General features: G+C 43.7%; 1 protein-coding gene across 1 annotated transcript; it reads right to left on the bottom strand.

Annotated features, from left to right (window-relative positions):
* Positions 1-22,066: 22,066 nt before the first annotated feature.
* On the bottom strand, positions 22,067-48,767 carry LY86 (lymphocyte antigen 86). The gene is made up of 5 exons (XM_009963072.3): positions 48,477-48,767; positions 34,371-34,457; positions 32,844-32,972; positions 25,761-25,813; positions 22,067-22,800 (listed from the first exon to the last, which is right to left on the bottom strand). Exons 1-5 carry the CDS (start codon positions 48,595-48,597, stop codon positions 22,705-22,707), a joined length of 486 nt encoding a protein of 161 aa, XP_009961374.1. The 5' UTR covers positions 48,598-48,767; the 3' UTR covers positions 22,067-22,704.
* Positions 48,768-71,382: the final 22,615 nt, after the last annotated feature.

Below are 71,382 nucleotides of genomic sequence, written 5' to 3' on the forward strand. Positions count from 1 at the left end.
CCTGAGCCCCTTCGGCCGTGTGCTGGGGAGATGGCCCAGCAGATCTGCAGCTCCCACCCCGCCTGGACCCCCGAGGGCACCGACAGCCCCCATGTCCCTGCCTGGCCCCCGGGGCTCCCCCCCCCCCGTCAGCCCCCAGTGCCACCAGTCCCTGCCCCAGAGACACCGCAGCAGGGCTGGTCTCCAGCTCCTCGCAGCCCTGCCCTGCCCGGCCATGGGCCTGTCCCCTTCCCCAGGGAGATGCCTGACGCCCAGGGCTGGAGCTGCCATCCTTGGGCCCACAGGGGCCGTGGAATTGGCCCCCACCAGCCCTGTTAGCCCCGCTGCCGGGGGTGAGCAGCGTGGGGCCGCTCTGCTCTCCACACAGGGCTTCCACCAGCCCGTCGGTTACAATGGCCATAGTAACCTCGGTTTGCCAGTCTGGAGAGGGAAGAAGGGCCATGGAGAGGGGCGTGCTGGTGCCCGCTTTGTTTTGTGGCTGGGGGAGGAGAGGTTTCCCTGTAATGGCTTTGACGGGGGATTTTGGGGTACGGAAGGAGGTGGCTGCCCCAGCTTGCTGCTGGCCGTGGGGCCAGGGCCCAGGAGTGCAGCCAGCTCCCCGGGGCTGGTGCTGCAGCAGCTCAGGGCATCTCCAGGAGGTTACGGACATTTTGTTCCTGGGCATCCCCAGGAGGTTACGGACATTTTGTTCCTGGGCATCCCCAGGAGGTCACGGACATTTTGTTCTTGGCGCAGAGCGTGGTTGGCCGCTGGTGTTAGCCCATGGCCGAGAAGCTCTCTCTGGGCGTGTCTGCCACTTGAAATCACTCGCATCATATTGTGCTTCAAATCTCTGACTTGGGCTTCAGATCTTGCTGCCTAAAAATGTTGGCAATGCGAGCAGATGAGTGAGCTGCTCTCGCTGATGGGAGCCGAGTGGCTGCTAGCTTGTCAGTCTGGTTTTATTTCCACCCTGTGCCATACGCGCGCTGAGAGACTTCACCTTTGGATCAGTGGGATGGAGAGGAGCTGCCAGTGAAACTGTGCCTCCTGCTGAAGGGCGCTCAGCTGCAGCAGGAGCCCTGCCTTCCCTCCCCAGGAAGATGCTGCTGCTTGCTCTCGGGATGCTTTGCTGGTACAGTGCTTTGAGCACACCGCACTTTCAGTGGGCAGGCCACCCACCTGAGGACCCGGTGACATAAAGCGATGGAGACCATATCTAGCTGGCAGGGTCAGCTTGCACTGCTCCTAGAAAAACAAATAACATCGTGGTCACAAGTATCCCAGCTCATGTGTTTTGGGGCTTCCCCCAGCTTTTCTATTTTTGTTGCTTGAGGCTGAAGGCAGCCCATGGGATGAATATTTTACTCTGGACTTCCATTCAGCTGTTAAGTCAGGATGTTTGCCAGAAATATAATTCTTTCTTATATCTCCAGGATAATAGCTGGGCAGGATGGTGGATGGCTCATTCAGGGCGAGACATTACAACACTTTTATTCCTGGCATATAATGGTATGTGGCTATACTGCCTGCGGGTATATGCTTGGCTAACAGTGCTTCTTTAAGAAGTTTGATTTTTTTTTTTTTTTTTTTTTTTTTTTTTTTTAATTATTAAATCCGTCCTCTCTTGCTGTGCCCAGTGAGTTCTGCTGGTTGGGACATCCTGTGTCAGAAAGGGACCTGTCAATGTATGTGTCAGAGACCTGCTGCCCTCTAATGGCTGCCTGTCCCTGCGAGCCTTGGAACAGCACAGGTTTTGTGCAGCCAGTGAAAGAGCTCTGCTTAGCTCAGAGCTTTTTCCAGCCATTTCATAGTATGGGACAAATCTCCGGAGTCTGTGGAGAGATCTCTTCATTGTATAGCATGCCTCTTCCTTTTCCCTGCACTCAGTGCAAACCCCATCTTTTGCTCCTTGCTTCTGCCACATCCCATCCTGCTTTGATTCCTGTTAGGGAAGTACTTGCCTTTCCTGACAGTTTTAGATGCGGTTTAGAGGGTAGACAAAGAAGAATAACAACAGCACAGCCCTTCAACTCCATCAGCTCTCTGCAGCCCACAGGAGACCTGCAGAACATGGTCGGAGAGACACTGCTCTGGACTTGCCAAACACTTGGAGAGAGTTCAGACAGCTCTATTTGTGAAATGCTTTACTGTGGTAACGAAGACACACAGTGTCAACTTCAGCTAGTTCACTACCAGACGTGTAATAATGTCTGCTTTGCTCTGTTCTGAGAAAGCTATCGGTGCCCTGCCTGCCTTGTTGACTTAGAGGGATTACATTTCTTACCAAGCAGGGACCATGTGGTTCCCTGTTGAATGGCTTGCAACTGCTTATCTGTGGGCAAGGTACAGCATGTTGCTCCCTCAGGAGCATTTCCAGAACTAGCATGGGCTCCCTGGAAAGCCTGGTGCTCATCGAGGGTTGTGGAGTTCTTCTGATTTTCTCCCCCAAACCAAAATCTTTAAGATTGTCTGGAGGTACCCTGCTGTATTGGAGCAGCACAAGGGAAGCAGTAAGATATCTGGAAGGAATGGTACCGACATAGCCTGCATCTCTTTGCCAAGGAATCTAGCATCCTACTGAGGACTGGAGGCCACAAGTGACTGGGGAAAATGAAAGATGAATTGCAGTTAAGCAGACAAACAAGCACTCTGAGAGCTCGTGTTGGAAAGTTCCAGGGGTTGGAGTGTAACTTCATTCACAGCTTTCTCCCTCTTTTGACTTAACTATTTTTGCTAATTTTGATAACAATCTCAATGAGAACACAGGATCAGGACTGTTGTTTCATCACAGTTAGCCAGACTCAGTGAAAGTTTAATGAAAACAGCAAGGCTACAGTCTTTGATGTTCTCTCTTCTATCCAGCCTGGAAAGAACTGTTTTAGTGCTCTATTTATAAAATGTTTTTTAAATCTGGGTTTGTACATTTTGGAAGGTGGGGGGGGGTAAAAGCCTGGCTTCATTCAAATCAGTGGGAGTTTTGCCATGATTTGCATGGGCCAGAATTTCATCCTTGTTTATGTAGTTTTGCAGCCAGGCTGAAGATCTACTAGGGTGCCTGGGCCAGAAAAAGAAATCTTGAAACTCAACGCTGCTGCAAATGGTTGGGGTAAAAATGCTGGGAAAGTCCCAAGAAAATTGAACTGGCATAGAAGTCATGTGTTTAGCTGGCCATGTTTTAGAAGATTTTTTATTGCTCCATCTCCTCTCTCGCTGCCTGAACTGAGAATGATGTGCTACAGATCAACCTGATCTGCAGAGAGCTGCAATTCTGACATGTAGCCATCTGCAGGGCCTTCCCTGGCAGGGGAATGCCAGGTAGCTATTTAAGATCAGATAATAGGCGGCTGCAAGACAACCAGAAGTCTGAACATACTTAGTAAGCAATGTTCCTGACTAATGTAGGCAACAGTCAGCTTACTAGCAACCCACACTTGGTAGCCAAAGTGCTATGGGATGTGCTTGGATCAGGTTTGGGCATGCACCAGGTTAAAAAACTGCTCTGTTAGACGAGTTGCTTTTTCTAAGCCATTATAGGTCAGTGCAACACACTGAACTAGGAGCCACATGTGAAAAGGATTTCTAGGTCACATCTCTGTGGCTGTGAGTTTGCACCCATGGGGTTTTCAGGTGGTCTTTCTATATCTAGTAGCACTCATCAGCTTCTAAATTCCCCACTCTGTGTCTGCGCAGCAAAGAGCATGTGCAGCTGTTCATTTCATTTGACAAATCCTACACTTCATATTCCAGAATAACAGTCAACATACCTAAAATTTCTATTTTGGGTAGAACAGTGAATCCAGTAAGTTGCAGTGCCATTTTTACCCCAGAAGCTGCAATGATTTTAAAAATGGCTACATCTGTGCAGCTTCTTCTACTAAAACACTGGGATGCGAGGTGCCATACAAACTAACCTGAACATCCACACTCACATGCAACACTTTCAAGGGATTGTATGATTTTAAATTCATTTAGTTTATTATTGTACCACTCAAGCATAGCACCTTGTGTAGGGAAAGTACCACCAAGGGCTGTGCTGGACTGCTAGAACAGGCAACTCTTAAGGTAGAGCTTTGAGCTAAAAATAGGTCACTCTGTCCAAGTGTCCACATAAGGTTGTGTTATGCTTCATAGCTTATCTGGTAGCAGTGACTTCAGAGGAGCTACATGGAAGAACACGAGAAGAAAATTCGGTCCCAGGCTCTTGTCTCAGAACCTCCTGTAGGCCCCAGAAGTGAGTAAAGCAAACACTGATGCTTGTTCGGTGCAACACTGTCACTTCTTTCCACAGGATTTGCCTCAGAAGAATGAGGATCCGGTCAAGTACAGACTAATCCCAGACCCGAACATGATGGCTGAAGAGTTGCTGGACTGGATCCTACAGTTCTTGTTTAAAACAAAAGAAAACAAAAGAAAAAAATACAAACCCAACAGTCCTGCTGACACAGGTTGGATTTTTGCCTGAGGCAGACCTACCAGGTTTGACACTTGGTGAATGAGAATTTAAATTGTTGGGGTGACTTTCCCATTTTCTTCAAATAAATGCACCAACGTTTTCATCAAAAGCAACGCTCTACACAGAACCAGTTTGGCTTCCTCCCCTAGGCAGGACCCACCAGAGAGAATTTTGTCAAATCTTGCCAGGATGCTGGTGGCTGTAATAAGCTGGATATAAACAGGGCAAAGGGACAGCCCACAGGCCTTCCCTTGCCCCTACCAGTGGAAAAGGGATGGGTGAGATTTCCCTGCTGTTGTTCAGCTGTTGGTTAACAGGAGAAGCTGTTTTCTATTTGGGCTTGTGCTGGTTGAGCAGCCCCATCTGCAGCTGTATCGTGTTACACACTGTTATGCAACCCCATCCTCTCTTGCAAACAATGACAGGAGCAACCTAAATCATGAAACATAAAGACTATAATTAAAGAGGGGAAAGTGCTTATTTTGCATTCGGATACCCACAGCCAATTCAGATTAGCTGAACTAGCAAATCGTTTGGCACAGGCTTAATGAGGATAACATTTGCACTGGGCTAAATGATGGTGGTTTTACCCCGCCGTTGGCCAAGACAATAGTGTGACCTGGCTAATGCTGCCATGGCTTGGGCAGTTCTCTCTCTTCTTAACAGACAGTGAGATTTACACCACGAGCAGGAGGAGCTCTGCAGTCCAAGGCTCTGCAACCTTTAGCACCCAGGGGAGCTCCGGTCCAGGATGATGCTTCAGGTCTGTTTCTTATGACTGGAAGTTTGCAGGTCTACAAACCTGACAGTATCTGCTCAGACGGTGACCTACGTTTCCCTGCTGGGCTCACCCTCTTCATGCTGGATACGAGGTTTATACGGTCATGCAGCTCGCTGGCTGCAAGCTGGCTGTGAAAAGTGGAAGCCCCTAGCCAGGAACTCTGAATTTTAAGAGAGTGTGCGACTGTGAAAAGCCTCTGAAAACTTTGGAAAGTGTTTCTGAACCCGCTACTCCCTCCCTCTCACCTCTCAAGGAAAAAAGAGCCACAGTTTTTAAGATCTGATATTTATTTCAGATATTTATTGCTGGAGGTCTTCCTTGGGGAACCCATATTAGTAGCTTACGCAGGCATTAATGGAACAGCAGCTGTTTAATGTTAAACAAAGAGAGATTTTCATCCAACTGATTGCTAGATATTTGTGTTAAATAAGAATTAATTAAGAATAAAGGCCCTGCTTCCCTTTTAGCTTGCAAATTTTACTCTGGTGAGCATCTCTAGGGGACTCAGCTGAGTTTTCTGATTTGTGCCACAGTCATCAGGACTCCAAAAGTTCCAAGTAAGCCAAAAAAAAAAAAAAAAAAAAAAGTGAATGTTTTTATGTTGCTGCCTTGGGGACTAGGAAACTAGATGCCTGATGGAACTTCAGTTGACCCTAGTGGTATCTAGTGGGGTGAGGAAAAAAGCTTAAGTTTAAAATGTAAAATATAGGGAGATGAATCAGCTCAATTTTGATGCTGGTGGCTCCACCCACCTGTTTTAATAATGCATCTTCCCCTTTTTCTTGCTGTAATCATTCTCTGCACGTAGTTAGAATTATTTTACAGATCACTGAATACCAGAAATGATGCAAGTTACACTGTCCCAGTATCAGTGACACCCACATCCTGCTAATTTATATTGGATATGAAGATAATTACCCATGACTTTGGTCAAGTAAGTCAACAGTTTAGTTTACGGAGAGTTCTGCAAAATACTGATGACAAAACCCTGCAGCATCTGTACCACTGGTTGCATAGTGAACACTTTCTTGTCCCACTGTTGTCCAAAACCCTGCATTATCCCTTCCCACAGCCACCTCATCACAGACAAAAGTGTATCTATCTGAGGAGTCAGGCAGCTCTTCAAACGGGAAGACGTTGCATGATATTGAATAACAGCTCCGTTACTCCATACGCATACATTTTTCACAGTTAATCTCTCATTTCTTTGCCTCAGTCTCTGAGAGGAAAAGTTCAGGCATCTTAGCCTTGAAAATAGTTCTGCATTGCCAGACAGTTAGCTAAATTTGAGATGCAACAGGTTATTCTACAGCAGCATCATTAAGGCTAGGTACTGTGTTTACCAGGACAGTGCAGTATCACATTTTAATGACTGAAGTATCAGTCAGACACAAGACACTGCATTTGCCAACACAATTAGCCAGTTCTTCAGCCCAGGTGTACCTATACCTCAGCTTCCTCTCAGAGTCCTGCATCCAGAGATGCTTCTTAAACTCCCCCAGGTTTCAGGCCCCTCATTTTTTTGTATGTCCTGGGATGAGAACCTCAGCAGCCCTAAGCCAGCGTAGCCCTACTTCTGCTTAGATTTGCTATAAGCTTTGGGCAGGAACCATGATAATTGTGTGTGCTAACAAGCCCTTAATTGCACCTGCATTTAGATGCATCCTCCCCTTAGTTTAGCTGTGGCTCATCACGTGCCTGAATGTGTAGCAGGTGACCAGCCTTACACGCTGATGGAGAGGAGCTTATTTACAGCTGGAATCATTTCCAAGCTATAAAGCCCAACAGAGCCTAGGGAGGTTTGTCTGTGGAGGCAGGGGGGATTTGTGAAGTGGAGCTACGGGAGTGAATTCAGCACTCCCTTGTCTCTAGGGCTGTCCCAAGTTGCTCACCTGCTTTTAGTCAAGTGATGTAGCAGCAGGTGGTGCAACCCCCCATTTTAATCGCCTTTATATTTGGCCCTCCAGCAATCAGGGAAGAGAGATTTGGCCTACGCTAGCAGCTCTTACTTTTGCTTTAGGGGGTAGGAGAAGGGGTGGCTGGAAACATTGTTTGTAGGGCAGGTTGCTGCTCTCTCCTTCATGGAGGGACAAGCTGACCTGATAGTCCCTCTATCTACAGGAGCTTCTCCAACTCTGAAGGTACTGTTGCCAGGCAATTTTTAAAGAAATATATTGTTTATGTTTAATTCTCTAAATATAGCCTTAAGTTCATAGACAAGTATAATTTTTTTTTTTTTTGTAAAAAAAAAAAAAAAAAGCTACTTTGGGAATATTTAGATCTAGGCTGATGCTCAGTATCAGAACTTATGATACTTGGCTTTTTGTGATGCTGCAGAGATCCCAGGGAGAAACAGCTGCCTATGGACCACAAAAGAAAGACTCTGTAGTGGCCAGTGGTGTCACCCTTACAAAGATCCTGGGAAATCTATTTCTGCGGATCACAGTGCCTTGTTGGATGGAGGACCAGTTGGATGTTTGAGACTTCTTCAGAAGTCATGTGTTTACAAAGTCAGATGCTGACATCAAACACTTGGTAACTTAAGAAGGTGGAATTGTATGTTACATTGGTGTATTCTTCTCTTTCCTCCATGTCTTCCCTTCATCTAGACTAGTGGTTTGTTTTCTACTTTAACTATAATGTAAAGCTCTTTAAAACTGGTTATTCTCTTTTTCAGCTTTCAGTGACTCTAGTCAAATTTAAAGAGTTAATGTCTTCTACTTCTGTTAAATACAAAGGTTTTCTTTTGGCTCAAGTGCTGCTTTGCTGAAGTCTGTCCTTTGTTTTCTCTCTCTTATTTTTTTAGAATTAAATTTATGGTTGCCTCTCCACAGAGTATGAAAGTTTCTTTTTATTATTATTTTAAGTAAAAAATATAACTGCCGTGGTGTCCCACTTCCTGGATGACATTGGCAACTTTACGTGTGGCTACTGACATTTCAAGAGAACCGTCTTATACAGGCAGTCTGTGTTTGGCTAAATTTAGCAAGCCATGGATCAAGTGGCAAGTATGTTCCACCCTGAAACCTATTTTAGGGAGGAACTCGGCATAGGCACCAAGAGGTTAAAAAGCTGTGTGTGGGAGAAGGGGAAAAAAAAAAAAAAAAGACAAGAAGCAAAATATTTTGCAAGAATTGTTGCTATGTTCTGAGCTTCAGCTCTTGAACACTGTGGCTCTGAATCACGTTCACTGGGGAAACAGCTGCAGCTGTTTAAGATGCTACTGCTCCTCAGCTGTTTGTTACCTTCCCTTTGCAGGCTGGGGTCTGAGCACAAACCTTCCTCAGTAGTTTAGGCTTAACCTATCGGCTTCTAACCTGGAGTAAATACAGCCCAGCCCTGTACTCCTTTCCTTCGCCGTTACTGGGGAGTGCAGCAGTCCTTGCGGGAGGGCTGGGGTGGGCAAGGATATTGGAAGCAGCCCCAGCAAGTTTCTGTAATGGGGTTGGAAGGGCTGCGTTTATGTGCACTGTGTGCCTGAGAGTCCCGACTGTACTGCTGTCCCAGATCATGAAATATGTTTCTACATATTCAGTTGTGACTGGCTTAGTTAAAATTGTTTTGGAAAATTGACTTGGCTAAATCACAGAGAAACCATGGTGTGGACATGCTGGTCTGTAATTAATTGATGAGCGCTAACCAGATAAAAACCGGTTGTCAGCTCGCATAAATGCATTCATATGGGTTTGTGTGTGTTAGCCAAGCAGTTCAAACCCTGTTTTGATTCAGCTGCTTCTAGGCGCTGTTTATTCCCTCCTATAAGGGTATGCTGGTAAAAAGGAGGTGTAATGGTGCACCACTGCGTGCCCTGCTGCCAGGGCTGCCCTGCGATGGAAGATGCAGAGCAGACTGCCTGCCCGGGAGCCCTGCCAGCGGCTGACTCAGGGCGAAGGACCTGGGGGACTGGCTGTGATGGCTGAGAGCCGCACCCGGGCTGGTTAAGCAGCACACCTGGTGCTGTCTGCCCCGGCAGGGATTGGGAAAGTCACTGGTGTTTGCTGGCATAGCCCCCTGACAGTGTGCCCGTGGCTCACCTGGGCTCAGGCTGCTCTCAGGCAGCTCCAAGGTCTCGGGGAGCTGGCATGGCCCCTCTCCTTCCCTGATGGAGGAGGGAGATGGATGAAACGAAGCTGGGGGCAGCCGAACGAATCACCGGCTGGCTCCTGGGTTACTTATGGGGCAGCTTCTTACTTGATGATCCAGAGGCATGTTAGAAACAGGGAAGGGACAGCTTGTTTCTAGGGGGGATGATGGGCTGGGAATCTGGACGTGTTGGAGATTTCCCGCGGTGCTACTGGCCTCAGCTTTACCTAGAAACAAAATATGGCTAACAACTACTCCAATCATGAAGTTCAAGCTCTGGAATATTGAAGATTACTTAAGGGAGTATTCATGGGACTATCACTTGTTCTGTGTTTGTTAGCAACACTTCCACTTACTAAAATGGAAATATTCTGGGGATCTAACAGGCTCTACATATAGCTTGCTTGTTCTTTTACTGAGCTCAAGTCAATTGATAAAGTAGTTCAGGGTCTTCTGTGTCAGCTGTTAATGCTGTGTGAGAATAAACAGGATTAAGAGTTTGTAAAAAGTTTTTGTGCTGTAGTTGTAGGAAAAAAAGAGGGTGTTCCTTTTTTGTTAGGATGCACTGTGCAGGTTCTTATTAAATCTTAACACAGAGGTTGTGACCACCCCAAAAGGCATTCTGGTGATGAGGAAACTAATGCAGTAAGTGCTTTTGGTGCCCAAGTGATTAGGAGAGACTGTTTCCTAAGCATTCAGTGCTCTTTTTCACAAAAGTCATGAGAGTACTCAGTACTCAGCCCCAAAAACCTCGTGATCTCTGCAAACCAGAGAAGGCCATGTTTAGCTTCCTTAGCATTCCCAAGGCTGGAGGAGAGAAGAAAAAATTCTCACCCCAGACCTGAAAGGAAGCCCATTTAATTTCCCCTGCTCATGGGAAAATATGGAGTAGTTCTCAAGCCCCAAGAAACTCCACTGAAGTAGAGCAGAAACACAATTTAATAATGATGGGTTTGCAAGCAGCCTTAACATTTCAACAAAAGACAGAATTAAACCTTCTGAAAATATCACCTTGCCCTTATTTGGGGCAGCAGGGGTTTTCAGACTAGACTTGTCCCATGTTTTGACTTCTGTGAAAGTAAGCAGAAGGGGTCATTTCAGCCCCTTCTTGCAGGATACTGCAGTGTTGAAGAGCAGAAAGCAGTATTTCAAGGCTGCTTAGAAAGAGAAGGAATCAAATTCCTGTCTTAGTGAACTGGGTTCTTTCCTATTGATTTCAGTGAAGGCTGCTGCAGACACTGATAAACTGAGGCGAAATTGCAAATAGAGTAAACCTTGCTGAAACTGGTGGTGGAGGGAGAATCTGTGCCCCTGTTTATGATAGGAAACACGTAAGGTCCCTAATGGAAATTGAATGGTGGAAATACTGAAGCCCCTGCCCCAAACACACTCCTGACAGGTGGCAGGGTCTTCAGCTGTCTATTGACTTGTCAAATATGAAAGGATTGTAAAGAGCAGGGGAAAATGGTGGTGTCCTTGTAATGGTAGAGGAAGGCTTTCCTAGTGCTGAACTGCTGCTAAACACACCGTACAGTTCTCCACTTTGCTCTGTTCCTCCTCCCTGACTCTGAAGCAAGCTACTTGGGGAGACAAAAACAAACCCAGCACCCCTTACCCTCCCAACAGTGATTTTTATTTATTTATTTTTTTTTCTTCAGAATTCTCAGCTTGCTGTGGGATGGCAGGGATGATCATGCTGGCCTGAGGGAGAAGCACAGCTGCAGATGGGGGTTGTGAGGAGGTAAGAGGCAGTGATCTGCGGGTGATTCTCAGGAGGAAAAAAAAAAAATAATTCTTGTGAGTCTTCCGTTGGCAGCTGAAGCTGAAGCTGTTAATGAACTGGCAGTGAATCTGCTTGGAGACAATGGGCCGGTATTGGCAGGTTTGCTAGCACACCAGCCTGTTACTGGAGGTGGCTTGGGAGCAGGTACCTGATGTGTTTGGCTGTCCCTTCTGCAGGGCAGTGATCTTTGGCAGAGAAGGGTTCGGTGTCCTACAGCTGGCAGAGTCCTTGAGTCCTGCAGCAGGAATAGCCAGAGCTGCCATCCAGGTTTGAAGAGGCTTTTAAACAGTATAAATTTCAAAAGGTGACATGAGAATGTGAGCAATTACATTGCTTTACATTGTTTGATCTCTGCCATGTTCACAGGGGATGTGAGGAGGAAGAAAAAAAAAAAAGGAAATTGTGCATTCTTTGTAAGGGATGGAGGGAACACCTCTTTCAGCTACCAAATCTGCTTGTAACGGAAACTCGCCGCTCCCTACATTTTTGGCTGGCTGCTGAGGTCAGAAGGGATAACAGTAGCACTGTACTGGGGTTAGCATTGCTCCAGCTATGAGGAGGGAGCTCTGTCTTGTCAGCATAGGCTGAAATCATCTCTGACTATGGACACAGATGATATTTAAGCCATTAACACTTCAGTGATAAATATCTCCTCGTATGGTAAAGTGCTAGGAAAGTGGCTTTGATAAAAATCAAGATGATTGCTTAACTGGAAACTTACTATTTTCAAGGCACTTGCACTGTGTTAGTGTATGACACTAGACTTCCTCCAACAAGTAAGGGCCCAGCGGGGCAGTTCATAAGGCTTGTGACTGGACCCGGTTGCCTGCTTGGAGGGTCCTTTGAATCAGGCCGTAAGCCCCTCTTGCGCTGCTGGTGATGGCAGAGGCCGCAGCCGAGGTGCTGCAGCCCCATCTGTGTTTCGTGATGGTCTTTCCTGTACCAGGAGGCCAGGTGTGAGCTCACTCTGTGAGAGAGGAGGGGCTGCCAGGTCCTCAGGAGAGCTGGTAACTGGGTTAGTTTCCAGAAAAATCCGTGCTTGTGGGTAGCTCCTCTAATGAACCCCAGAAGCTCCTAGAAGATGGTTTGCTCTGGTACCACCAGCCCAGGACCATCTTTCCTGATGGTCTTGCTGGGAAGCAGGGTGGGTCCGGGCTTGTGTGAATGCCTGTAGCAAAGGCAGGGTTTCTGAGAAGCATTGGGCTGACTGCATGTACGCAGGTCAGCTCTTCCACCTGTGTGTGATACCTAATGTTCAGGGAAGATCAGGTGTGTAGTACTCATGTGGTGAAAAGAACTTGAGGCCTGTCTCTAGCTAGAAACTTGGGCATCACTGTCCCAGATCTTGCAACGCCTCATTTGATGGTAGTTTCTGCAGTTGTGGTAGAGAAGGGCCAAGTTTCAGGGAGGAAAAGAGTGGCCATAAGAACTTTTAAATCACTAAAAAAAGACACAGACACTGCAATCTTTGCTATGACTCATCTGGGCTGTTATTTGAAAAAGGAAAGCTGAGCAGTTGTGGACCTCCTTGCTTGAGGGAGCAGCACTCATCTGTGAACTTGTTGAAGACCTGAAAGCAGAATGGGTGTAGGTGAGCAGTTCCCATGCTGAGCCTCTGACCACTGATTTCCCTCCAACAAAGGCCAGATGCAGTTCAGGGAGAGCTAGCAGGTCATGGCTGGCTAGTTTCTTCCCACCTGTTGCTTCCACTGCTGCTGAACAAGATTTGAAAAGTAAAAATCCAGCAAATACATTCTCGTTGTCATCATTCTCCTGCAAACAAACAATTAAACAGTTGCAGGGGTATCAGTAATTCCTGAATGATGGGGCTTTACGCTGCAGTGCGTGTTGCAAATGCAGGGTGTCTGTGAGGAAAGCTGGTGACTGCATTGTCAAAGTGTAAGTGGAGATAATTTCAGGACATTTTGGCAATGTTTTTGCCACTTTGAACTTTATTCCAGATTCATGGGAGAGTCAAAGCACTGCTGTGAACTGCAGCAGCTTGTTCGGCCACCTCCCTGCAGTGAACAAGCCATGCTCCCGTGGGGCCTTGCTGGGACATGAAAGTGCCGACAGATGAGTTCTGGCAAACCTCACAGCATCGCTGCCCCCTCCCTGGGGATTTAGGGACCCGTTGAGTCCCAGGAGGAAAGAGTATGTCCCCTCGTCTTGGCAAATCTTGGTGCAAACTGCTGAGGAGGGTAAGTCTGTGCCATTTCACTGTCCGTCAGGCCGGGCAGCGTGCTGCTGTCCCTGGCCACCGTCGCTGTTTGCTCAGGGAGCGGGAGTCGGGGCGATAACGCGTCCCTTGTGATAAAGCGCTTTTGTTGTTTGCCTGCCGGGTCGGAGCTCGGTAGGCGTTCTGCATTGCTGTGCGTTAAGGGTGTAGGTTGTTTAAGAGAAATTAAAAAGGGACTTTGAATGGGCTGGGTCCAGGTGTCAGAGGGTTAAAACGGAACAGTTCTGACAGTAGCTGGAGGGAAAAAGTTGTATAACATCACCTTGCACAGAGTAAATGTCTTCATCTTAGCTAGCCAGCCCTTTAAAATCTTGATGCGAGAAAGAAACACTCGTGCAATCATAAAGCCATCGTTTGTTTAAGGAGCTGTTTTTTAGCCAAGTTTTTGCAATGGTGTATCGCCATCCGCAAGGCAGGAAAAGAGATTACTGGGGGGAGGTAGGAAGGGGAAAAAAAAAAAAAAAAAAAAGACGACTGGTGGCAAGGCTCAGTAGTTTAACAGTGCCATCTCCTGGATGGCAGTGCAAGGCGGGGATGTCCCAGCTTTGCACTGACGTGTCCCACACTTACTAGTTACCAGCAGCAGCCGTGCAGTCGTGTTGTGCGTGTGTCCTCCTTCGCCCCCCCAGACTCCCCGTGAATGCGGGGTGGGGTGGTGCTGCCGAGGGGAAAAGAGGCTGCGGCTTATACCGAGCCCAGTGCTGCAGCCAGGAACGGGCTTTGGTGTGCAAAGGCTGGCCCAGGCAGGATTTTTCCACTTCAGGCGAACATTGCAAGTCTTCGATATTTTTCATCTGAACGGGATGAAAAGAAGTCCTGATCTCAACCCCTCTCCCAGGGATGGGGAGCTCAGACCATAAAAAGTTTTGATGCATAGAGGGACAGGACAGGTTTTCTTCAGTAAGGTCAGATCAGTTGCCAAAGTGTTGATATTTAACTTTCATAAAATGTTAGTTAAAAGCAACAGTTAAAGGTATTCTGAAATTAAAACCCCCTTCCCATAGCACGGGTGTAAAGCCTCCTTAGGAACAGGCTGGGATTTCCTTGTGTGAGGGGGGGTATCTATTGCTCTAGGCTCCTGATCTATTAACACCGATTAGCACAGGACGTGGGCTGCTGCAGCGTGGTTGTAGCCAGGCAGCCCTGCTGGGGCTCTGCTGGGTGCTGCTGCAAATGCCTCCTGAGCAGGGGTGGTGCAAGGGCAGTGTGGCTGGGCTCCTCCTCAAGATGGGGTGTCAGCTGGAGAGCAAGGACTTGCCTGGGACTGAGGAGCTGGAGCTTGGGGTACCGTGGAAAAGGCTGTCCCTAGGGAGGGCAGCAGAACAGGCTCTCAGCTTTGGAGGAAACCTTGTTTTCCCCAAAGGATAGGGTTCTCAGCCTTATTTTTACCGCTGCTTTTGAGTTTCTGTGAAGCTGAGCAGGATGCAGGAGTGCCTTGCAGGTGGGTGTCAGTCCCACAGCAGTTTAGGCAGCTCTTAACCTCCCACCTTGTTTTCCCACTCCTGGCTACAGCACTCCTGTGACCCCCGCAGAGCCAGCTCAAGAAGTTAAACCAGCAGAAAGCACAAGGCAGCGGTGAGCAGCTTTCTGTTGGTGTGAACAGGCGTGCAGCAGAGCAGGGTGAACCCAGTGTGGGTGGGAGGGAGGGAAGGGATGGGAATGCACAGCTGAGGTGGCACGAGCACAGCCCCAGTGGCCTTGGTGCTTTGCTCTGCCCTGGATGCTGGGTTTGTGATGGCCCCCAGTGCAGCTGGGGCAGGCCTTCAGCAGCAGGGTGTGCTTCCTGAGGCACATCAGCAGCTTCAAGGTACTCTCAGGAGCACTTAGAGGTGCTCAGGACCTTATAGGCATCATCTTCCATCTCTAAGGAGACAATTTATCTTTGCAGAGGTTCCAGTAACAGCATGGTATTTTTCTTTTTTTTTTTTTCCTCTAGATGATTCAAAATACAATTGCTTACACAATATGGCAGACCAGCTTTCTAGTCTTCCCTCTGTTGTACCACTTTGGCAAGTTCTTTGGATTTATATCTGCATTTAAGTGTTCCCCATCCTCCTTGCTCTCACCACATCCTACCGTGTTTCCTGTGGGTGTAGTTACCACTGAGGAAGCAGGAGTGGCAGGAACATCTTGAAATGGCTGTGATGGAAAAACCTGGTAGTGAGGTACTGCCTCCTGAGCAGCATTTCAGCCTGTGGTGGGGCAATGCAGAAACCTCAGCAACACTTTGATGTGAGGAATGCTGCATGCTGTGACCTCGACCCTTCAGCTGGGCTGAAGGATTTGCGGTATGAGACAGACCAGAGAACTGGCTGAGCCTAAAATAAGTAAATAAAGCTACAGCACATGTCCAGTGTGACACAATCAGGAATTCCTTCAGCCAATTTTGATGCTGAAGCCCCCATATCATCCAGGTACAACTTAATAGTTTTAGACTTTCTTCCAAATAGCTCAGGATCAGTTGTCGTCTTATCAGTCCTTTCTGCTGTGTGACCCCAATCTGTGTCTGGAAGATCTCCATTTAATCCATCCTTTAGCTACCACCCTTTTTCCAGACAAAGTGCTTTGCTTGTTGCATCCCCTGACATTGAGCAGATCATCTTCAAACTTTAATATTTGTCTGTTAGCTCTGTCTCACCCGTGTGTGGGGCTTCAGCCTAAGTGGAAGGTAAAAACCAGAAAATTTTGTAGAGCAAATACCTCTCAATCCTGATGGTGGTCTCAATTGTGTGAAGGTCTGCACAGAGATTGTTTCAGTCAAGCCAACATAGAAAAATTTCCCTGAATCATCATCACAGAGGGGATTATTTTTTTTTTTTGCTGCAGAACACTTTGATGTGGTTAAATCCAGATATATCCAAGAGTCTACTTGAGTCTAAGTTTCTTACCTTGGCTGTACTTGGTGTTTGTGTCCACATTGCTCTTTTTTTGCTGTCCAGTGGGAGCAGTTTGCTAATGTAGACACTACTATATGAGGGAATTGTGTGAACAAACAGCAGTGACTTGGAGTTGAAAAAAATCCTGCAGTGTTGCTTGCTTGCCACCTTCTGCAATTGCAGTACCAGTGCTTACTGTGGTAGTAGCTCTAGGTCTGTTTATTTGTACTCATCACCTGCAAGGTACTGATGTATTTTTGAACTCTTGTATATCTTGTCATGTGTTTACCCTTGGAGATGTTGATGAAAGAATTAGGAATGGAAAAGTATTGTGTATTCCTGATCTGGAACTGCAGTTCCCTAACATTCAGGGAGATCTTGAATTTGATGCTACTTTCCAGTTTCTTAGGGAACAAACCAAGCTATGAATAATAAATACAAGCTCTGGGGCAAAACTGTTTTCCATTCATAAAATTCAACGGTAAAGACTGAGCAGTAATTTTTCAGTCTGCTGCAAAGCAATAGGAACTCCATGTTGGGACTAGAAAGCTACTGACAGCTTCCTCAGCTTTTGCTGTGCTACAGTTAATAAATTGGTTCAGCTTTAATTTTTATCTAGATACAACAAAGGTGTCACCAGCTAAGTGATGCAGATTAGTTTGTTTCCAATCTGAGCAGTCTGAACGTGAAAAAATAAAGGCAAAACAAGCCCCTTCCTTCTGTTGGCTTCTCTCTTGGCTTTCCGAATGGGAAATAGCTGGGGCATAACTTGAATAAATAGAATAGGAAGAACAGTAGAAATTTAAGGCATTGTGTTTTGGGCTGAATTAAAATCTATTGTGCAGACATTGAAGTTTCTGTTTCAGTGATGATGGGGTGAGAAATCAAATCATAGGATGCCAATAATTTTCTGGGGTCCTGATCCTGTAGTTCTTTGTTTTTCAGCACCTGAGGGGTCCTGTGGGAGCCCAGGCAGAGCACTGCTGGGAGGGAGGCGGGGGGGTGGTAAATCACTGTCAGCACAGTGGTGCAAAGTTTGAGGAGGATCTTTGATTTGGGTGTTCTAGTAAAGAGCATCTCTAGCATTCAGTAGGGAAACCTGGTTATAACTTGGTCTCTGCCTGCCCTGGAGCAGCCTGTTGTTTTCTGAACTGATGTTTGTCAGGTAGGAGGAGGAGGTGGGGTTTTGCAAGGGGCAAGAGAGCATCCTGGATCAAAGTATTTGGTTTTTCAAGGTAAAGCTGCATTGAATTGGGGAGAAGCAAGTCGGCAACAGTGAAGAATAATTTGAGCATTTTATCACTCTGCTAACCCCAGCTGTAAAATTTACCATAGGAAAGCTAATAAAATGGGAGCCACACAAGCAAACAGAGGGCATGGAATTATCAGCAAACATTTATTTTGGCTCTGGAGGACCCACTCTCCTGATCAAAGCAGTTGGAGTTTGAACCTCTTAAGTTGTTCCCTGCTTGGTCTGGGAGTGCCCTGCTCTTGCATTGATGGCATCAGTATCCTCTGTGCAGCTGCGTGGAAGAAGGAAAGTATCAGTAGGGAGAAGGAAAGTATGTGTGAGGCTGCTTTACTGCAGTGTGAGACAACAGTAGCTTATTTTAGCTTTGCCAGCCGCTGCCTGGTTTAGGAAAATAACCTAAGGCTCATTGTATAACTAGATAGTACAGGCATTATCACAGGGCCAACAGGGAATGCTTTACCATCTTGCAGGCTCATGCCTGGCAGACTGAGTAGGTCTGCAATCCTTATCAACAAAATACCCCGCTGGCAGAAATCACCTTGAGCTTCAGGCTGAGCCCTTCAGGAGCCTCTTCTCTGTCTGATCTCTTTGTTCAGGGTTCTCCCCTTCTCCCCCAACTAGAGATGCTTGAATCCCTCTTGGCAATTAGTCTGCTGGCTGAAATTAATTGCTCCTCTCTGATCCTTTCAGGCTTCGTGGTTGGTGTCTGGCAGGGGGGCTCACTTGGTGAATGTGGTTTTCTTGCACAGTCTCGCTTGCTGGAGAAATACTTAAAGAACTTCTGGGAGGAAGTAACATGGGCAAGGAATGCAGTAGTCTCATGGAGAGAGGCAGAGGGAGGAGAAAGTTTTAAGGCCTTGTGAGCGGGATCTTTCTATGCTAACATCTTGCATCTCAGTTTATGTTAAGAGCAGAACAAAGACAGCTTTATTTCTGACTTCCTTTCCATGGTTTCTTTTCTCACCATTTTTGTCCCTTCTGTATTTTCCTATTTTTTTTTTTTTTTTTTTTTTTTTTTTTTTTATATTTTATTGGGGAGATTGTTGTAGACAACAGTGTGCTTGAATTTGGATTCAGTTTAAGGCTGGCTCCTAATGTGTTTACACTAGAGGGGCAAGTGGGGAGCTGAGCTTGAATGTACCTGCTAATACTGTGGCTCTCCTTGCTGGGTCAGGGCAAAGCTGAAGAACCAGAGTACCCCTGCCTTGAAGGAGAGGCCAGACTGAGCAGCAAGGGAAGAGAGCAGACAGCAGCAAGTTAAACCTGTGGGTGTTAGTCTGCACAGAATTGCTTCATAATACATTTTTTTTACAATTCATATTTTTAAATGGCTCTGCATTATCTAGCCAGAGCTCGGTGAGAGTACTGGTTTTTGGGGGCCTCCCTGGAGGTGTGGGTATTGAGGGGAAACGGGAGCAATCTGGAAGGGGGGGCAGAGCCATCCATGCAAGACTTTCCCCTTGCTGTCCCAGGGGAACATATGTGAGTTTGCCCTCGTATCTGCCACAGCCAGCTCTCTTGTGCAGTCTGAGGAAGGTACTGCATCCATCATGTAGGGTCCAGGAAGACTTTCCTGTTCTAGGCTGGTTGAACACTGTAGTGGCTGTACACTACAGAAATGGGTCTCTGCAGTGTACAGCCATGTAACGAGGCTGGGTGGGCGAGAGCTAGATTTGTGGGTGGACCTTCATGATGATCTAGGGATGTGTTAGTGTAAAGGAGTGGTGGGAGATCTGTTCATGTCTGGCATGTCTTAGATTTTGCCTGCTGAGCTACAGAAATCTCTGTGACTAGGCTGTACATGACTTGGTGGAAATGTTATAGTAACTGTTTTATCTCAGCTTTAGCTGATTGAGTGTATTTGTAGCACACTGATCATTGTGTTTGCCTGAGCCCTGTGGGAGCTCCTGGGGACCAGACTCCCATCCCATCTGTCTCACTGAAGCGTTTGTCAGTCCTGGGAAGGTTAGTTCAGAATAATCTGCTAAAGAGACTGGGGTCTATATTCTAGGCAGATTCTTCATCATAGTCTATTGCATGAGAGCTGAGGGTAAAGAAAGCTTCATGCTTTTTGTCCCAGAGGACACTGGGAAGGTAAACTTTATTTTCATTGGTATAGCACCCTTTAAATGTCCTCTTCCCCTTCCTTCTCTTTCTCATGCTGCAGAGCACTATCAAAAGAATAAAATGGAGCCATTCTGGGATTATTTTAGGGCTACAATGGAGAATGTAAAAGATGGTGTATGAGAAATTTAAACAATGGATCTTTATGGAAAGAGTAGCATCTTTCAACATACCAGAAGTAATAGCATAAAGACACTTCCAAGTCAGTCAACCTTGCGAGCAAGGGCTGAGACCCCAGAATCTGACAGTGGAGTTCACTTGTGCCTCATCCCCCTGACTTCAAGGAGAGTCGGTGGAAAACATGCAGATCTTTCTTTTGGCAAAACCCAACAGCATCCTTGCTCAGGCTGCAAATCCCTGGGGGATGTTGGTCTCACCCTTGCACAGCTGAGCTTTGTTCAGAGCCTGGGTGTTGCTGCAGTTCCCTTACTAAACTTTTTGAGGCTATTTCAGAAAGACAACTGCAGTAGCTGCCAAATGTATTTGAATTCTGGTGTGACAGTGTGAATACACCACAGACCTTCTGGGACAGCAGGGGATTCATTAGCTGTGCTGGGATCAGTGAAGATGAGCCCTGTTTTTGTTGCTTGACCATGCACAATGGTGTCTGATTAGAAGCAGGAATTCAAGGAAGAAACGGAAGCATTTCTTGGGCTGAAGGGGCAGAGCCCTTTTTAGTTGCGAGAGCGGCTGAGGCCTTGAGCTAAGCCCTGAATGATTTTTATACAACAAAGCTTTATGGCTCTGTAGTAGGGCAAATATACCTTTCTCCAGATATGGAGAAAACTCCAGTTTAAACCTTCGAGTGTGGGTTTAAGATTTAGTCTTGGTTCTTCAGCTTAATTCCAAGAGAAAAAGGGCCAGCAAATTTTGTGATAGGAAGCCAAATGTTATTCTGCTGGTGATGAGAGTGAAGCTCTGCAATGTCTGTGTGTGGGCTGGGCAGTGAAAGGTCAGTGATGGAAGATCTTGAGGGCTGGAATTCTGATGATTCAGAGATTAAATTCCCACTTTTTGGGCAGCTGAGACCCCCAGCTACAGATGCTCTAGGACGGTCCCTGCACCATGTGGAGGTGAAGGCTGGCTTGTTTGCTGTGGTGGGCCTGGGAGCCCCTCCAGCATGACCCACGGTATAAGGAGTCTGGTCAAATTTGGCTAAGAGGATCTTGGCCGTTATGGGATTGCTTTCAAGTAGAAGTGCTTAAACTAGCACTGGGTTTGTTTTTCATCTGGTGAGTCTTTCATCAGATAACAGACCAATAAGCTTGGTGGCAGGAATTTGGATTTTAGTCATGCTTTTGTTGTGTGGTTGCAGTGGAACAGAGCTGAGCAAGTGGACTCTTGTGTGAGTTGCTGAATGCAGTTTTGTTGGCTTTTCCTCAAGGTATGGCTCTTCTGATATCTTATGGGAATCATGGGGAGAGACATGAATCTAAAGAGCTACTGATGTGAAGAGAAAAGACTGAATGTGTGTCTGTACTGTGATTCTGCTTTATTAGTTATGAAGACCTAAAGCATAGCAATGGTGGTGGTTTGGATGAACTGCTTCCAAAACAGCGTCGGCACTTTAGAGTTGAAACCTGATCTGAGGATTGGTGGACAAAGCTATGATGAACCCCGCTGGCCTTTCTTTTATTTTTTTTTCCAAATCGGGATATAATAGAAATGAGCTGAAACCACAGTGTGTCAAACATGCTCTATCCCATTTTCTGGCACTTGCTGATTCGTGTTCAACAGTGGTAAGCCTCCCTAACGCGAGGCCTCAAAGTCTTGCTCACCTTTGGGATGGCAGGTGAGAATTCTGCTGCAAGGTCCTATCCCTTGCTGCTAGCTGTTGGCTGCTCTTCAGCGTTGGTCATCTGTGCAGCAGAGATGCTCTCGCTGCTCAGGAATTTTTGAGCTGCAGCTTGTGGGTGTGTAGGTTGGAGGCCATGTGTTGGATCTCCTGTGTGGTCAGCTGTGAGCCACAGCTGCCCTAACTGTACATGCCAAACCTCTCCAAGACGAGGCATGAAGCCCAATGCTTGCTACCATCCTTCATAAGCCTGTGCTCAGCTTCAGAACCCTCCCATGGCTCCAATTCCTGCCCATACCTTTCCAAATCAGAACTCAACCCTACTCCTGATCCTTTCCTTATGCTTTGAGCCTCCCAAACAGGTCACCACACACCAAGATCCTAATCCCATGTGCTGCCCTATGCTTGGTTATCTACCTACCCATCAGCCATGCCAGCTGCAAAGGCTTCTGGAATGTGAGGGTTTGGGGATGTGCTGCACCTGGGAGTGTAATTTGTGTTTACTTCTCCTGGGGCTTCATGTTCAAAGCAAGAAACAGTCTGTCCTCTGCTAACATAAAATGTGTGTCAAACGTGACTGATATTTCGTACTAAAAAAAAAAAGTAGTGCTCATTGAACTTGTTTCCCTCAATCTTTTTTTTCCTCACTTTAAGCTTTGGATAGATCCTAGAATCATGTGGAAAAATGAGAAAAAATATTCTTTCATTATGAATTTATTGAGAAGCAAGAAGAGCACATATCTTAGGTACAGAATGATTTACATATCACTTAAAAGACATTAAGGAACAAAAAATTCCAGGTAAGGTCCAGAAGGCTTGAGTGGTATGAATCCAGTGACAGGACATGGATCACTGGAAAAAAGGCATATTCATCCTATTTGGCCCTTTTTCTGTGCTTATAACAAAATCTATACTAGTGGAGGCTTCAGACATGCCACAGAGAAGATTGAAAATGTTGAGTCCTGTAACTGCATAATACATGGTACACATGAAAGTCTTCTTTAGTCTGTGTTAGAAATTGATACCTCCATAACTTACTGCAAAAAATGTTTAGGCTCTTGCCTGTTCTGCCTCATCCTATTTGCATCCTAAAATTAGAATGTTGTTATTGGATGCTTTCTACTCGAAGCTGTATATATTAGAAGCAAAAAGTGGGCTACAGTGTGCATTTAGAGATAAAATGGCCACTAGAGGGTCTAGTGACTTCTTGAAAATAGTGAATTTATAAAGAGGAATAGCATCAGAACCACCATGTGGGGATTATTTCCTTCAGAATCACTGTAGCATGGCTTGAATAGCTTTGGTAGTCTGTAGCTTTCACGAAACTGGTTTGTTGCTAGTAATAGTCTAAATAATTTTTCACAGTAAAATCAGCACAAGCGACAATGACGTGATCTTCATTAGTCAGCTTTGCTGAAATCGTGTAATCTCCCTGTATGAGACAAACACAAAGCAAGAGATTAGCTCATCAGTAGTATATAACTGCTGCTGTTTCTGTGAGGGAGTCCTCTTCATAGAAACAGAATAACGCTTTTCCCATGAAGTTCCTCCAAAACCTTTCCTGTCCAAATGTTTCAGAACTGGTAAAGGACTTGCCCATGTTTTCTGCCAAAATACTTTCATCAGGGATATCAATGCTGACAGCACAAGTTCAAAATTAAAACAGTGCAAGGGGAACAAAATGTTTTGATGCATAAAAATTCCTTTCAAATCTGTGTAACTTAAAATGTTTCTTCTGAGCAAGCACAATATGGCCTGTGATGTTTAGTAACTGGAAGGGGAAGAGGTGCTCTGTTGTCTGGCACTTCTCTTCCTTGGATCTTGTTGTTCAGTGTGTACATTTATTGATTTGAATTTTTAGAAGAGCATTTGGGGGGATGTGTGTGTATAGATGACTCAATCTGTGATGAATTCCTATATAATAAAATGAGATAGTTTTAATTTCAAATTGTGTAGTTAAAACTACTAATAATTGAGGCTTTGGGGAGAACTTGTATCATTGCAGTGCAAAACTCTCAACCTTAAAAAAGCCATGGCGCTTTTTTTTTTTTTTTTTTTTTTTTTTTGTATTGGTTAAAACTGTTCTCTTCAGATACTTGAAGGAGAAGCACTGGACAGGGGGAGGTGACAAGGCTCACTTAACAGATTTGGTGGAAGAGGTGAACTAGATTTCATTCACTCTGGATTGCTGGCCCTTCAGTATCTCTCTCCATTTTTTCTGGGTGTGGAGAGGAGCAAAACCTGGGGTAGGAGAACTTGGCAGCAGTGGCCTCCTGGCTTTGAACCACAGAAGGGTCTTGCTCTGCTCAGAATTCTTTTGATTCTGGAGTAGAAGGAGGCACAACTAGAATGAGTCAGGTTTCTTTGCATTTGCCTTTTACAATGGGATTTCTAAAGCAATAGCTGGCCTGTGTCCTCACAGAGAGGTTCAAGTTAAGTGTAACACACAAATTTAGAGAGAGGCCCAATGGCAACATGCTCATGAGAATACAGCCTTGTTGTAATTGCTGTGCAGACTGCGCAAATGTCCTTTGGGCTGCTCAGATGAGGCTATTCTTTGTAATGAGCAGATGATTGCTGCATGGAATAACTCCTTATTGCCAGCATGGAAAGATGATGTTATTTGCCTGATTGATTAATTAACAAAAAAGGCTTCTTATTCCCTTTCTCACAAGCATGTTAATTCTCCAAATCATAGTTTCATTCATGGAAGGGAGTTCATAATAACTCATTTCCATTGCTCATTAGTGTTTTCTTCCTCCAGAATAATTTTTTGCTCATGGGTAAAAATTGTTATTAAAAGAGGGTTGTGAACAGTCTTAGAATTCCTGGCTCCAAATTCACCTAATTTGCCCAGAACTGGAGTTTCACTGGTCTATGTGGATATTTCTAGGTCTTCCTTTAGGTCTAAGGACCTATTCCTCAGTTTGTCTACAGCCTTTACTATGTAAGTGTTCTCAGTATGTTAGCAAAGCTGTTCCTGGAGCAGGATGCTTGGGCACTCCAGTGTGAGACTTCAGAAGGCATTGCTCAACACAGCATCTCTAGGCATAGCCTGTAGGGAAGCAGGCTGGTAAAGGTAGGGTAACAGCCTGCATAAATGGGCTCAGCTCCCTGTGTGAAAGCCTTGGAAAATTAAGGTTGTGGTTGCTGCTATCACCAAGGGAAGACTGAGAGACATGAGATGGCAGCTGTTATGGAGGCTCGATCCTCCCAGAAACCAACTATCCTTGTTATCACCTCTGCAGGTCTTGGCAAGCCCAGCTCTTGGGGACTGTGTCCTTGTTCCGTATCTCTGCTCTGACCCCATCTTCTCCTTTTCCTGCAGCTGGACCAATCCAGTGTTGAGAAGACACCAGGCCTCATCTTTGAGGGTCTGACATAGGTTTTATGTCTGCTGCTGAAGAACTGAGAGCTCATGCTGCACTTCTTTCTGTGAGTATATCTAAGGAGTGTTTGACTCACCACCTGAACTGTGTGCTTTCACAATGGTGACTCTGATCCTTTCTTCACCACATTCTCAACCAGATGCCTTGATCCAGATCTTGCCTTCTCCCCTTCAGTCCAGCCTCTTCACGTATGAGGCTAAAAATTATTTTTTATTTACTGGTCAAATATAGCTTCATGTTGTGCCCAGTTAGACACTGTGATGCATTCAGCATTTGACACCTATCTTGCTCTGCAATGTGATTTGGTTGACCTTCTAGAAGAAGACATAGCTGACTGTGGACAAGGCTGCTTGTAAAGAACAACTGTAATGGATGACCAGGAAATTCAGAGCAGTGCCTAGAGTACTGCCTGCTTTCTCACCTTTCTAAGAAACTATGTTCTTATTTTAAGGCTCCATAAGCCCAGAGAAAGTGTTCTTGGCCCAGTAACTTGTACTTTCAGTTACAACCTAGAAGACTTCCGTGTCTGTATCTAACACCACTTATGTACAGTGGAACACATACAATTGCAATAGTTATTTAAATTGACTTTTATAGACAGTAGGGATGAATGAGCTTCTCCAAATTGTTCAGCCCACTAAGGTGTGATCTGAATTGCAGCCTTGGTCTCTCAGGAGACCCTTTGAGCTATTTCTTGTCTTGCTATTTTAAGAGTACTAGAGAGGGAGACTACTAAAGAACTGTATGTCTTCATAACTCAGTGCTGGTAGAGGGGATCTTCTATCCTAAGAAAACCTGTCTGTCTCTGGATAATGGTGGAGCTCTAATGTTTTAAGCAAAGCCACCTGATTAATATTGAAAAGGATTAGTCATATAAACACTATCAGATCCAGTGTGGCAGCTGGGGGATCTTGGAATATGCTGATATGATTGCTGGTAGTCCTCTGACCATACCTCATCCAGAAAACCCTTCTGCTTGGGAGCACAGCTGTGACCAACTTACCTGTGGGATTTCTTTGATTCCCAGTGTGATTGGTCCCTCATAGTAGAGTTGTTCTGAAAAGCAAAAATGGTGATGGGTGTTTAGACATGCAACTCATGAAGGAAACAAGCAGCTGATTGTAGATGCTTTTTTGGAATAGCACTTCAAATCGCTCCAGTGACAAGTGTTATGGAGCTGCAAAGTGCTCTCTACACAGTCTTGCAACAGCCCTCCTGGGGGAAATGTCAGGATGTGTACTGCCTTATGGGGAAAGCAGGGCAGAGCCTGGCCTCAAGGAGGAGGGGGCCGTGGCTTTGCACAACTGTGTGGGTGTTCCTATGTCTGCACGCATCCTGCAAATGGGGAAATTGCCAGACGTGAATCTTTCAGCATGATCTGTTAAACACCTGCAGCTGCAATAGCTGAACTATACTGTGTTGGTAACTTTAAGAAAAAGCCATCTGAGCTGAGTGTTTCTGTAGGTGTGGACTTCTGACTGCTTGTTGATCATGACCTTAAAGTAATAAGAACATGTCTATCTAACTGCTGAGGGATCGTTCACCAAGAAGTTACATGATGTACTAAAGCCATCACAAGTTGTGTTTGGTGACTGGAATAGAGCCCAGGAGTTCCACCTTCCAATCCTCATCTCCCTAATCGCACGGCATGCTTGCTCTTTGCTGTTGAAGAAAGGGCAACTTTGGCATTAATGGACAGAATTAGCAAGCTGTTCTGCAATTCCTCCTACTTTTTCCTAGCTTACTGGGCCAAACTGTGCAGACTTGACTGAAAATAAAATTTGTAGATGTTTCAGTATTTCAGAATTTCTTGCTCCACAAGTCGTGGAAAAGTCTAAGAACTGTTTAAGGATTCTCTTTTGTAGGTGTTGTGAAATAGTCTTTACTTTGACAGTGACAGAGGAGTGTTTCATCATATTTATATGAGTATGTTCTGGCATCTTGATGCTTGTCACTTCTAGAGAGTTGTTTTAGTCCAGTCTCACTGTGTTGGTTTAAACTGTTTCTTGTGAAAAGTTGGAAAACAGGTTTGTAACATGGTATGGTTCCTCCTGCCATGTAGCAGATATCTGACTTGGAAAAGAGTCCACAGTAGGTGTTTCCCATACATGCTATGAAATGTTTATCAATGCCTTGTAACAAACTTATATGAAAGAATCATGACTATAAGATAAACTAGGAAAAGAATAGGACAAGCCTGAAACATCACCAATGTTTTACACCTTTACATTAATGAGGAATTTGTTAAATGTAATGCTCTGATGATCCTGGGAGTTGGAGAAGATGCAGAACTTTTCAGTGTTGGCCTGAAAAACCCAATACCAGAGAATAGAATACGTATGTTTTGGCTTGTTACTCTCAAGCTGATCAACTGTGCTGCAGTGCTCATACTATACTTGTACATCTCTGCATCCCTGACTACTTCATCTGGACACCAAGAGGTCTTTTCCTTTTCAAAGAGCAGTTGGCATTGCTGCTTGCTTCTGTGCATGAAGCATGAGCCCTTGAGTCTGACACATCTCTGCTGCAGAGAGCGGTGACTCAAGAATTTTAAAAATACAGTGCAGCCCACTTCTCAGTTCACAACTTTACTGGAGTCTAAATGGGAGTTAAAGGCAGCTGCAGACTGCATGACTTGAGGAGCAACTCCCTTGGGACTTGAGCTGTAGGTGTGTTGTTGTGTGCTAAGCAATGTTGTGAGCTGCCCTCCCAGGGTGGTGTGGGCCATGGTGTGGCTCATGGTTTGTGTGTCCCTTCGTTCAGTAGAGAGCCTTGTTGGTCTGTCTTTCCTTCAGTCAACTCTGAGCCTAGCAAATCTTGGATGGCAGCAGAGTGGAGAGGAAACTGGGCTATGAACAATCACCCTTCCCCAAATTCCTTCTCCACAGGGTCGTAGAAACTCCTCTTGGATCATGTGGCTTGTTAGGGTCTCACCTAGGCAGTTGGAAACACATCCAGAACCTAAACACACAGATGCAGAATTCAAGCTCTGCAAATCCTGTATTTTAAAATGAAGTAGGAGTCATCGGGCCATAAATTTGCTTCTGAAATTATGGCAATGCTAATCTCTCCTTCAGTGTAGGTAGAAGCTATTTTTTTCTCCTGACTTTGATGTGACAAAATAATGATTATATCAGAGCTAGATGTATGTGGTCTGAGGGCTCTGCCTCAGCCCTCTAGGAGAAGTTTTCCATGAATGCTCTGATGTGTGGTAACTATGCCTTTGCTCAGTAATCAATGGAGTCGCTCTCGTGGGCTGTACTATATTTTAGGGAGCCTCCAACTGCGGATCTAGGTGCTGTGTGTCCAGTTTGAGGTCCATGTTTACTTCTTTATGCTTTAGTGTTGCCCTTATTTATCTCTTTTTAACCAGGGGTTTTGCAGTGGTTCACAGTTATTAATCATATGGAGCTACTGGAGAGAGTCTGGTGAAGGGCCACTGATATGATTAAAGGTCTTGAATATCTCTCCAATAAGGAAAGAGTGAGGGAGCTGAGACTGTTCAGCCTAGAGAACAGAAAGATTAGGGGAGAGCACATCAATATGCACAAATACCTGAAGGGAGAGTGTAAAAAGGACAGAGCCAGGGTTTTTCCAGTGGTGCCCAGTGACAGAACAAGAGACAGTGGGTACAAACTGAAACACAGGAGGGCTTCTGAACACTAGGACAGAATTTTTTTTTTTTTTTTTTTTTTTTTTTTTTTACTGTGAGGGTGACTGAGCACTAGCAGAGATTGCCCAAAGAAGTTGTGGAATCTCCATCCTTGGATATCTTCAAAAACCTCACCTGGTCATGGTCCTGGGCAACTGGCTGTAGGTGGCCCTACCTGAGTAGGTGGGAGTTGGACTAAATGACCTTCAGAGGTCTTTTCACAACCTCAGCCATTCTGTGGCTCTGTAACTAGGCCTCTAGAAAAGTCTTGTGACCTTTCTCATTTCAAGAGTGGGGTGGGGGGGAAAGGACTATGCTGCTGAAAGTATATCATGATAGGAAAGCAAGGGCAGCTTTCATTTTCAGCTAGTTGAGACCTGCCGGAAAATAGTATGGATCCATAGATCTGCTGAATTTCATCATTTGTGTTCACTTCAGACCATGGCAACCTCCTCCGTGCCTATGCTGGCTGGATCTGGCTTTTCAAAGCCCATTTATTATTCCCCTCACATGAGGATATCTGCTATAATTCCTGAAGCGTAAACATCCTCCAAGGCTTTAAGGACTGTAGTTTATCACAGCATCCTTCATATACATTTTTCTCCATATATTCATACATTTTTACATTCCTCCATTGAAGGAGGATGAACACATCTGCTGCAGTAAGTGTAACTGTCACAAACACTGAGCCTAGCTCATTGAAAGAATTCCTTGGTCTTTTTAGAGCAAGTCCAGATGTAGTTGCAACAAATGTATGAACATTCAGAACACCATAAATCACGAGTGCATTTTTCCAATTAAAAATTCCCCTACGTCTTTTTTTGGTCTGCTGGTAAGTTATGGTATCTGTCAAGCATGCTGTCATCAGTGAAGTGCTTTCAGTCCACCTTTCATTTTCAGCCCCTTTTTCTTAAAGACTTAATTGAAGGTGATTTCTGTAGAGCATCCTGGAAAACGTTTCTAATGTACCACTGATTTGCAGTGATTTTATTGTAGCATATTTTCACTGTTGTTTCTAACAAAAGTAACTTAGTTGTTTTCCCTGCCAGTGAGCGGGCCTCTAGTAGCTTCCAGTCTGAAGCAGAGCTTTCAAACGTGTAAGAAAAAACTTCCTGAGGATTACTTCAAGTTACTAGTTATCATTTATCGTGAAGATGCCTCTCATTCCTGACAAAACACCTATAATGAAATTCTCACTCCTCTTTCTCAAATCTTCCTTGCACTGAAAAATCTTGATACGTTCTCACACTCTTGTACTATATAAAGGCCCTGTACATCTGCACCCACCTCTTCCTTTTTCTATGTTTTAAGTCTTTTTAGAACTTAAATGATCCATGTTGGAGTTCTTCTAGGACACGATCTTGCACCCATGCAACTGACACACAACTTCTGTGAGTTTTAGGGATACAGGAGTGATTTGAATAACTGCCAGCTATAGATGTATAGTTGAGTGAGAAAAGCGTATATAAATACATAGCTGGGTGAGCAACATCCACTCTCTTTACTGGGGAGGAAAAAGTGAGATGGAGGGGATAAGCAAGATGGCACTGTGCATCAGCCCCGAAGACCTAGCTTTGTGGTGTAGCTAGTTTCTCAGAAACATGTACCTAAACTCTCAATGTGATACCCAGTTCAATAATTCATGTTATGGCCTCTACTTTTATTCACAAATAGTATTTTAGAAACTTGCTCACTGCAACACCTGTTGAAAATGACAATAATGTAAAGAATGGAGGCCCAAAGGAAGGGGGATTTTCTGTATGGTTTGGGAGTGTGCACGAGAAATCATGCAAGTGCTCTGACAGTGCCTTTATTGGTTGGGCCTGAAAGAAAACTTGAGGTCTTGTGGAGGATGCAACTGTCTTTTGTCAGGAAGTTTCGTTTAAGCCAGCAAGTTGTGGTTCCTACATTGCTAAATATTACTCTGGTAGGTCTTTTTCTCCGATTTTAGTGATTGCATTGGGAAATCTGTTAAATCTTATGTAACCATTTTCTTTGGAGGAAAAGGAGAATAACCAGCACCTTCTACTAAAAAAGAGGAAGATCTGAGTTCATGTTATGCCACGAAGAATTTAGCAGTTCTGTTGTTATTGTTCTTAAACGGGCAGTGGCTCACTTCCTTAAAACCTTTAACAACTTCACAACAGGCACATAGCTCAAAGAAAAAGACCTTTGAATCCTATTTATGAGTCCCAGTGAGCAGTGCCAGATGTGACCTTTGCTTAACATAAATAGTAAATACTATATGATTATGATGAACATGAAACCATCAGCTATACTGAGTCTCCTAAAGTATTTCCAGTCATGGCAAAACTATAGCATTATAGGTGAGCAAAGAAAAATAAAACAACCTCAAACACCCAAGACTTTTCCACATCTGGCTTTTATAAGTCTTTTTTCCTTTTAACTTTTGCTCCAGTTGTCCGCACAAGTGAGTGGACCAACAAAGCCTATATCAGAACTTTGTTCTGTCTCATTTTGGGATAGGGAAGAACAGAAAATTTTTGGCCTCCTTGTGGCCTTCTGTGTGGAACTATATTTAAACTCAAGCCAGGTCTGGCCAGATGTTGGAAATGTTGCTCATAGAACAGGGAAAATAGGGATCTGCATGAAAAGTTTCAGCTGAAAGGGCTATCTGTTCCTCTGTACCTTTGCTAGGCTGCATACTTGGCCATTCACAATGATGTCCTTTCTGCATAGGTATTAGGTCAGATTTACAGCTGTGCTAATATGGTAAATTATGTCTGTGCTGAATTGCCTCAAATTGGTCTTCAGCTCAATTGTGTGTCCTAAAACCTGGGTTAGAATCAAATATCTACTAATTAAGAAACACCACATTTTCAGTTTGAACCTTAGTCTGAGAAAGTTCACCTCTTTCACACTGTGACTTAATTGCTAAATAAAAACAGCTACTGAACAAGAGGGTGAGTATGAAAAAGTGTGTGGCAAAGGTCCTTGTACTAACTTAGGGATGCTTCTAAATGAAGATACATAGTATTATTTAAACAACCAACTATGGTTTTATATCATAATGTACTACAATTAGTAGAAACAATCACCTGTCAGTTTAAGATTAATGAATTTAGAAACCCCAGGAGGTTTTGGCTTTGTGGCTTAATGTGTGAATAGCAGCTTGAGCTCAGCTCATGACTGACTTCTTCGCCTTAATGTATTATCTAAAGGATGTTATTTAGTACTTCATCAGAATCAGATAGTTTTTAGTAGGTCTGTGGATGTTTTTTCCTCCCCTTGTAATTCAATACACAATTGAAGAAACCTCTCAATTTAATTTTTTTTGTCTACCCGGCTTACAGGATTTACATAATTGGTTGCTTGTGCAGGATTTCTCTATTATTCTTTGTGATACTTGTACGGTGTGTGAAATGTCTTAATTTTTCCAGGGGCTGTCTTAGCAGTAGTGCTGTGCATAGTCTTCAAACTCATGGCCCTTGCACATGGATCATTGCAGTGTTTTCAGAATGGAAAGGCAAGTGAATGGAAGGAAAGCAGAGCTTCTGAAACTAACTGGTCCTCTAATGACTCTGAAACTTCTCTTCAGCTCTACCTGTTTATTTTTAAATCAGCTTAAAGGGATGATTGTGATGTAAGAGGGATTTCAAAATAACCATTAGATAATAACCATGGATATTACAGTCCAGAGGCATGACCACAGCTCTTCTGGACATACCATGGCTAGATTTGCACTACCTGGCCTGGGTTGTGGCAGAAGGGACCTTGAGGTGCCCAGGCTCATCTGGGACCAAAGATGCCTGCTTTCCATGGGCAGCTAATGCCACTATAAACCAACTAGTGCAAGTCTGCACAAGTTGGCAGTTTGACTGATGTGAACTAAAATCTGACTGCACATGTTGAGCATAGGCACGTGTTGAGCAGAAACAAGATGTAAACCATAGATAGGATCAAATAGTATCTTGGTCCAAATATCCTTACTCAAGCATAATTTCTTTTAAAGTGAGTTATGAACTGCCTCTAAGGACAGGAAGTGTTACATGCTTAATAGTGAGGAACATGTTCAGAACAGTTTATTTGTTTGCTCAGCCATTTCTTTTAGAGAACTGGCCTTTATTTTTGTCATACTACTTGCTCACATGACAACCATGTGGCTATAAATAGGGCTTATGAACCCCTCTGCTGTTGGATGGGGTCACATTACCACAGTTACTTTTTATGGACTTGAAATCCCATGTACGTGCAATATTCTGTGATTTAAAAGAAAAGCAAGCAAACAGGTTAGGGGAAAAAGCAGTCTCTGAAATTAAAATGTCTCTGTCCTACTGTGTTTCTGTCATCCATTAACATGCTGTTGAAGTAAACAGAACATTACGATGCATTGGTGCATTCAACAGCACAGTGGGTGTATCCTGCTTGGACTATTCAGTAGCCATCAAACACTTAGAGTTCTACCTAAATTACCTCCTTTCTTCTTTCCACAGAAAATAAGCTTAGAATGACCCGGCCCACAAAGTGTCTCCGAGTAGGATAAGATGGTCTTCCCGTTTATGATCAGCTCAACCTTGGTGTACAGTTCCTTGATGCTGTGTCCTACACACAAAGCAGAAGTAGAGCTCAGAAAAAGTGTAAGGGTAAACAGCTTTAATACTTCACTTTTTAAGTTTCCATTTATTTTTTTTTCCCCCTGCTGTTAAAGCTGTTGAATGTTTTCTCTTCACTGGGAACTCATGATACATAGAAATACATGCTTCAGGAACATGTCTCTAAGTCCCTTATGGTATATAATGGGACATAATAACATATATCTTTATTGTTAAAGAAATTACGCCCATGACCATTCTCTGACTCTGAGACCAACTGGCATAACAAATCTTGTGTCTGTACATCTAAACTTTCATTTCTATTGTCCCAGTGGGGCCCTGTGAGTGGTCTGTGGCCTGTGCCTGCTGCCTGGGAAAACGGTAACTGGGCCAAGCCACACCTGTGCCAGGGACCAGTGTAGCAGCTTGGAAGCATTGGGAGGTTGCCTGCTTGTGCCTGGCTTGTTAACATAGGTACAGCCAGTGGGGCTATTGAATTTAGAAGGAGGTCCTGTACTCTGAGCTGTTGGAAAGGTGTTTGCAAAGGCCTGCAATGTGATTTTGCAGTCTTGTTTAACCTTGCAGCCACCTGAAAGCTGATGCTTCCCAGGGAAAAGGGCAGCATGTCTCACGGGAGGGAGATCTTTTGCATGCAAGGAAGCATTCCCAAGTTCTTGGCACACAAACTTATTTTCAGCACCAGGAGCATACAGCAGTGCTCTCATATTTACACTCTGGTTATAGAGGTTCTAGGTGAACTTGGGCCTAACTGGGTTGCAAGAAGATGGCTTTCCTGTGCAAAGATCACAAAGCAAGCTATGGCTAATATCAACTTGTGCACCCAGCCCATTAGCTCAAATGCATTTCTGCTTTTGACCTTTTATTGCTATCAGTCAAGTGCCAAAGGGTATAATTTCATCTAGCACAGGCGGTGAGCTGATTGAATGACTGTTGTCTCAGCATGATTCTCTGCATGCCCAGGAGGGGCAGAGAGATGCCCCCACCTTGCTCTGTGGGAGTCCCTTCAGCCTCCTACCTGCAAGGCTATTTGGTGAGCACTGCTGGTGCTGATACAAGAGTGTGGGTGCTGTAGCTGTCTCATTCAACAAGACTCTGCCCCAAAGACTTAGCTGTTAAGAGAAGCTCTAGAGCATCCCCCACCTTGGCTATCTATACAAATGAAGAGTAGGAGAGGAATAGAGGCTGAGGGCTGATATGACCTGCTTAGGGTGACATAAGTAGTCTGAGGCTGAGCTGACATTTCTGTAGCCCCTCACAGGTTTTGAGATTTCTCAGAAATTCAGCTCATTCATATTTATTGGAGGTTGTCACCCTTGATTACTCCTTAATGCCAGCATTCACACATGGATTACCTGTTTATGGTGTGAGAAAATATCATTTCACTTACTTAGGACCATGGCAGCTCTGATGTTAAAGGTGTGGCTTGTGATATCAGAACAACGGTCAATGCTGAAAGCAAAATCTTGCTGGGGATCTGTTTGGAGACAGAAAGCAGTGGGTAACAAGTTGTATTTTTAAGGAGATACTGTATAGAAGAAAACAATGAAATATACAGGTGTTATAAAAAAACAGATTACACATTTCTTAAAAATTTTCCAAGATGTGCTCAGAGTTCCCATAGTCTGTGTTCAATAGCTACTTCTGTCCTCCCTGCCACTTCAATCAGAAGCACATTCAGATGACAGCCTATATGTGGCTAAAACCTACTGTGTGGGAAAATGAGCCAAGTTCAGGGAGAGCAAGTTCCCCACAGTGGTGGGTAGTCAATACTTATGCAACAGTGAAGTTTTAGCACAGCTGCTTTTCCCAGGCTCTGTGCATTCCCATTCCTTCCTCAGCACTGGGCAATTGGTTATGATGACGTTTGAAAATTAATTTGTATTGCAAGGTGGCTTGGCAAGGCTGATTGGGAAACTGAATCCTGAGGTGGGATAAAAAGTCCAAAAATGAAAATAAAATTGTATAATTGATATCCCGCAGTGTTTCATGCTCCATCCACCATCATGTGATATTTCTAACCCAGGAAATATTCTAAGTTTCTCCCTTTTGGGGAGACTTTAGCAGAGGTGGGGTCAAAGGGAGCCCTACAGCTGACATGAACATGGCTCTTACCAGTTCCTACAGTACCCCTTTCTCTGAAGTAAGTTACAAAACCTCTTGTACAAACATAATTGCTTTCCCCCCACTTCCACCTTCTTCCTTGCTAGCCTCCATGAGACTCTGTGCTATGCCTGAAGGCTTGTCAATGTGTTACACTCTGGTGACAGCCAGCAGCAACAACTAACAGCTCAGCTGCCGCAACCAACAGCACATGCAAGTGCCGTGGCTGGAGGTGAAAGATTTGGCCAGTTCAGAAGCATACAATCTTGAGCCTCAAGGCTTGCTTTAGGCATAAGTTTGTCTTTCACGGTGGTTTTCCAACCAGCCTGTGCATCCAACTTCCTTCTCTGTGATAAACCAGAGAAGTGACTGTGGCATGTGCAGAAGCAGCCGTAGGCTCCCTGGTTTACATAGAGCTGGTGGTGACAAAATATAGACTTGGGAATTGAATTCTGTTTCTAAGTTATTGTTGCTTGAGGTAATCTTCTCACTGAATTGAAAATAACGGGTTGGGAGAAGTTTCCTTTGATGCTGTGGTAAAACTTGAGTCATAAGTGTCCTCTGTGAAACTGAGCTAGCATCTCCATAGCCTGACCCTATTTTTGCAGCCGTGCCCCACAGCTGTAGGAGCTGGCAGGGAGCAAGCCTGGGTGACCAAAGCCTGACTGCTTAGAGGGGAGGGCAAAATGAATGAAAGTGCTGGGAGGAGCTGGGGGCTCTAAGACAGGCTCTACAAGCACATGGATTGTCAGTGTGATTCAAAAGGAGCTTCTGAGCCCTAAGTTCTGGTAAATTAAAAGAACTGATTAAAGGAGAGAGATAAAAGGCACTGGTATTTCCCACAGCAGTGTGTCCCTATGCTGGATTTTGTCCTCCACACCGCCAAAGCAGTCTCTGCACTTGTGTGATGTGCTTGGGACAAACAGTTAGTGCCTGGAGTTGCTTATCAGCTCAAGTGTGACAAGAGTCAATGGGTTGTTTTTTTTTTTTTTTCCTTTTCATATTCCTGTCAGTTCTCACTTTGTTATTGCAACTTCAGAAGCTGTTGCAATCGGGTAGGAGAGCAGTTCTCTGCTCCAGCCAGAAAACATGTCAAGCTTCTCTTTTCTCCAGGACCGTTAAGCCTGCTTCCCCTCTGGTCCCTGCCACCTCTCAGGGCTTGGTTTCCTCTTTCCTCAGGACTTCTGCAAGAGCCCCTCTCGTCTCTGTTTTGTGAGTGGTGCGATGATAAGGTTCAGAAAGCAGCTGCTCAGATTCAGAGCAACTTGGGCATTGATGCCTACAAAGAGTGCTGGTTGTCAAATGAGTAAAATTGTTGGCTCTGTAAAGTCCAGAGGGAGCTATGGTCAAAAATGGAACTGCAAAATATACGATGCTCTTCTCTTTTCAAAGAGACTAGGCTGTGCTTTAGTCAACAAACTGAATCATAGTATTTGGACTAGAAGCTGTATTTAGTTCAAAATTTCTCATCAATAACTGTTTGGATAGAAAGGGGATGTTCATGAAACCAAGCTTGTCTGGAAAGCATGGGCTTCTTACAATGAACCTGACCTCAGGTTTCCTCAGGTTTGTTTTAGTTTGGATGTTTCATGCCTGTTTGGGGTTTTTTGTGTTTGGGGTTTTTTGTGTTTGGGGTTTTTTGTGTTTGGGGTTTTTTGTGTTTGGGTTTTTTTTTTTTTTTTTTTTTTTTCTTCAATGGGTTGAGCTCTTTTGCCAGAAGACCTATTTCATGGTGCATTGTAGCCACGGGTGTCCTCTACTTCACCACTGGTGATGCAGCATAGGATTCTGGTGTATTCAGAGAAGTGTTGTCTGGTCCCCAGAGAGAAAGAGAGTGTAGAAGCATTCATGTGACAAATTCCATCAAAATTTGTGAATTAGAGCACTTGGATTTTGTGTTGGTACTCTGTTGCTGAGAAATGTAAACTTTTTCACTGGCAAAAGAAACTCCAATTAATTTTCTGACCATCTCCCTATTGAAATTTAGGCCATGACTTTGCAATCCAACATCTTGGATATTGTGGTGTGTGTGGGGGCCTCCTGCTGAAATCAATTGAAAGAATGGCTGTGTTGCTAAATCTGTGGTTCCAGGGAGTCTGGATTCTAAAACATGTAGGCAGGAAGGTTGCTGCTAAAAGGAAATTAAAGAAAATAGTGATTTTTAACACTTTGATAAGTGAAGATGTCTGTAAATTCAGCGGTGTGCTATGAACTAAGATAATGTGCCATACCCCTCTTTCTTTAAGTGCTGAGGAGTCCCTCGTGTGGCAAAGGCAACTCGAGGCAATTGCCATTTTTGTGTTTCATCTCAGATGCACAACTGTGAGTCACTGCGTGTCTCTTATGGAGGTTTAATACTTATTCTTCCTTGTTTGCCTCAATCTGAAGTGAGCTGGTTAGACTGAAAAAATACATGTTATGTCTTTCACATGTACAGAGCAATAACATTTACTGTTAAATCTCTAAAATATGTGGGGCTGCCCTTCAGCCTTCCACTTCCCTGCAACATTTCATAGTGCACAGTACCGTGTGTTCCCAGACTTCCCTCCACCCACTCCCTTCAATCTGCTCCCTCTTCCATAATTAAAGCTAGAAACTCTTCAACTGGTTGCAGAGTTTTGCTTTTCCAGTTCAGCTTTGATATATTACCCGCACTTAAAATGTTGCTGGAAATTTTGCAAACACATTGAGGTTTATCAGTGAAAATCTGCTTATTGTGGGGAAAAAAATGCATTTTTTTTTTGTGTTTCTGTGTATCCAGTGAGAAGGGTTTGGGCTGCAACATATTTACAGCTAGCGTGAAGGTTCCTGGGAGCAGGATTTTGACTGAAGTTTCTCTTTAGACAGTTCTAAATTTTTTGGGCAGCTGCTCTGAGAAAGAGGCAAGTCTTTGGCTTTTGTAAACAGTCAGTGCGCTATAAGATCTCTTAGACCTGTTATTTGAATTTATGCTGTAGTTAATGCTGTGCTCTCAACTGTATCTAGCCCTGAATGTACAGATCTCACTGAAGACTGGCTTCTGTAGTACAATCCTGCTTTGTGAGAGGTAAATTTGGGATGTACCTGGCATCATGCCACTGATCACCCCTTACATGGCATAGTGCCAGCTGACCCTGTGCATCCCATCTCCTGTTTCACCCTTACCCAAGTACCTTAGTGGGGATTGATGGCTATATTGGCTTGGTATGTGGCTTTCCTTGCATACGACCTGTAGTGGCACCATACTGCAAGATTTCCACTTGGCTTACTATTGCAAGGTGCTCGCAGCAGTGAATTTGGCTGGGTTTTTCTAGAAGACTGAGTAGACATGCATAGTACAGGCTAGAAGCTCAGATGAGTTCCTGAACTTTTCTTCCTAGAGTTTCTTTTCCTGTTCTTGTTTTTGGCAGAAGGTTCATAGGTAAATTAGCTCAGACATATTTACAGTGCTGTATCTACGTGACCCTCCTGACTGCAAGACTTGTACCTTTGATGGAGGTTATTGCCCCAGTAATAAGGACAACAGAGGGGAACACGCTTTCGTGTCTTGGTTGCTGCAGTTGTGGGGCCACCAGCTCATGCTCCTGCTGAACACGGGTGTGCACCAAGCCGCAGGGCTGTGAGCTGGGGCAGCCCTTACACCCCACAGCCTCCTGTGCTCTGGGAGGTGACCTCCAGCAGGGAGGTGAAGCAGACAGCTTGGAATGACAGCGTGCTAACTTGCTATGGCCATGTCGCTCAGGGCCTGAGCTGCTAGATGACTAACTGGGCAGTACAGAAACTGCATGGCCAGGTGGGAAGCTGGTGTATAACAGCCTGTCTTTTCTTCTCTCTCTCTCCCCCCATCTTGTTAACTATCTTCTACTGGCTTTACTCTCATCTGAACCTGCTCTAAAATCACATTGTTTCCATATAAGCATGAAAATCAGCGGTATGGGTGAATAGGAGCAGCAAGCAGGCAAGCTTTGCTTAGAAAGAGGCCACATCTGTAAGTCTTGCAGTGGTCAGAACACTCTCCAAATTGGTAAGCTTTGGGTGTTTCGAAATAACACTTTTAGGAGCAGATAAGCCACAGAATTGAATGGAATTACATAGCTGCACTTGGCTAGGGTCATACAAGGACAGACTGGTGCTAAAAGAGCTAGAAATTAGCACAAGCAAGAAGCATATTTAGTAATTACCCAACGCACCTCACCTTCAAAGTTCATAATAAAATTAAGTCATTAGTCCTTACAATATTCAAGGTGATGAAAGGAGAGGGAAAGAATGAGGAACTGTTTGAGATCTCAGACTTTATGTATTCACTCAACATTTTCCCTTTAATGTCTATTTAAATAAATTAACCTGAATGCTCAAGGTTATATTTGACACTGGAATCTACTTACAAGGTACTGAGGAAGAAGCATCAGGTGAATTAGCAGCTCTCCAGTCGTGCATCTAGATTTCCCTGAGCACCTTCGGTTTAATGAACTTCCCTTTGGGCCTGCCTTCACTGCATGCCACTGCCCTATCCATCTAGAGGTGACTGGGAGGAGCAGAGTGGCCCTCTTGTCAGAAGGGAGCAGAATAAATTGACTCATGTGGGCTGTGTCTAGTTTATCATGAGGATCCTTCATCCCAAGACACTCATCTTGGACATGAGCAGCTCTGGACTTTTGTCTAGTTTGAACAGGCGCTCTGGCCTCTTTTGTAGAAGTCATGATACGTTTTATCTCCTGTACATTTCTGGCTTGCTTAGTCAACATGGAGGTGAAGGAATAAGGAAGGTTACAGTTCATGTATTCTTAATGTCCTGGGATACAGACTGTGGGAATTTCCCTTTGCAAACAGTGCTATCAACCTGTGGTCTCTGAGGTCTGCTTAAACTTCAGGCTCTTGGAGATGTCTAATGGAGTGAATAACTCTGCTTCCTTTCTGATAAATCTTACATGGTTGTAGAGGCAAGACTGAAGGTTTGGTCTCGGTATAAAATAAAAGCTAAAGAACCCCAGAACACTAGCAAGAGAAACTTAAAATGTGACTTAAAAAAAAGTGGCTATGCGATATTTAATTTATTTCCACTTCTCTCTCAAGAATACCGAACACTGGTAATGGAAAGAGAAATTATACACTGCTTGGTTAGATTGAGGCAAAAGTCATTACTGGCTGGTGTTTACGGCTCTAGTTTTGGAGCAAGGTGATTCCAGTGTCTTTTGAAATTAGTTTAAACAAAGGATGAAGACTTTGTCTCTTGATATTTCAATTAAAATTCACTGATGACTATAACTGATGCCCAAATTTGCAAACATTCAGAAACAGTGACTCAGAAGGCTGGTAGCTTCTCCAAACGTACTGCTGGGGCACTGACTGCAACAGCAGCAGCATTTGGGGTGTGAGGAACAGATGTGGGATAGAGGTCTCAGCCTCTGAGCAAAGGGCCTGAAGTGTAGCAGATGGAAAAGAGAGGAAGAGATTTGGCTGGTACCAAGCTGAGGTCACCCAGCTGCCACCTTTGGCCATGAATCTGCTGGTGGCCTGGGCAAGGAGCTGAATGGTGTGATGAGCTAGAGGGAAGGTCCTGTAAAGACAGGAGGTGTGAGGGGTATTAGAGAGAGAAAGTCTTTGTTCTTCTGTTCTCTTGGTAAGAAAACACCATGCTGGAGGGCTGTGTTTGGGGATGAGGGTGTCACCAGCATGCATAAAGCAGCCTTGCCAAAGACTGGACCTGAGTCTCCCTGCCTTTTCCTGCCCAAACCATCTTTCTTGACAGCAGGCTTGTTAGAGGTGTTTGCCAGGGCTCGAGGGGAGGCCCACTGTCTGAAGATTCATGGAGACCTTCCTTTTGCCAGCAGCGGTATTTGCAAAAGGAGGTTTTTCTGTGCTTTGTGTAGTATGACAAAGCTTTGCCTAAGCCTGTTAGAGAAGGCAAAATTGAAATATGCTGGCTTTGAGAGACAGCACATACAGATCTGTATTTGTGTTTAATAATCCTGATTTGTCCTAGTTAGCTTGAGAGAGAAAGGAAGACAGGGCAGGCTTCAGCTACAGCAGTCTAACAAGAAAATGCTGCATTAATTTGGACCCAGCAGGGAATGTATTAGAGAGAGAAGGTCTTTGTTCTTCTCTTCTGTTGGTAAGAAAACACCATGCGCTGCATGAGTAAGATGCATACAGTAACTGCCTGTATTCCTAATCAGATCTGTCTCTCCTCTCTTCACGTGTTTTTTTTTTTTTTTTTTATCATTCTTTATACTGCTCTACTTGAGACAGAGATCTCTGGACATCAGTGCTTGCCAGTATGACTGGGGATTCACAACAGACTTGCAGACTTATGTCAGAAATAGAACCAAACATTACTAGAAGCTGCCCTGCTGTTAGACACATACCATGCTCTGGGATAGCAGGCTTTACCACTGATTATATAGAACAGTAATCAGCAGCATATAAATGGGCTAAATGTTCCCATTTTCCCAGGATAGGTTGAAATCCACTGCAGGAGTGTGCCAGTAAACTATAATTGGAATGGCATGCTCCCTCTGCTGAGGAAACTAGCTGGGCTCCTGCCTGCCTGGTCACCGCTGGATCATTTGACAGGAGCCATCCATCTTCAGGTGAAAAGGAAACTGGTGCATTGAATTAATTTGTGGCAGCTTTCAAGATCCTAGCTTTTGGCAACTGAAAGCTCTCCTGAGTCTAAAAGCAGCATCTGGAACAGATCAGAGGTTTTGGATTTGGTACGTGGTGGTTATGTTCAGGGTATTTAGGTATCTTGTCCTTGATGGCCACTGTTCATCCCTAGTTTTTAGGTTGCCATAAGCCTCTTTGAAATTAGTACAGTGACACCAACACACAACAGTGCTGAAGTCCTTTTTGCATTTTTCTGAGGTGTGTTAATTTTTCTTAAATTACTCTGGATATTTTTGCTGATGGATGTTAAATTGCTGCAAGAACCTGATAATCTGCCTCTATTTACTTTGGTAAACTGTAAGCATTGTAGGGTCCAAGCTATTCTGGGGCCTTGATGACAGCTCTGGATGAGATAGTGTGGCAATGTCAAGAAAGCCTAGCAATGCTTCATATGCCTACACAGAAAGCTTTACACTGAAGCCCTTATGAGCAACTGTGGTTTGTTCTTGCTCCTGACTTGGTGCAGTGATTGTGCCTTTTGATAATTTCTACTTTCATGTAATAGAGGAAGCTAATCTCAAGTTTTCATCGAACTGTTAACATAGCTGTGACTCACCTATTTAGTATATTAGACTGTTCCTTTTATAGAAACTAAAATTTATCATGTAGTAGCAAATGACAATTCTGTCTTGCCCACAGTACTTGCCTGTAACGCAATATACAGTTTTCTAGATGTCTCTCCTATTTGTTTCCAAAGGGGAAAATGCCTTTTCCTATGGCTTGCCTTGCAGGCTGTCACCCCTCCTGCTTGTGATTCCCTAGTGACTCAGTGGCTATGAAGTGCCATGAAGACATGGCAATAGGTTGAAAACATGCCTGCTAGTTTAGATTTAGCAGCTGGAGATAAGCAGGAGGGGCTGCCACACATAAACAACCCTCTTTTGCAGTCCATGATGCAGGACCTTCATTGATTTGGCGAAGAAACGGACACTGAGGAAACCTCTGAGAACTAAATTAGATGGGAAAATTTACAGCATAGTGGGAAAAGTTCAGCTGAGGTTAATCTCTCCATTACTAGTTTCAGTGAAAGCATTAATATTGATTTTGCTAAATGGTTCAGTTTAGATGCTAAATCTAATGTTTTTGCCAGAGTACCTTGGAGGTATGAAATTGTCTCTTGCTCCTCCTTACCATTTACATTTTACAACTTACTAAATCTTATCTCTGTGAAAGAAGTAGTAAAATTAAATCAGAACTACCTTAGGAGATCACATAGGAAAAGAAAGTTTTAATCCTCTTTAATAAAGTGGAGAATGAAACAGATAAAGTAGTTTTAATTCATGGAGGGACCAAAACTTTAAAAGAAGATTAACACGTGCACTCATATCTGTGCTACCTTGATTCTGGTGATAGCTTCTGTTTGTTAGGATCTGGTGCCAGAAATATGCATGTCAACATTTGGCCTTCCCCCTGGAATACCTAAACTATATCAAATAAGTGTAGCAGCAAGGCTATGACATGAAGATGGCTTGGACAGAGCAAACAAACAAAAGTTGTTTTCAAGTGAAATTCTTAAGTTCTTTGATTGTTTGCCCATTAGCTATCTGTGCAACAAAAGATCAGAGGGGAGCTGGTGTCGTGTGGCTTTAAATAATTTAGAAGCAGAAGCAATTGCTGAAGACTGCTTGAGGGAAATAAATAAATAAGTAAATCCAAGAGAGGCATCTGGCTCAGTCTGTCTGCTAAAAACAACCAAAGAATAATGGGAAAAGAACCTTCTTTTACCAAGTGTCTAGAAGAATATTTGCCCTGAAGATGCATGAGGTGAGAATTATTTGCAGACTTCTCTTTGTCAGCTGAAGCTATTGAATTACTTAACATCCTTTAACGAAGGATCTATGTGTGTGGCCAGGGAGGAAAAAAGGACCAGTAACATTGGTTGACATAGAAAACAGGAAGTGATGTGCTGTAAAATTAGTGCTACAATGATGACAATTTAGCAGGCTTGTTTACATGCTGGTATGGATAATAGAGCAAGGATGGGTGTTACAGGTCTATTTTTTAAAAAGAAAAAATAAGCTTTTAAGAGAAATAATATATTTGATCTCTCAGTGTATAGGAGAAAAGGATATGATGGGCTGAGTGTGTGAGGGGGACCCTAGTAAGACCGAGACTATTCAGCATGGATAGTCAAATCATCAGAAAATTATAATCTAAACAGTCTATCTGTCTCAACTTTTTATTTGATTTTTAAATTTTTTTTTGGTTAAGCACTGAAAAGTTCCCTCAAAGCAGAGTTTAACAGGAGGGTGTCTATACTGTGCTATCTGAACAGAACAGGTTCTACACCACCATAACCCCATTGACTTTAAGGGGCCATTTTAATGAATATACAAATCTGAGCGCTCAAGTTTAAAGAAAGGCTATACAAATGAGAGTTTCTCTATCTGTAAATGCAATCCAGTGCAAGCTTGTAATGAAGTGGGCAGTGCTGCTCTCTCCTCCTGTAGCAGTGTAGGGTAGGAAGGAGCTTTATAAAAATGACCCTGCTTGAAGTGTGACATGGAGCATCTATTTAAGCAGTTGTGGAGCTCAGTGGACAAAAGTTCGGTCTGACTTTGCTCTGTTTAGGAAGAGGCACTGTCACGTAAAAATGATTCTCTAGATGCCCAGGGGGCCCTGCTTTTTTGTCTAGCAGAAGACATTAAAGCAAAGGGTTACCCGTATCCCTAAATAGATTTTATTATTTTAAAATCTGTAGATATGAAACTTCATATTTAGGTTTTAGAAGCTGAAATGAATACTAATTGATTGCTTCATCTCCTGAAACTTCAGCTAATGACTATTAACCTTGCTTCAGAAGAAAAAAGAAAAAGCAAAGTCAGACATGAATTGGGAAATGTGTTTGATAGTAAAAAAAATTCCATGTGGTCTGAACAGTATTTTCAAATACTACTACTTTAACTCTTCTGAAGATCTCCCTGAAATTTCCTGTTTACTCCTGTGCACAGAAAATAAAGTCCTTAATGGTTGATTCTTTCCCTACCCTTCCTAAGAACATTCTACTTTATCAGTAACCTTTTCTGCACTGTCAAGAAAACTACAGATTCAGGCAACAAGCATCTCTGAAATATCCCATGTCCTAATCTAAAAGTAGAGCTTTATCACAGAACATACCAGTCTGGGTTTTCTAGTTGAAACAAAACCAGGCATTTTGAAACGCTGATTTGTTGACGTAGGTCCAACTAATGTTTCAGGAAAGAGCTGTAAAAATAGTTGGAAAATGTTTTTCATGTGTCTGCAACAGCAATCACCTGCTTTACCCTATGAGGACAGCCCCATTTGAACTCTACATTGTAAAAATGTTTTTGTGGCTAATTAAGACTATTAAGCTTACATTAATGGTCAAGAAGCAGGTGTTGGTACACATGTTGAGGAGTTGTATTTTATAGTCTCTGTCTGCATTGCACTTTGTACTTTCAGGTGGATGCCTGACACTCAGATAGCACTGGAATCTGCTCAGGGCACTTTGCTACTGTTGCCTTTCCATTCCCAGACAATTGCCTTTAAAATGTAGTTGGAAAGATCAAAAGCATTATTACTGTAAAAGTCACTGTGAAATTAAAAGGGATAGGAATCAACCATTTCTGTAGCAGGTTCTTTTCATGTCTCTGCATAGACTTGCCAATTATGGTTCTTTTTTCTCGGTTGGAGATGTTAACCTGTTCTGCTTTTATCTCGGGATCCCTGCCCAGGTTTCTAAAGTGATTTGTGGTCATTTGAGATCTTCCTTCATTTTTGTCACTTGCTTCTGGGAGGAAGAGTGGCACTGATGGGAAATGTTTTGCTATTTATAGACTGTCTTGGTGTTATGTCTCCTGCGGTTATATAGAGGAGGCAGGATACTGTCTATTTACTTTACTTTTAGACCACCCGTCTCTCAGTCTGTTTCTCACCATGGACTCGCTGCTGAGAATTTTTGCCTGATTTCTTTTACATAACTTTTTTTTTTTTTTTTAAACAAGTGCATTATAATGATTACTAGGGGCTTGTCTAGCCCTTTCTTTAGATGCATGCTTTGGGGTCCTGGCTACTGAACATTTAGTCTGATGTGGCTGGGTGGGAATGGGGATCCTTTCTATATGATTCAGAACATGGAGTGAGGCTGGGGACTTGGTGCATGCCTGTATCTTACACGTTATAATTGTAGGATGCAGCTAGGAACAAGTGCTTGCAACATGGAGTTGGGACTTGCTCTTGGGTACAGGAGATTACCATGTTCTCTGTCTTCAGTTAACCACCTAAGCTTCTCCGCTACATTTATCACAGTTATAATAGCTCATATTTTTGGCTTCAGTCAGATTTTTACTGCATTATAGGAGAGGAACTGATAAACTGCAAAGTAAAAATGAACACTGAGCTCTTTTTTAAATGCTCAGACTGAACTCTATTAATCTGTTGATAGAGGGCATTCAGCTCCAGAAATAAAGTTGTGAAGGACTTGGCTAAAATTCTCTCAACTTCTTTAAATTTTACTTGATTCAACCCTGATTCACTGATAGCATTCTAGAGTTTATAGTAACAACAGCAGAGGTGAAATCCTGTCCCTCTTGAAGCCAACAGAGAATCCTTTATCCAAGATTTCATACTAGATGACTCACTGTGGCCACTGTATCCCAAAAATATGTCATGTTCTGGCATCTTCAGCAGAGCAGGAAATACCATGGGGATTTCTCAGACTGGAGTGGCATGCGGGGCAGTCTTCCCCTGAAATACTTAAAGACTATGGGCAGTTGTCTAGCATTGACTCTGTGTATGCTGACATTACATAATTGTCAAGAGAAGGTTTGTTGGGAAAGGGTCTTGTCAAACATAAGCCCTAGCATGTCTATTCCCTCCGAGTGAGAACAATTGATGGGACACAGCTAAAGAACAAAGCTATGTTCTGCCCACCTAGTTTCGATTTACAGTGAAATGAAGTGGGGACAAAGCTTCCTCTCTCCTGGGAGGGTGATCAGCACCTTTGGCATCATTGTGAGCTTGCCAGTGAGCTCAGTAAGAGCAATGCCTTCTCTGAAGGAATGTAGACTGGTATATTCAGATTTATCCTCCCCACCTTTAGATTTTTGGGCTCAGCCTGAAACACTTTATATTCTTTTGCTTTGTGAAAGCTACTAGACTATGAGCTAGTTCAGCAGAGATGCAGATGGTGCATCCTGGTCCGTTGCTACAGGTGTGGTAGCCTCTGGAAAAAGGCAAGGCAGAACATTGTGACAGCAGCTGTGTGTGTTGCCACAACTGAATCTGCCAAAGCTGTAAGGGAGTGAGGAATTGGGCTTCAAATGGATTTAATTCTTGCATTGTTTCCACATCTGTGTAATCTTCTCCTCTCCCATAGCTGTACCCAGGAGACCAGAAAACCACTCTCGATGTTGAGACCTGACCTTGTATGATCTCTGGCTTGTGCTTCTCGAGCTGTGAATTCCTCCTCAATGGATGTACCTCCTACCTTTCTGTGCGTGGCAAACCAAAATAAGTGACACAAGCTCTAAACAAATGTATTTTGTTAGCTAGGCCAGTCGTGTGTGTAGTAAGAAACAATGCCTGACTGACACGTGCCCAGCAGACAAATTTCATTATGATTTGAATTGACTCAAACTATATCCTGTGCCTCTGTGTCAAGGCATCTCATGCTAACTGAGACCTGTTAAAGGAACAGAATTAACTTATACAATGAATTCTTACTAAAATAAAGGTAATACCAAAGCTTGTATTCCATATCTAATGAAATATTTTCCTAATGTAGTATACACATTTATAATGTGTCAAGCCTGACTTTAGTCTCCTGGGAGCAGGCCAGTAAAGAATAGCATTACAAATATTTATTTACTTCTCTTGTCCCTCACTGGCTTTATTTTAATGGGTGTGCAAAACTGCATGAAAGCTACAGGGGAGAAAAAGCCCCCTGGGAAACCCTTTGTATCAGGATGAATTGGAAAAACAAACTCTAGGGTGCTCATTTGCCATGAATCGCTTTTCACATCACGTGCCGAAAATGAATGAGGCGTCTGTGAATCTAATTCCCTTTGTCCCAGTTGCAAAGCCGATCAGCACAATAGGAGAGGCATAAGGCCAGCAAAGCAAGAGGTGGAAAGCAGGCACCATTCAGTGAATTCATTTTCAGTCATTCCAGTGCCGCTTGCTCCTTTTCTCTACAGATTTAAAGAACAAATAAAACCCTATGGTTCCTGGGAAATGCTTCTGTTAAGTGCTGCTGCCAAAGTCTCGCTAAGCACGGTGGCATTGGTGGAGAACACGAATCCTTCCTACTGCCACACTGGGTCCCTTGCCACTCCAAGTGGGAGGACAAAAAACACATCACCACAGCCTCACCACACATTAGGAAAACCGGCAGATCAGTGCGTTGAAGGGTCTGTGTGATCCCAGGGGTAAAAAAGATAAAGATCTAAGTTGTTCCTCTTTTTTTTTTTTTTAAATTCTAACTTCAAGATAAAACTCCTAGTAATCTTTTTCATGCTGAACTGGATTTTTGACAGCTGTTTATTATTTTGAATTAGGTTACATTATTTACTCTTTATTATCTTCTATCTAAATACAGTTAGATTTGTGTGTGTGTGAACCAAACAAGCTATGTTTGAAAGACTAAAAATATCCTAGCTGCAAACCCCATTGCTGGCTTGGGAGCGTAACCCTTCCGTTCATTGCCTGGTTTGTAAGCCTCTCTCACTGCTTTAAGAACAACTTTGTTGCCCAGCTAAAAGGAAAATGGAAATTTTAAAAATCTCACCACAGCTTTTGTAATGTATTTCCAAGTTGTCCTCTTTGCAGACTGTGTGCGTAGGCCATTCTGTGCTGGCATTGATATAAAGCAGGACTAAGATGAGAACAAGAACATTTGATGTCTTCATGGTGGTGGTAGCCTGCAGGATTAGTTCTCTGTCTCTTGCTAACCCTCTGTGGAGGGGGGTGTTCCTTCCTTTCTCCAAGGGAAACAGGAGTTACTACATTCACGCCTGCAGAAGGGTTAAGTAAGCCAATGTAGCCTTAGCTTACCACAATGTGGTATAAACAAGAGGCTAATCAGAATTGGAGGGTGTTATTTCCGTGTGCTCAGACTTCTGCTTTCTTCTTCATGTTAGTTTAAACTAATGACAAATGAGCTAATCACACCTACTCACTGCATGGCATAGCCCTGCCTCGGTGCCTGCTGGAACAATGCAGCAAACTGTTTAGTTTTTCTCTCGCTGTCAGCTTCTTCTCTTGAAGTCAAAGTATTTGGGTCAAGACTTCAGACAGGCTTATTTAGCCCTTCTGACTGCAAAACATTGTGATTCAAATCACCCCATCTTAATCACACAGACCAAATTTTGCAAGGTGGACAGTTTGGTTTCTGTGTTCTTCTTAATATCAAATTTGTTTGCTAGAGGGAAGTGTGTCAGATGAAGCTGACACCAAATCAGCAGACCTTGAAACTTTTAGGAATGGATCCTTTCTGCTTGACTACACTAAATACTACATTTATGTTTATTTTGTTCAGTGGTTCTTAGGAATGCACTATTTAACAGTATACCCAACCAGGTAAACGTAGACTTATTTTTTTTCCTTCTGTCTTCCTGGTTATTTAACTGCCCACTAGTGACACTATGCACTTGTTATTTGCACTAGGTTTTTTTAAAGCTATGCTTTATGCAAAAATTAGTGGCTGTTGCAGATGGCAGGGAATGATCAGTAAGGAGGGAGAGTTGCTGCCTCTCTGGTAAACTTCTCCAATTCAGTTTAAGATCCAGGATTGGAATAGAATTTCAAACAGCAGACCTTTTTGAAACTTTCTTGGACAGAGCACCAACTGGAAAAAAGCTATAAACTAAATTCAACCCTAAAGAAAATGTCTGCAATAGTCTCTCTGAGCTGGAGACAAGGAGAAATTTGCTCTGTACCATGACATAGTTGGATAAAAGATCACTTTGGCCATCTCAGTCTGTTTTATGTATCTGAGTATCATTTGCTCTGCCACTAAGTAAAATTGAAGAGGGGAAAGTCTATGTACTTTAGCAAACCAGGAGAGCACCTGACAAGATAATTATGAAATAATGCTAAACAATAGAGCTGTTCCTCAGGCAAAATCCTGGCTTGAATGAAAGTAATAAAAGTAATCCCACAGATTAAAGAGAGGGCCAAGATTTAAACCATGATGTATTAAATTTAAAAGCCAATTCAATGAAATCCAAGAGACCTTGCTTTGAATAATGAGGCTCAGGCCTGCTTCACGTTTTCTGATACTATCATAATGGTAAATTATATGTCCAGGGCCAAGGTGAGAATCCAGACAACTGTCCTTAGACATGGAAGATGTATGAGTCAAGGAAAGAGATCTGGGTTACAGATCTGTCTGGTTTGACTGGGCTTTAGTTGTACCCACCTGATACTTGACGAAAGCAAGCACAGTTGCAAAGAGAATAGTAAGGGGAGACAAGGTCTGGGATTGCTGTAATGCATTTAAACTAGAATCACATAAAGTGGAAGTCCCTTCCCACTGAGGCCTACAAAGACAGTGAAAATTGGATATAGCAATTTATTATAAAATGCAAAGTACTTCAGATCAGGACTGTGAGAACATAACCTCTAGATTTTTTTTTCAGGAATGACATCATCGTGGTCCTTCATTTAAAATGTCAGCTTAATGCTCAATAACAATGAACAAAGCAAATAAAACGGTAGGGCAAATGCTTCAAAGAGAGACCCACTGGGGATCACTAAATAAACCAGATAAGGCTCCAGACCTCTACTGAGATGAAAACCATTGGAAGCTGGGAAAATAGGTGGGAGAAATACCATACATGCTTGCTTTGCTCTTACTCTTCTCTGCATGCCTGCTTGTCCATGATGCCAGGAAAAGGTTACTGCATTAAATGGAGCCTCGGTCTGAACTAGAATGGTTTACCTGGATGATGGGCTTGTTCCTTACCTCCCCTTCCCTCTTCCCACCCCATCCCCTTGGAACAGTGTTGCTGGTGGTCGTGGATTTTGAAGTGCTGACTCCAAGTGGTCTTTTGTCTTTGCAGAATCCCTGTGGCAGCTGCTCTGCAGATATCCAGGAGTCTGGGCCTTGCTTCGCAGAGATTTCAGTCTAAGCACAAGCAGACAGCCCGGTGAGGTGGAACAACACTGGACTTTTGGGATGCAAGTCTTCCTGCTTCACTGAGAACAGGATGGCTGGGGTAGATCTCCTAATGGAAACCGAATACGACTATGTAGATGAGCTCAGGATCTCTGCTGTGCACAGGCAAGTGCCTGCACCATTTCCCCCGTCTGGTGCATAGACTCTCTCTTGCTCTTTTGAGACAGCTACTTCATCCTTTATTTTGGCAGTGCTCCTGACACTGACTCAAAATGACAAGTCACAAGATTTTTTTTTTTTTTTTGTGGGTGCGAGGTTGGAACGTATGTCTCAAGTAGTTTTTGGGTAGCCAATGTTCTGAGGGGAAACAGCCATGATAGCTAATGTTTTGGAAAGCTGTGCTGTCACTTCCACTTTGCCCCACCATGTTGTTCTCAGTGGGAAGGGAATTTTACTTTGAGTGGTTCAAGTTTACAATGTGTACTCCAGACACTGTTTCGCCATTTCATTCCCTGTGCAATCCTTGTATCTCCTAGAAAGAGCTTTATTACCAACTCCATCTGTTCTGAGAACTGCTTTCCCTTCAAACAGCCGAAGCCTGTGGGATGAGAAACTACATCTAAACGAAGTGGTATCAGTGCTGGCAGTGGGAACTGTGTTTTGGCAGGTTGCTTAGCTGTCCAACAAGTGTGTTTCTTTATCTGCCTGATTGAAGGCTTTGACCATGGAGATTGGCAGATCAAAAACGCTTGTGAAAAAAGCTATTTACTTAAAGAGGGGCAGTGGTTTCATATATCTGGAGCACTCCGCACCTTGTTTGGATGCTTCTGCAGTATTAAAGAGTGAAAAAACTCTTGTTCTTTATCAAGAAGATTACTATAACTGTAATATAATTGGGAAGAGTAAAAGATACAAAGGTAGCAGACTAGTAAGCAGATAAATCTTACATCAATGTCTGTAATTTCTTGGGTTTGTTGATACAAGACTGCTGATACAACTGTATCAGCAAATCACCTTTCCTCTCCAGCCCCAGGTATATTATACCACTAGCCTCTTGTACCTATAACTAATAGCCAGTACCAGCTTCCTGGAGAAAGAGGTCTTTTTGGTTTGGTTTTGTTGTGGTTTTTTTTTTTTTTGTGTGTGTGTGTTTTTTTTTTGTTTGTTTGTTTTGTTTTGTTTTTTCTTTTTTCTTTTTTTCTCCTTGTTACTTCAGGGTCCAATTCTCTTTTAGATTGCAGTCAATGTTGAGTCATAACTGATGTAATAGCAACATCTATTGATTAAACAACATATTATTTAGTTGCTTAATTATAGATACACTATTAATGGATACACTGTTGACATTATTTTACAACCGTATCATTTTGCACAGTTACAACCAAATATAAAACTATTTCTCATTCTCAGATCTCATAGTTGACACCCAACTATTTTATTGCAATTGTGCCACCCTTCCCACCCACACTACTTGGTGCCAGAGTGCAATCCTGTCCCTCTTTACTCTTCCCCCATTGAGTCTTCCAGGCATTGACCTGAGGGAGAGTCGCGTGGGTTGTCTGCAGGGGTTCCCTTCAGTGTCCCCTTGGGCTGGGTGCACAGGTAGCTTCAGTGCTCTTTGTAGCTGCCTGCACTCCTACTGTCAGAAGATCCCATCCTCTTTTTTTTTTTTTTTTTTTAATCTGATATTATGTCTTATTCCCCCTTGTTTCTATTGCAGGACTCGTCCTGTTTTTTGTACCTTTACCACCTCCCTTTCTTTACCCCAACTGTCTGCAAACAAGCAATTGATCTCTCTCCACACCCTCCCCCCACCTTCCAGTCTCAATTCTGCTACATCTGTACTCAAATTTGATCTTTCTAACATTTTTAGTCAGGCAGTTTTGGCCTTATGGGGTATTACTGATACAGTTGCCAAGGCACAGGCAGCTTCCTAAGAGTACATCCCCCAAACTCCCCTACAGTTATCTCTTTCATACTGGTCATGCTTTTTTTTGTCCTTTTTTTTTTTTTTTTTGTGTTTTTTTTATTATTTATTTCACACACTATGGCAAATTATTCTACTTTATCCTTGAATCCTCTACCTACCTCCACTTAATGCAAGTAGTTTCATATCTGAGGTGAGGCCTGCATACCAGAGCAACATAGCTACGTGTTTTTCATGCTCTATTTTGTACTCACACAGCATCCTTGCTCTTGAATTGTTTTAATTACTCTCTGGGTTCCCTGCAGAGGTTTAACTAGTCATGAGGCCTGGTGCTCCAGCGGGGCCTCTTGTTGCGTTCGTGCGACTGCACCTACACTATGACTTTTGCCAAAATAGTTATGGGTATATTGTTTTTCCTATGCTTCTAGCCAAGTTGCAAAACTTTTTCAAATATAGACCTGGATAGTACTTCACCTGATCTCAGCAATGGGGTTTCCTCTTAAGAGTCTCTTTTATTTAAAGATTTTTTTTTTTTTTTCTCTCCGTTGTGTAAGTCCAGTATAGGTGAGTCCTAACCAAAGTTTAAGTTCTTTCTTTCAAACCAAAATCTTTTTTCCTTGCCTTTGGCATCTTTGTATACACTTGTATCATACAATGAAACACTTCCACATGGAAAGTTTCACATTAAAAGCTTCACTGATTTCTCTTCCTTTTACTTGCAATTCTCTGAACAAAAGCTTTCTGCTTCATATTTCTCAGTGTGGGCCTCCTGCTAGTGAAAGACAGTGAGTGAAAATTTCTCAGCAAATAGATGAGACTTTTCAGAGGAGATACCTTCACTCTCCATAAAAGTCAACTTTTCCCACTGTGCTTGTAATACTGTATTTAATATTTTAGTTAGAAAAACAACAAGGCCTAGAAATACAATGCAAGCTACTGTGCCACCACACCCACTTTCCAGCTTCTCCCTTCCACTGGGAGAGGGGAAGGTTTCTGGGCCCTGCCAGCCCTGTTGGCTGCCAACGCAGCCCTTGTTTTTCAGGCACCCAGCTCCTGAGATCACCCCTTGTCCTCCCTGCAAGTGCTCCAGGACCAACCTGAGAGCTGGGGCTGAGTGATGAAAAGTGACAAAATTGGATGCAAGCAGGACTTGCAGCCGGGGCTCCTGTTTCGTGCGTTCTCTGAGCACCGTTAAGCTGAGCTTTGCTAAGCCCTGGTGCGCTCTTAGCACAAGTCCTTTGTGGCTGTTGGACTGCTGCTCAGGAATACCTACTCCTTGTGAAATACTGGTGGTGTTTGTATATCACATGAGCCTACGTTGTTTTATACAGATCAGGTTTTAATTACTTTGACACCTTAACTAGTAGCAGACTACTTGTGGATTCCCCCTTCATGGAAGGGTTCAAGGCCAGGTTGGAAGGGGTTTTGAGCAAACTGGTCTAGTGGGAGGTGTCCCTGGCCATGGCAGGGGGTTGGAACTAGATGATCTTCAAGGTCTCTTCCAACCCAAACCATTCTGATTCTACTGTGTTAGCTATCTTGCTAATTTTAATTGCTCTTTTTAAAATGAAAGCTTTCAGGAAAAGGGAGTAGTCAGTGGCATGAGGAAAAGGAAAGAGCTTTCTCCTTTTTATCATTTATATTAGAAAACTATCTAAGTTTGTATGTTGTTATGACTTTTCAGGACTTCACCTGGAGTCTACAGCCTGTGAGATAGGCTAAAAGTTCCTGGTTCATCTGCTAATAAGTGAGAGGGTGTGCATTTGCACCAACATACACACCTTAGGCCATGCATCTGTAATAGATATGTGCAAAAGTGAAGCCTTGTACAGCTTTCTTCTGGTTACAAGCCAGCCTTTTTCTGGAGTAAACTGGTGGGTAGTCATGGAGAAAGGGTGGCATTAAGCTTCTGTCATGAAGCAGCCATGCTCCTTGGGTCCAGAGGAGGCCACAAAGATGATCAGAGAAGTGGAACACCTCCATTATGAGGACAGGCTGAGAGAGCTGGGGTTGATCAGCCTGGAGAAGAGGAGACATTATTGTGGCCTTTCAGTACTTAGAGGGGGCTTATAAGAAAGAAGGGGACAGACTTTTTAATAAGGCCTGTAGTGACAGGAAAAGGGTTAATGGTTTTAAACTATAAGAGGGTAGATTCAGACTAGATATAAGGAAGAAATTTCTTACAATGAGGGTGGTAAAACAGATTGCCCAGAAAGTCTGTAGATCCCCCATCCCTGCAAACTTTTAAAGGTGTCCCAAACCGTTCTATGAATACTTGTAGATTTTAACATTTTAATCCTTATATTTATAATGTCTAATATTTCAAAGATTTGTATGCAATTTCTGTGCTGTGATTATATAGCATCTTCATATAAAAACATAGATTATTTGTTAAAACTCCATTTAACTAATTTATAAAATGCTGGAAGACAAGATGGAAAGATTCTGGGTTTGCAGCTTGTGAACTTATGTTGGTAGTACAAGAAGCATTTGAAACATAGGTATGAAGTCGATGGGTGGTAACCAGGCAAGAACAGCTGTCTGGCTTCCAGCTTTCATTTATCAGTATGTTTTTACTGCCCACAGTTTTACTGCTGTGCCAGGGACACTTCTGTAGTGACACAGACTCTCTGCTCAGCCCCAAGGAAAGAACTAGGTATGGCCTCTTCTCTTTGGCACCTTCCTTCCATAGGGAAAAAAAGTATCAGGGACAGAAAACATTTGATCATGGTGAGTTTAGAGCAGGAAGGTGATTTCCATATACTACCCCTTCACCATTTGTTTGCATGAAGGAAGAAAATGTAGGATGAGATTGTTCTGGTGCTCTCTGAAGAGGATAGCCATACTTGTGATGTGACTAAGGTGACACATGTCCATGTACGGAGTGAGTGTCTGAGAGTTTGGGATGTTATTCTTGGATGAGTGTTTCTGCCTTTGTCAAGTCGTCCTCAGTGCGCACCTTTGAATAAGGGAATGGGAAGAAGGGAAGCAGACAGCACCACTCAGAGCAGAGTCAGTGATATGCGCATACATTATTTGTGGTTTGTATTGCATATTCATGATGCAAACGTACACAAGCCAAAGGCTGAAAAGAAATTCGGGCCTTGCAGTCATGTAGTCTCTCAAACCATAGTATGGGTAGAAGCAACAAAACCATCTTTGATGCAAAGGGAAAAGCATTCATCTGCTTCTGCTTCTTCCCCCATCGGTTACACCAACCAGTCTCAACAACTGTGTGGAATTATTACTGTGGTAGTTGGGCTTTGAGGTGGGTGGGAATTTTCTAGTGGATAGTGTTCTTCTCGGAAGACACCACTTCACCCAGTACAAAGCTTCTTATGAAAGTGCTGGTACGATGCAGCGGGAATGTGCATACCAGCAGGGGAGTTTCCTCAGTGCCAGGAGCAAGCACTGCAGGTAGCAGAAAGCTTCCTTTCCAGAATAGCCTGCATAGGTTGAGGAACATGTTTACCTCTTGCAAGGCTGGAGTTCAAAGCAGGGGCTTGTATGGGGACTTCTCCTGGGCTAACAGATTCTGAGCTGCCATGGGGGTGGCCTCCTTTTTTTCAGCTGAAGCTCAGCATAGGAGAAGCTTTGAAACCTCAAGCTTCAAAGGGGTGAGAAAGGGTGTTTTGCACTGCTGCGCTGTCCCTTTGGTGGACTGCCTCTCAGTGCATGGCAATGGCAGCAATATGGTGATGAACTATTTTGGTGGGCGACCTTTAATTAGCCAAGTAAATAGTCTCTGGCTTAGCATGAACTTGGCAGGTCCCACTATGTCAGGACTCATTCTCCCGTATTACTTCATGGCTGCACTTGTGAGCAGCTCTTTGGCCAGACAATATGTTTAAATTGGTGTTGAATCGGGATCACAGTGGACCAATGGCCTCTATTAAAACCCTGTGGCCCTCCTGGATGGACTGAATTTGTTTGCCAACATTGTGGTGCTGGTGTGCAACTTTGGGTGGATACAGATCGGTGCTGGTTAGGCAGTAAGGAATGGCACACCATGGCAGTTGAACTGAAGCGTGGTGTTGGCTTTTGTAACTGGTGGAAATGGATGTTTCTCCATCCTGTCTAATGGAGTTTCCTTTGTGTTGATGGAGAAGTGGCTCTCTCTGTAGAATAAGCTCAATTCACTGCCTGGGAAACGCCCAGCTGTGTCCACGTGCTCCTTTTGTAGTACACCCTGGGACCTCGTGACAGAGCAGACTCAGCAAAGGGCAAGTTAATGTTTGATGTAAGGAACAGAGTTTCTGGCCCTACAGACAAATTCCATTTGCAGGTGACTCAACAGAGAAGGAAACGCTATCTCAATATCAAGTATCTATAACCAAATGCACACAGTGGAACGGTGTGAAATTTCTTAGTCGCGCAAGTACTGGGGGACTCAACAACTCAGCAGGGTTTTGGATTGAATAATCATCCACAAGCAGGGATAAATGTCCAAAATAGCTCCCCTTGTGCTTCTGGATCACCTAGTACTGACAGTCTTTCTCCCCTAAAATGATCCAGTTGACTTCCACACAGGCCTGACATAAAATCTTTAAAAATGTTCTCAGTCATAAAGAAGTGTCTGTTCACTGAGAGCACTCTAAAAGGGAGAGCAGTTGAAACTGGAGGTCTCTTACTAGCAGCAGACACTATGAGAAAGCAGTTCAGCCCCCCCAAAGCAAGAAAGCAGGTCTTAAATTAGGCAAGAATTATAGATTTCATTGACCTATTCTGCCATTTTCTCCCTTCTGGTAACTGAGCATTCCCTGACCTGTATTTCTCCTCTGCTTTCTGACTGATGGGTGGTGAGGTTGGATTTGTTTGAATGCATGGAAAAAAGGAGGTGAAGGAGCTACAGTTGAAGGAAGACTAAGTTTAAACTGGATTCTGATGGATTTTAGGAATGAATTGCAGAGTGGTCAGCCTTCTGACAAAAAGTTGTGAGTCTGCAAATGAATTTCATAGCTGCTGCTGACGTTCTCCAAGCTATGTTCTTCCAGCAGAAGCGTATCTGCTAAGGGGATTTTGCAGTTGCACCTGGTGAAGCTATTCTGGAGCTTATCCTGCTGTTCTCAGACTGTAGAAACACGGGGTTTCTGAGTGTCCCCTTGTCATCAGCATGATGCCAACAACAGGAATGCAGGGAGGTTGCTTTCTCAGTGCCTTGTGCTGTTGTTTCAAATGCTGCTTCAGTGGAAGCTATCGCTTCTTCTGTGCTGAGCATTATTGTAATTGTGCAGGGAGAGCTTGGCTGATTCAACCGAATCTAAGTCTGACAGGAGGGAGCAGAGCCTGGTACAGTCTTCTCCCTAGGTGGGGGGAAGGACGTGCCACATCCGTCCCTTCCTCAGGCCCTCAGGGGCCGGAGCTGGTACAGGGATGGCTTCCCCTGAGGTGGAGCGTTCAGACTTGCCGAAATCTGAGTTCTCTGCTCAGACTCCCGAGGGTGCCAGTGCAGTGAGCTGTTCTGTAACCCGCTACCTCAGCCAGGCGCTCCAGCAGGCACAGGTTGGTGTGGATTGCATCTGATGTGAGGGTGGGATAGAGCTGAGTGCAATCTGTGACAGGAATTTGCCAACAAGGCAGCAATTATAGATATGGGATTACATGTGTGAAGGGCCACTGCCACTTCTCTAACGTTTCTAGAGAGAATGTCAGGAGCCATTTTAGGATGAGACTGCTACTCCCTGCTCTGTGTCAGGGATGGGACAGCAGGAATCTTTCCTTAGTGGTACGAGAAAATTAAGAAGTCTAGAAGCAGGCAATTGTAATCTGTCATTACCCCTGGTTGCTGCTGAGACAAAACAGTGAGAAAAGCGTCATCTTTGCTCCAGGTCCTGGCCTGATATCATATTAGAATGCTGACAATGCTATTGTGCCTCTTTGGGAACCCAAACTTGCTCTCTTCAGTAAGAGTTTCTTAGGGATGGGGCAAGTAATATATTAGGGTAGGCTGCTTTTTCTCAATGGATATTCAGAGAGCATCATCATCTGGGAGAGCTTCCAGCTCGTTCTAGCTTCTGTTTCCTCAGTAGAAGTCAGTATGGATCAGAGCCACAAGGTATTTCTAGTATACAGATTGCCAGAGATCTAAAATTAATTTATGGACCTTCTTGTCCCAAGAGACCAGCATGGCTCTGGATAGCTTTCTTCAGAAAAGCCTATCTATCTGTCTTTGCATGATAACTTTCCCTTCCAGGTAGGCAAATACAGGCTTTCTGAGTTAGCAAGGACATGACAGTTTGGACTAGCTAAGCCCAATTTGGATGTTGCTGAGATGAAAAAGTGGGATTTTTTTTTAGTTTCCTCTGGCAGAGAAAAGTTTCATTAGCAGTCTTGGTCAAAGCCTGTCTGAATCCGTTTCCTAGCAGAAACGTGCTCATCTTTCCTCCCACTTCTGTTGCAATCTCTTCCAGAGGATTGGTCGTGGTGTGAAGGAGAAATTACATTGGTTTTGAGGACTCAGTTTTCTGTGAGCACCCCAGCCTGAGCTCTGTGCTGGCTGGAAAGAATGACGTGAGGAAATAGGATCGCAGAGCCTGGGGAGAAGCTTTGCAGACCACCTGGCCTTCAAATTCCTGGCACTGCTCAAACTTGTCTCTGTAGGAAATCCATGTTCCAAGTCAAGCTCAGGTCACATGAGAAAATGAATTTGGCAGGAATATTATGAGTCCCTACTGATCTGCCAACAAATCCACCCCAAGCATCTTGCTCCATGGCTCTACGCTTAGAATAGAGCAGCACAACTGACAGCCCAGTGTAGAAAAAAATGTACTTACAGAAGTGCCTGGAGGTGGCTTCTGCAGGCTTTCCCATGAACCAACGCTGCTGCAAGCTGACTTTTCTTAGCACTGCATTCTCCTTTTACATAAAAATAAAAGGCTAGGGCTGAGGAAAGGCTTGAAAGCAAAGAGAATTAAGGTGGCAGGAAAAAAGACATTCCCTCTTCTTAGTTTTCCGTGTTCCTACTGTCCTAGCGAGACTTCAGTTCTCCTGGGTGCTGTTTAGTCATTCCAAAAATGTACAAATGTAGAGACAATTCATAATTCTGTGCCCACCTGACCTCCTCTGACATCATTAGTAGCAACTGGTGAGACGTTGCCATATGCATTTAAGTGCTGGTTTGTGCATTGTTTTTCCCAAAATATCTCAGCTTCGGAGCAAGGTGCATAAAGAAAACGAAATTCAGAATGACTCTGGCACAATTATAGTAGAAATAAGCAGCTATCAAGCTTAATGCAGATGCTATGATGGGAAATATAATCTCATTTCCTCTTTTTTTTTTTTTTTCATGTCTTGTGTTAGGTGCTCCATTATCATCTTTATATGGGATGTTCAGAAATTTTATTACATTGAGCGTATCTGGGAATTGGGAGGTCTCTTTATTACAGAAGGCAGAGATTTTTGAGATGGGCTGTCAACGACTTGCAATGCTTTAACGTCCCTTCAAGGTGACTGGATGATGTCCTTCATACAGAAGTGCCCCTTGGGGCAGTATAACTGGAAATGCAGGACTTCATATTTGGGCCCCAAATTTTTGAAAATTAGAGATCTGAAATTAGATATGTAAATTGACCCTTCTGTGCATAAACACAAGCATAACTATGGAAGGTTCTGATTTTCAGGGTTGCTGCTATAAGATCTAACTGTGGGCACTCAAGGCTGAAACTCTGAACTGTGGTGTTTCCTAGAGGAACTGGGTAACCACATGTTTGAATACTTTACCTTTACATTTGTGAACATGACTGTATATATGTTTATTTGCATACTTATTTCTATATCTTATATAAATGTAAGACATACTTATAGCAGTAAATATATATATGTATAAGCAAATGAATATACAAGCAACTAAATATAAACACTTATTTGTATGCATTTCTGTTTAAATGACCTAAGTTCTGCTAGCAGACAGTTAGAAATACCTAATTATTCACTGGAGTGGAGAACAGCCTGAAGGAAGATCTTTCAAAATCCAGGTATGAGAAAAGCAACCGAGACTGATGGCATAAGTCCTTCCCTTTTGTGTTCATGCAAATAGTGTGGATATGGCTGTAGTCACTGCAGCACTGTGGGTGAAACAATATTTTGTATTCCTTCAGGTTGTTTCCTCCAGGGCTCTCCTGTCTTTGCGAGGATAGGTAAGGATGACAGGCAGGAGTCTGAGGGCAGAGGTTAGGACATGCCTGGGGACTGGGAGCTTGATTCTCATCTATTACCTGTATGTGTCTTGGGACTGTATCTGCTCTGTGACTCTCAGGGTGTGGAAGGGGCTCTGGCTCGTTAGTGGGAAATGTTTCTGCTCCCAGTTTGCACTAACCAAATATGTGAGCAGCAAGAGAAGACAGCAAAGATGCTGAAGCCAAGTTGCTTCAAAGGCAGTCTTTGGTGAAAGAGCACCTGCTTGAGGCTGAAAGAGTTATCCTTTTTCTACCCTATGCAGGCAGGGGGAGGTGGGTGCCAGCAGTGGGTCAAAGTGGGGTTTGTGCACTGGGGCTAGTTTTCAGTGTGAAAACATCGATTTGCCAGTGTCCCCCACATTTGAAGAGGACAAGGGAGGGGAATCAAGACTTGTACTCTGCTCAGAGCAGCACTGTGGGTGCCAGTGTAGGTAGACTGTTAACGAGTGAGTTAAGCTATGTAGTTAAAGATGAGATACATATAGCTGTCAGCAAGGAAAAGGACAAGACATAAAAGACTTTCATAGCAGGAGGGGAAGCAGCACATTGGAAATTTTCCCTTAAGGCTTTGCCTGGATGTGCCTTGCTGCTGAAGCTTTCTCTTACAATTTTGGACTCGGGTGCTCCCCCGAGGGGCTGTGGGCCCTCCCTGCTTTGGGGGGTTGGAAGAGGAGAGCGGAGGGATGTCTGGGTCCGGCTGGAAATGTCCTGGGTGGCTCTGCACACCGATTTCCAGGCGAGCCACCTGATGGTGCTGTTTGTTCAAGTTCACGGCCGCGGCGGGCCCTCCCAGCCTGCAGAGCTCTGGCCCTGCATGTAGATCTGCCTTATCACAGGGCGTTTAATTAATAAGTAAATGATAAAAAAAGGTCTGTATCGCCCACCTGGCTCTGGCGGTGGGATCTCACCTTTCTATGAGGGCCTGGGGCAATAACAGATGTTGGTTTTCTTTTTTTTAAGCTTGATTTCAAGAAAGTGCTTTGGAAAAGGTCTGGGGGAGACCGGGGCTGGGTGCCTCCACATTTTGTGGAGGCTGACGATAGCTTACTATGCTTTCCTAATTTATTCTGCATTCTTCTCACAACTTCCATTGTGGAGCTTTCCCATATGAGGATTAACCATCACAAGCGGTGCAGTGCAGAGCTGGCAACCTCCCTGTAAATCACGTATCCTGAATAATGATGAGAGCTGAAAGCAGGACAGAAAATCCACCCTTCTGCTCCCTAAATCAGCACCGGGTAACACCACCCCAAACAAAGAGCAGTGCTTGGCAACACCCACCCTTCCCACAGCATGCCCCCCTTGGAAACCTGGCTCCCTCTTGGGAGGGGCTTGCATCAAAACATGCAGGCAAGGCAAGAAAATGCAAACAGTGGGGATGCTCTTGCCCAGCACCAGGTGCCTGTTGGAAGGGCCACACTCCCCATTTGCTCCAGAGGGTGCAGGCTTGTGTTTGCCATCCTAGGGACCAAGCCCCTCAGTTAAGGACATGTGGGGAGACAAAATGGTTCACTCTCTTGCCTTGCCTGGTTCATTTTCTGGTTGTGTCAGAAGGCAGGGAGTAAAATTGAGCGCAGGTTGCCTCACTCACTCCGCCACAGGCAGCACCACCAGTGGGTCCCTCTGAAGCGAACAGACTGGCTCCTCATTTGTTTCTCACTGTCAGGATGATGGGTCCAACTAGATTTCTTTCTGTTTGTGTTTGCTGCTTGTCTGTGCTGACAAAACATGCGTAGTTTGTAGCTCCCTCGCTTCAGCTGGCTGCTGTTCCATTTTAATGTGAGGCGCTTCGTCGGAGGTCATTTACTCAGTATGTTGCTGGGCCATTTACAAATATGAGCTGATGAATATTTCATTGTCGTTCACCAGGAATTCTGTTGAATGTAGAGCTTCATGGCAGTGAGTCAGTACGTGATGCGCTCAACCTAAAATTGTTTCCTTGCTGCATCTCTCGTCAGATGTGTTAATTGCTGACGTTGAAGAGGTAAAATTGGCAGAAGGGGGAGGAATACATATATGTATTAATATAATAATACTCTTTGTCTCACCTTGATTCTACTTAGATATCTGTGGAATAAATGCTGCTCAGGGAAGGGGCTATTTCAATGAAATAGAAAGAGCAGCCATCTCTTCCCGTTTGCTCTAAGAGCAATGCTCAGGCTGGCTTTCCTTCCCGCAGTGCCACACCTCCAGGAGGAAGGCTCTGCTGGACTCAGAGCCTCCCTCTTCAGCGCCAGGAAGAGTGAGTACTTGCAGCGGAGTAGGTGGTGAGACCAATTTATCTTGCTGCAAAACATCCACGTGGAAGCAGGGCACAGTGTGCAGGGGACGCATGCTGGTGTTACTGCCTGCTTGAGACTGCAAAGAGCCTGGAGCAATAGTTCTGCAGAAGGAGAACCAAGCCATTTGTCTCAGAGTCCAGTGATGATTCAGGCACCAGCATCATTAAGTGTTTTATTGCTGAGCCAACTAAAGAAAACGGAGGCTAGGATAGAATACCGAGGCTGACAGCAGGGGTCTATAAAGATAGTTTTTACCCAGCAGCTGCCTGCTGAGAGGAAGGATGTTGCTGTACAATGACAGTGGAGTGGCAGCAGAAAGTCCCAGCTGGATGGTGCAGATGCGCTGGTGGCAGTGCCTCTCACCTCACCCCCTGACTGGGGAAAAGCCAGTGGGAAGGTGTTCTGTTACAGTGTTGTTTATGTCACTGTAAAACAGTTTATATTGCGCTCCTGGATTTTCTGGACTAAGCGGATTTCATGGTGAATGATGTCTCACTGATAACTAGTGCTATGGAAAGCATTAGGGCATGGTGTGTTTCATTAGTGAGAAAATAATCCAACCAAAGAGGTCCTGTAACTATCCAAGCTTCTTCAGCCCTCCCCCTTGGTGGTGCTGAAGTTGAACTCTGGGGGTCTGCTGGTAGCAAAGGTTAGTAGCTGTGTCAGACACAGGAGAGGCAAAGGAGACCACGTGTACCTGGAAGTCATCTGCTTCCCTGCATGTTCAGAAGCTTCTCTCTGCTGCCCAGACCACAGGGATGGACTGCAAATTGTGCCTGCTCTTCATTTACTGCCAGCTGGTCAGCTGGTGCTTCAGAGCTAGAGTACAGGAGAGAAACTGCGACTATATCAAATTTGGTGGCTGTGTGGGAAGCAGGGGGTCATCCTGAAAGATGCAGAGGAAAAAGGTTGGTAGTTTGGAACCAGGCTCTCAAGTTCTACTGAGGGTGGAAAATGAGATAGGCTCATCTTTCCACTTTTCCATCTCAGCACAGTTCATGCAGCTCTCGATATTGCAGTTTGTCTGGTGCAGTAAGAGCTTATGCAACAGGCCATCCCATGCTGCACTGCAGGTAAAGTCCTGCAAATCTGGCTGGGTGCCTGCCTCGTGTGGAGCTCTTGCCATCCACTGCAGAAGAGAGACAAGACCTGGAAACTGGGCAGATGTGGACTTAGCATTGCTTTCCCCAGTCTGCTGGCTTTTATTGCAAAAGATCAGGAGTTTTGTGCTGGTGACAATGTCTACTTACTGCTGTCCAAAGGGGTCTGGTTTGAAGTCATGGTACATGAACTGGCCCTCAGCACCAAGCTGCCTGGAATGAGCTTTAATCTTAGTGAGCTGTGGGGTTTTTACTTTGGGGGTATTTTTTGTTGTTTTTAAGATTTTGTGAAGTCTCTATAGCATGGACAGTCCACTACTGTGCTATTCAAGTCTGACTGTGTCTGTGTGTGCGTATTTGTATATATATGGTATGTTTTCTCTTATTGCATGTTTTGACATAGTTTCTGGAAGGACCTCCAGGAGAGGTCTGCTTATCTTGGGTACAATGTCGTAGCCATTCTTTGGTTCCTGGGGCTGGCTTCCCCTAGAAAGGGCCCAAACCCAGCAAGGACAGGGGGAACATTTGCCATAGAAGTAGGGTTAGGTTGAGATGATTTTTTTGTGTCTGGAAACTTCAATCTCTGTCCTGCCAGAAGCTTCACTAATATCTCTGGGAAAATCAACGTTTTTGTCTCCTTTATACCCATTCTGTGCTTCATCTCTAATTTTCTGAGTAGGTTTTGGAAGGTTTTTGTTTGTGGGGTTTTTTCTCTTTAAACTTGAATAACATCTTCTTGTTTTTTCAGGCTGGTACCCTATGATAAAAAATGCTCACTGAAAACTGCTGAAAGGCAGGCAAGCTTGTAAAAGGAAGATATTCTCTGGAAGTTAGGTGTATGGGAACTTGATGCTAATATTCATGAAATGCAATACAAGCAGGCAGTGTGGGAAAAAAATGTGAGGGCATTCTAGACTCTACCATAGTCTTTATTGGGCTTCTTAGTAGATTTTTTTAAAAATATAATTGGATTCTTAATTTGACCAATTGTAATGATAGAATGAAACTGATTCTGTAGCCAGTTCTTCCAAAACAACTCAATTAACCTGTAGATCTTTAAAATATAATTAATAAGTTATTGTATAGCAAGACTTCTTTTCTGTGGGGATATAGGCGTATGTGGGTGGTTACTGAGAATACGTGGTACTCTAATCACTTCCCACTGTCTCTCTTTCACTCTCTCTTTCTGATGCACACAGATATTATGGGCCAAAATTTGCCACTTCTGTCATCCCAGAAATAAACAGGACTAGTCATAGGGCAAAACATGACTTACTACAAATACAAGTGACAGAAACTGTACCTGAAGAAGAAACAAAAATGGTCATTTTTAATAACACTTGGTTAGTTTCCAAAGTGGAGAGCAAACAAATGAACTGGTATTATGATCTAGGAGAAGAAAGAAGAATTATTACCATTCTAGATAAACTTGGTAAAGGGATGGAAATTACAATGGAAATTGCTATTTGAGGCAGAGTGTCTAAATTTTGTTTCAGGGTAGATTTTCTCAGCAGCATAGCTGACATTTCCCAGTTTTTCACACTATGATTTTACAGTACTGCAGCCATGAGTTAAGTAAGTTCAGATATTGTACAAAAGAGTAAATATAGCAGATTTTACTTTTTTACTTAAAAAGTAGATGCTGCACCAGTCCATGTCCTCCATTAGTCACTTTTCTCACCAGACACAAATGCTGTATGCTCTGTCAGTCCATCTGCCAGCTGATGTCTTTGCTTGTCCATCTCTTAAAGAAGCCTGGACTATGAGAACCATCAAATGTGTTTCAGACCTCAGTGTAAACTGGCCTGAGCCCTCCCACCGTTTCCAGAGTAGTGTTTGGACAGGCAGGGGTGCAGGTAAGAACCCCAAAAGAAACATGGATCAGGGGGGAAAATTCCTCTCTTTCTCTTCCTGTTACCAACCCATGCAGAACTTCTTGTCTAACTTCTATCTCTGGCAACCCTGCTTTTGGCGATACTGAAGACCAACTGCGGTCTGAGCTCTGTTAGCCGGATCTTATCCGTGAGGACAAGTGAGGTGGTTATTTTCCTTTGTTCAGCACTTATTAGGCCACGTCTGTGCCCAGTTATGAGTCTCTAGCACAGGAGGGATGTTAGCAAGTTGGAGTGAGTCTACTAAGACAAGTAGGGGGCTGGAGCTTATGACATACAAGGAGAAGCAGAGGAAGGATGAGAGGCAATAGACACAAGTCACAGCTTGAGAAATTAGAACTAGATACAAGGAAAAAAATCTTCCCAGGCAAGGTAGTCAAACACTGGAAGAAGTTGCCCAGAAACATGGTGGGATCTTGTCTTTGGAAGTATTCAGCTTTGGAAGTTGGACAAGATGACCTCCAGAGGTTCTTTTGTTCTGTGGTTCCATGATTTTTTGCAAGAGTTTGACCAAGTGTCTTAGTCTGTATTGCCTCTGTAATGCACCAGAAAGACTTCCAAGTAAGTGTCTGTCTTCTCCCTTTTAGAAACAAAACTCCTTCAGGACTCTCCATACCACGAGCAGCTTTGCCACAACTTTGCATGCTGCCTCTCCTCATCCCATGCACAATGACATTTGTCTTTGCCTTTATTTTCCTGTATGTGAAAATGGCTATTAGACCCATGTGCAGCTGAAAACGTCTGCTTTAATTAAGAGTCTGAAACTGTAGAAAAAACACATGAAAATTAGGCTTATGTCAGCCTAGTGCTTTCCAGGTATTTCCCTGTGGTCCTCAACAGATTCTCATGGGAAGTTTTTCCTCTGGCAAGTCACCTTACTAAGGGACTTGTGAATGAGGGTTCTTCTCTCTTTTCACCAACAGGTGTCATTGATGAACTCTCTCCTCTTTTTTTCGCTAAAGTTTTGGGTCACCAGGCTTAAACAGACTGCAAATAACCACTATGTCAACATTTTAAATGAAACAGAGAACTTGACTTGGGTCTCAAGAGGATTCATGCTTTGGATTGACCAAATGCTGTTTAGTCCATACCAGCATATTTGAAGAGGACATGGGGCAAATAGGAATTTTTCTTTAAGTTTTAAAAAAAAATCTCATCTCTTAATCCATGGGAGAAAAAAAATTGCAGAAGACTGTTTATCTACAAGTTTTCCATATTTTCACAGGATCATAGGATAATTCAGGTTGGAATTGATCTTGGGAAGTCTGTAGTTTCACCTCTTGCTCAAAGAAAGATAGGCAGTGAGGTTAGACCAGGTTATTCAGGACATCACTCAGCTGGGTCCTTAAAAACTCCAAGGACAAAAACTGCACAACAGCTTTGGGCTATGACTCTGTCAAAGAGGTCAATTTTCTGGAAAAACATTGGTAAGCCGAAGCCCTAGTTCAAAGGAGTATGTAGCGTTGTCAGCAGAGATCTGTAAGCAACCTGACTACAGATTGAATAAGTCATTAAAATGTCCTCCAGCTTTCCCTTTGTAAAGTGGATCCAGTAGCACTGGAGGTGCCAGAAAGACTGTATCCTAGTTCGAGTTGCAGCTGAGCTTCAATGCAATCACAAGTGCTGGCACTCTCCTTGCCTTCAGCCCTGGAACTCATCCAGTTCTGGACAAAGTCATGCTGGCCTTAAAATCCAGAGCTGAACTCTTGAGGTAACATGGAGTTTTTCCATGGAGTGAATGAGAGAAACAGTTGCTGAAGGTCACTCTCTTGTTAGCAGTCAATAAAGTAAGAAAGTTCAGGATTTCTGTTTGAGATCTCATACAAAGATATGTTAATTTTGAAACTTCTTTGCAGAAGCTGCTGTGAACTGAGAACATTTCAGTGTATACCAGTTTAGCAGAAAGGTGACACAAATTACTGACTTTGACCCAGGAATTTCTGGATGAAAGATTATGGCCTGCACCCTGTGGGAAGCCAGACAACTGCCAGGTTTCGGATCAGCAAAGTTCCTGGGCACTGCGAAAGCACTTGCAAAGTCCCCTTTGCCAAGCTTTTTGTGGTCTCAGTATTAGGGCCCTTTTCATGAGTGAATGAGTCTGTGATGGGAGTGTAGAAGAACAATTGTGTTTAACTGTGTCTGAGCTAACACGAGTTGCAGAAGCTTTTTTGAAACATCTGTTCTGAATGCTCACAAAGACTAGCTAGTTTTTTAAGATGGAAACTCTTATTGCTTTTTTGTCTCCCTGTCTCCTTTTCCATGGACTTGAACTTGATGAAGCACCTTTTCTGGGTCAGCTTCAACAGGATGGATGAATTTCTGGCAGTTATCTTGATACCCAATGCCAGAAAAAAAAAAAAAAATCAATATTTAATAATTCCTTCTTAATACAGCCCTCCTGTGTCCCTGCTCAGAATATTCAAGGTCACCAAGTGCTGTTCAAAGGCATGGGAGCACTAAAAGCTGCGCTCTGAACACTATCATATACTGTGTGTTAAACTCATGGGTTGCCTTCAAGGGCTCCCCATGAAAGCATACAATAGTAATCTTTATCTGACGTACTCAAATGGCTTCCTTGTCAATGGAGCAAGTACAAGAAACAGCTTGTTGGAATTGATGCATGTTTCCTTTCGATAATGATGCCCTCCATCAGTCTATTAATAGTAGAAGCAATGTTTAATTAACAGCTTCCTACAGTCCCCAGCCTGCTCTGGGCCTGGTTCTGAGCTCAGTCATGGTAGATTTCTCTCATTTGTCCATTGCCATAGAGGTCTCTCCTCTTGTTCTTCTAGAAATGGATGGCGAGCTATTGTTTGTATTTTGGGATCAAGTCCAGAGACAAACATGTAAGACAGTCCCCAGCCTGCTGAGTTTGCTTCATTCAAGGGAAGTGAAGGAGTAAAAATCATCAGAAGTGTGTAAGTGACACAGACTCCAAATTTAAGGAGGTTGGGATACCTAGAAGCCCAAATTTCACTGATGGTTGATGAGATCTAGACTCTCAGATTTTTTTCAGGATGTTGTACCCAAACATAGATATTTCCCCCACACTCCAGCTACAGGACAATGCAGACAAGCTTAGACGTGTTTTCCACAAGGCACAAAGTGCTTTTCAGCAGTCATTTAATTTTGTAGTGTAGACTAGACATTCTGTTTATTTTTTCTGATCTTCCCCTTTCAAACTCTACTGTTATAGATCCTTTAGGGTTCTGCATGTTGTTCCATGTAGGGGCCAAATCCTTATGGGAGGAGCCCATCTGTGATCACTGATTCTCAGATAGCTCCCTTTAAGATTTGTGCAACATAGTGCATACATGCTCATATTTTACCTCCTGGTTTGACCAACTCTCCCACTTTTTACTTTCTGCATTGTGCTCTAAGTTTCAGAAATATTTGATATTTTTAACTGTGCTGGCCCTACTTTTAACTGAATTTTGTGTTGCTTTTTTTGTTACCTTTTGCAGATAACCGGCTAGCAAAGTTGCGCTTGATAATGAGCAGGGGAAAACTCTCATTCTACTGAGTAACCATAGGCATTTATTTATGGTTTCACATGCAGAGAGCTGTGTGTTAGAACCAGCAGTTTCCATGATGAGCAACTTTTTCCATGTTGACAATGCAAGTAACAACTGAAAAAGTTTGGAGACCTTGTCTCTGCCTATAAATACACCAAATGAATCTATCTTAGCCTCTTCTGAGGTCTTGTAACTTAAACTATGTGGTAAAATCCAACCACTGAGGATTTATGAAGCTTGGGTAATGGCAATTTATTGACTTCAGTATTCTTGCTCATTTACAAAGACAGTCAGCTGAAGGAGAAGCATTCATACTTTATTACTCTTCCTTGAACAATGACATTTTTATTCCTCGAGAATTGTTTTTCTTTTTAATTTAAAGGCAAAACACAATTTCCTTAATTTGACACATAACAGAAGATTGGCCTGAGATGCTTCGAATTCCTTTTCCAGTAATTACAAAATTCATTGTCCAACCTTACTTTCTAATGACTGTATGACTTAAAGTTGGAAAACAGACCGCTCAAGAAGAGCAGAAGTCGTTGCTGAGATGTCATCACATTTTTTCTACAATAAAATAGAGTTTTTTGACCATTCCTTCACAAATCATCCTTATTTCAGTGGATGCTCTGCTATTACCAATATGTCAACAAAATAATAGAAACTGTTATAAGAATAACAGAACTAATTAAACCTGGACGCCTATGGGTTTGTGTCCTAAACCATGCACCAGTGCAAAACTACTATCTCTGGCAAGACCAAATACCAGAGATGCTAGTCTGCTGCCGAACGTGTACAAGTTTGTTGGCTGTCTCAGCCTTGTTGGAATATATAGCTGCTGAGTTTTGTCTGCTTTCCCTTAATGGAAAGCACTAATTTTGGTCTTTCTTCTCTCTCCAGCTGCCAGATCCCTGAAACTTATAAAAATATAATTATCTGTGAGACTCCAGCCCTTCTTTCAAATTTGGTTAAAATTAGCTAAGGAGAAAATGCACTAAAGGGAGCTGACAGACAGGAATCAGGCCAAAAATACATCAGCCATCATGTCAGTTGTGTGTGTCATGGGTAGCTGTTAACTTAATACTGCATTTCTCCCAGACCATCCTGTAGGGATAGCTACTCCAGTGTTCAGGAGGCATGATTATTCTGTGCTTGTTTCAGTGAAGAGCTACTCAGAAATGTTGGGCTCCGTCCCCTCCAAGAACCACTCAGCTCTGAGCACCATTGCGCTCGGAGGGGGCATAGCAGCCTGTGGTTTTCCATTCTTTTTGGATTTGGGGGCACACCAGATGGCTCTGCGCAAGGCAGGGGGGGCTGCCCTGACGGGCTTCCCTGTGGCCCAGGGCTTTAGGTAAAAGCAGCAACCAGGCTGGAGCAGCATGGAACTCTTTGGGAGGAGGACCTCGGCCCTCAGTGAGCACCAACCCTCTGCGCACAAGTTGGTGTTGCTCTGTTGTGGGCAGAAATAACCTTTCTCTCTAGATCAGAGCTAACACAGCAAATCCCCCTGTTCCAACTGTATTTTTGACTGTGCAAAACAGTCTAGCTCTTACATTTGGAGCCTGTGTAGAATAAGGTGTGTTCAAGTGTGCAGTAAGTGAAGTATCCAATGTACAACACCCACTTGTGTTTGGCACTGTCACCCCAATAGCATAGTATCTTCCACGGGCTCTGTTGAAGAGCTA

This window comes from Tyto alba, unplaced genomic scaffold, assembly GCF_018691265.1.
Source record: "Tyto alba isolate M040663 unplaced genomic scaffold, T.alba_DEE_v4.0 Super-Scaffold_48, whole genome shotgun sequence".
In the NCBI taxonomy this organism is placed as follows: Eukaryota; Metazoa; Chordata; class Aves; order Strigiformes; family Tytonidae; genus Tyto; species Tyto alba.

What these genes read in the sequence shown, in the direction of transcription:
- LY86 (XM_009963072.3), bottom strand. Translation starts at nt 48,597, where the DNA reads ATGAAGACATCAAATGTTCTTGTTCTCATCTTAGTCCTGCTTTATATC. An exon ending in AATACATTACAAAAGCTGTG is followed by an intron (nt 34,458 to 48,476) that starts GTGAGATTTTTA and finishes GTCTCCAAACAG; the next exon opens with ATCCCCAGCAAGATTTTGCT. An exon ending in CAGAGCTGCCATGGTCCTAA is followed by an intron (nt 32,973 to 34,370) that starts GTAAGTGAAATG and finishes CTTTGTGTGTAG; the next exon opens with GACACAGCATCAAGGAACTG.